Source organism: Mya arenaria, chromosome 9, assembly GCF_026914265.1.
Source record: "Mya arenaria isolate MELC-2E11 chromosome 9, ASM2691426v1".
Lineage (NCBI taxonomy): Eukaryota > Metazoa > Mollusca > Bivalvia > Myida > Myidae > Mya > Mya arenaria.
In genome coordinates, this window is record NC_069130.1 from 36,857,308 (window position 1) to 36,929,396 (window position 72,089).

At 34.7% G+C, this 72,089-nt stretch overlaps 3 protein-coding genes across 3 annotated transcripts; 1 reads left to right on the forward strand and 2 right to left on the reverse strand.

Moving 5' to 3' along the window:
* The first annotated feature begins 274 nt into the window (after positions 1-274).
* Positions 275-1,905, forward strand: LOC128245976 (piggyBac transposable element-derived protein 4-like). The gene is made up of 3 exons (XM_052964190.1): positions 275-315; positions 858-1,048; positions 1,274-1,905. The coding sequence occupies exons 1-3, from the start codon at positions 275-277 to the stop codon at positions 1,903-1,905; spliced, it is 864 nt and encodes a 287-aa protein (XP_052820150.1).
* A 910-nt stretch (positions 1,906-2,815) lies between these two features.
* Positions 2,816-38,411, reverse strand: LOC128245977 (DNA repair protein REV1-like). The gene is made up of 21 exons (XM_052964192.1): positions 38,367-38,411; positions 35,589-35,658; positions 31,761-31,890; positions 29,579-29,747; positions 28,160-28,878; positions 26,945-27,100; positions 24,107-24,243; positions 23,533-23,657; positions 22,722-22,876; positions 21,864-21,983; positions 14,523-14,743; positions 13,681-13,825; positions 13,177-13,307; positions 11,685-12,709; positions 10,992-11,145; positions 10,011-10,349; positions 7,376-7,545; positions 6,915-7,035; positions 6,269-6,562; positions 5,748-5,872; positions 2,816-2,998 (listed from the first exon to the last, which is right to left on the reverse strand). The coding sequence occupies exons 2-21, from the start codon at positions 35,643-35,645 to the stop codon at positions 2,881-2,883; spliced, it is 4,611 nt and encodes a 1,536-aa protein (XP_052820152.1). The 5' UTR covers positions 35,646-35,658; positions 38,367-38,411; the 3' UTR covers positions 2,816-2,880.
* Positions 38,412-40,897: 2,486 nt separating this feature from the next.
* On the reverse strand, positions 40,898-53,766 carry LOC128245329 (dol-P-Man:Man(5)GlcNAc(2)-PP-Dol alpha-1,3-mannosyltransferase-like). Its single transcript, XM_052963453.1, has 9 exons — positions 53,578-53,766; positions 51,249-51,348; positions 49,212-49,359; positions 46,413-46,573; positions 45,498-45,618; positions 45,043-45,248; positions 44,231-44,293; positions 42,775-42,909; positions 40,898-42,294 (listed from the first exon to the last, which is right to left on the reverse strand). The coding sequence occupies exons 1-9, from the start codon at positions 53,741-53,743 to the stop codon at positions 42,129-42,131; spliced, it is 1,266 nt and encodes a 421-aa protein (XP_052819413.1). The 5' UTR covers positions 53,744-53,766; the 3' UTR covers positions 40,898-42,128.
* Between the last annotated feature and the right edge of the window lie 18,323 nt (positions 53,767-72,089).

Sequence of the window (72,089 nt, forward strand, 5' to 3'; positions counted from 1 at the left end):
GATAAAACAGAACAAACATGAACAATTTATATATATATATGATATAAACTACAACTGGAAGTAACGTTATATGTATATTTGGTTTTAGTGTTATCATGTTCCCAACTATCCGGAGGGATGCTAAGGGAAGTGTCATTCTGACAGATACTAGATTAGCTAGGCTGGTTAAGTCAGAGAAGCGGGAGTGGGCGAAACCCGAAAAATATGAAGAGGTAAAGATTGCTGCTCGTTGTCAATGCAGGGAGGCGGGTGGGGATGATAACCAGCCAAAACAATGGATGGGGGCTTTCTACGTATGCAGTGGGGTTCGTTCAGGTAAGATATGTCAATATAGTTGAATCACAGGTAAATAAGTACCAGTGTATATCTGCAGATATTTCCTTTTCGTTAATAGGTGGATTGATATCATTGTATCATGTAGTAAATGTAATAACGGAGACAGACTTAACCTTGTACAAGTTAAATCTATTTACTTGACTTTTCTTTTGGATCAAAAGACAAATTCCAGGAAGTAAAAGTTATGACTTCAATATTGATATAAAGGCCACAGTTGACAGTCAAATGTTACATTTGAAGGATAGTGATCATCTCGCATATCAGTTACTATTTTAATGGACTTAAAAAATTTCCCTTTAACTTTTAGTAAAACCTTTAAAAGCTGCAAATAGCCCAGCTTGCCGTTCCATGAAGGCTAAAAGATTGTTCCTTTTCACCGACTTTGCCCAAATTACTGACATCTGTTTTGTGTTTCAAACATTTGTGCAGATTCTGCACATTTTCACTTGTGGCTGTGGCACTAGATTTTCTTTCTTCACACTTCTTTCCTCCATATGATTTTGTCAATATTTGTTTTGCAGAGGAGAAACATACCGCTGGCTTTTGAAAAACACACCAGGATACTTTGGATGGTTGATAAACAAACTGAAGCAGGATAAGCTATCCCCTTCCGACCATCTGTTCCTGTTCAAAATGACATTGATCAAATATGCCAGCATGTTCCCAGAAGGAAATGAAATTGTTGCCATTAAAGAAAAGAAGAAAAAAACAAGTAAAATTAGTTTGTTATGGATTGTCAATTAAAACGCCTTATCTGATTATATTCAGTCCTGTACTTTCAGCTTTGATTATTATTTTGAGAGGAGATATCAAATGAAATTGTAAATATAAAGAAATGAATAAGTAGAACAATGACTGCAGTTTGCTTTGCTCAGAAAAGTTATGAACTGATGTATTTTGGATGGAAAAATGACCTTTATTCTTCCTGAATGTTCAGCAGACAGTTCCAGTAAGAAGCAGCAGATGACTACTGTAGTAGGAGCTGAGCTTGGTTTTCGGTCAAATGACAATATGTTGGCGTTGAAATTCAAAAACAAGCATGACGTAAGCATGTTGACAACTATACAGGATGCCAACATGAGTGTGTGGAAAAGGAAGCATGGCACTGACATCCATGTCCAAAAGCCAACCTGCATCATTGACTATTGTCGGTACATGGAAGGTGTAGACCATCTGGATCAGTTTGGGCAATATAGCACCATTGCCAGGAAAACAAAGAAGTGGTGGAGGAAGCTGTTCTACCACATAATGAACATTTGTATAGTGAATTCGTACAGGTTGTACGAGAAGTACACGACAAACAGATCAAAGAAAAACCACGAGGGTTTCCATAAGTCTGTTGTTGAAACACTCATCATCGAAGGCAGTGGACCACGTGGCCAAACTGAAAAGACCTATTCTTGGGAAAAGCCTGCTAGACTGACAGCAAGGCACTTCCCTGCATTCATCCCTGCGAAGCAAGGGGCTAAACATGCCAAGCCATGCCAAGACTGTGTCGCCTGCAACGTCAAACCGGAAAATCGGGAAGGAAGCAAGAGAAAACAGATTGCATACTTGTGTCCTGACTAACAAGTGGCATCGTGTATGCCTGAATGCTTTAGAATATACCACAGCCACCATGATTTTAAGGCAATATTGTTTGGAAAAAAAAGAACCAATGGCAATATTCAAATGAATATTCACGACCCCCTCATTTACCTTTGCATTATTTTCTTTATAGTAAATGTATATTTTTAAGTTCATTTCTTACATTATCTTGTAAGAAGTATGTTTGTATATATTAACAAATTTGCTACTGTAGTGGGGTGGAGGTATAGTTTAAAAGTGCCTTCCCCATAGGGGGGTTATATGTTTAAATGGAATATCCCTTAGGTACTCAAGGTCTACAAATGGAAAAGATACAGCTATTAAAGAGACCACAGTGTATTTTAATTATGTACCCATAAATAATTCAGCAGCAAAAGCTAATTACTATATCCGATTTATAGCCAGTTAAGGTTTATCCATTAAAATTGCTTCCTTCAATTTAATTCATGATAGACAATGAGTTAAATTGCATTACTTCCCTTTAATCATAAACTCTATTGCATGTATTGTTTATTATAAACTGATGTTATAGCTATAACAGCACTTGTTAATCAGACTTCACACAGTAAACATGTAATCAAAACTTTTTTGTACATCTTACACCCATCCCATGGAAAAAAAACAGTATAAATCATACATAACTCGTGGACTGTAAGTTTGGAGTTAATCAAAAGTGATATTCATTAAAAGATAGGACAAACCTCTTCTTATGGTGGGCTAATTGTGTAGATCACAAACTGTGTAGTAAACTTGGGATGTATATGGTTGCAGAAAATCACTAATGGCAACCAGTCTGTAACCAATCACATCACATCACATGACCAAACATTCTGACATTAAATGACAAACCAGTCCTGAATTGATCACACCACAATTGAAACCAGTCTGTAACCAATCATATCACATCTAATGATAAAGCAGTCTGACATAGAGAATGACAAACCAGTCTTGAATTGATCACACCACAATGGAAACCAGTCTGCTTCCATACATCTGTATGGTCAGGGCCTGTGTTTGATGAAGAATTCTTCTCAAAGACGACATCCAGTCTGGGCTCTCAAGTTTCCGGATGTTCCTGAAAGTGAAATCATCATTGATTCAAATGAAGTTTTCTTTTTTAATTGCATTAAACTTCTCTGATAAGCCTGAAGCAAATTCTCTTAACTCCAATCATAAGGAACATCACTGGACACAATTTGCTTATCAGCTTTTCTCCCTAAATCAAGAGACATAATTATAAAATATCTTAGTCAAAGTAATAGGACTTTCTGTATGTACGCTTCTTCAAGTAATATGTTATAAAATAAATCATCTAAAACAAAGTTTTAGAAAAAAGGCTAAGGCTATTTTAGCATGAAACACATAACTTTGTTCATGCTTCAGGATTGGAGGGTCAACTATATACACATTGTTCACTGAACTACAAGCAATGTCCAGTTCAAACACCAACACTTACCTAAATATGTATTTGAGCACAAGTTAAACCTCAACACTGACCTAAACATGAACATGTATTTGAGCACCAGTTAAACCTCAACACTGACCTAAACATGTATTTGAGCACCAGTTAAACCTCAACACTTACCTGAGCATGTATTTGAGCACCAGTTAAACCTCACCAGTTAAACCTCAACGCTTACCTTAGCATGTATTTGAGCACCAGTTAAACCTCAACGCTGACCTTAGCATGTATTTGAGCACCAGTTAAACCTCAAAGCTTACCTTAGCATGTATTTGAGCACCAGTTAAACCTCAACGCTTACCTTAGCATGTATTTGAGCACCAGTTAAACCTCAACGCTTACCTTAGCATGTATTTGAGCACCAGTTAAACCTCAACGCTTACTTTAGCATGTATTTGAGCACCAGTTAAACCTCAACGCTTACCTTAGCATGTATTTGAGCACCATTTAAACCTCAAGGCTTACTTTAGCATGTATTTGAGCACCAGTTAAACCTCAACGCTGACCTTAGCATGTATTTGAGCACCATTTAAACCTCAAGGCTGACCTAAGCATGTATTTGAGCACCATTTAAGCACCAGTTAAACCTCAACGCTTACCTTAGCATGTATTTGAGCACCATTTAAACCTCAACGCTGACTTTAGCATGTATTTGAGCACCAGTTAAACCTCAACGCTGACCTTAGCATGTATTTGAGCACCATTTAAACCTCAACGCTGACCTTAGCATGTATTTGAGCACCATTTAAACCTCAACGCTGACCTTAGCATGTATTTGAGCACCAGTTAAACCTCAACGCTGACCTTAGCATGTATTTGAGCACCAGTTAAACCTCAACGCTGACCTTAGCATGTATTTGAGCACCAGTTAAACCTCAACGCTTACCTTAGCATGTATTTGAGCACCATTTAAACCTCAAAGCTTACCTTAGCATGTATTTGAGCACCAGTTAAACCTCAACGCTTACTTTAGCATGTATTTGAGCACCAGTTAAACCTCAACGCTTACCTTAGCATGTATTTGAGCACCAGTTAAACCTCAACACTTACCTTAGCATGTATTTGAGCACCATTTAAACCTCAAGGCTTACTTTAGCATGTATTTGAGCACCAGTTAAACCTCAACGCTGACCTTAGCATGTATTTGAGCACCATTTAAACCTCAAGGCTGACCTAAGCATGTATTTGAGCACCATTTAAACCTCAAGGCTGACCTAAGCATGTATTTGAGCACCATTTAAACCTCAAGGCTGACCTAAGCATGTATTTGAGCACCAGTTAAACCTCAACGCTTACCTTAGCATGTATTTGAGCACCAGTTAAACCTCAAGGCTGACCTAAGCATGTATTTGAGCACCATTTAAACCTCAAGGCTGACCTAAGCATGTATTTGAGCACCATTTAAACCTCAAGGCTGACCTAAGCATGTATTTGAGCACCAGTTAAACCTCAACGCTTACCTTAGCATGTATTTGAGCACCAGTTAAACCTCAACGCTTACCTTAGCATGTATTTGAGCACCAGTTAAACCTCAAGGCTGACCTTAGCATGTATTTGAGCACCATTTAAACCTCAAGGCTGACCTAAGCATGTATTTGAGCACCATTTAAACCTCAAGGCTGACCTAAGCATGTATTTGAGCACCAGTTAAACCTCAACGCTTACCTTAGCATGTATTTGAGCACCAGTTAAACCTCAACGCTTACCTTAGCATGTATTTGAGCACCATTTAAACCTCAAGGCTTACTTTAGCATGTATTTGAGCACCAGTTAAACCTCAACGCTGACCTTAGCATGTATTTGAGCACCATTTAAACCTCAAGGCTGACCTAAGCATGTATTTGAGCACCATTTAAACCTCAAGGCTGACCTAAGCATGTATTTGAGCACCAGTTAAACCTCAACGCTTACCTTAGCATGTATTTGAGCACCAGTTAAACCTCAACGCTTACCTTAGAATGTATTTGAGAACCAGTTAAACCTCAACGCTTACCTTAGCATGTATTTGAGCACCAGTTAAACCTCAACGCTGACCTAAGCATGTATTTGAGCACCAGTTAAACCTCAACGCTTACCTTAGCATGTATTTGAGCACCAGTTAAACCTCAACGCTTACCTTAGCATGTATTTGAGCACCAGTTAAACCTCAACGCTTACCTAATTATGAATTTGAGCATCAATCAAATCACGACACTTACCTTAGCATGTATTTGAGCACCAGTTAAACCTAAACACTGACCTTAGCATGTATTTGAGCACCAGTTAAATCTCAACACTTACCGTAGCATGTATTTGAGCACAAGTTAAACCTCAATGCTGACCTAAGCATGAATTTGAGCACCAATCAAATCACGACACTTACCTTAGCATGTATTTGAGCACCAAATCGACCTGTTCCAGGTTTCTTTCCAGTATAAGATCATGCAAATAACTGGCCAGTACTGTTTCATCCTCACACTGTGGATTTGGGGTGGAATCTATCCACTCCTGAAATAGATATAGAGGTGGTACAAGTAAAATAGGAATGGAAATAAGGTAATTAATTCTAGATTTTGGTGGTTTATTGAAAATAAAGTTTGATTGTATCTAGTCTTGAATAATTCCCTTCATGTATAGTTTCACTCTTTCTGACATTTTAGCATGTTTCATCGCAAGCCATTGAAGTTACCTTACACAGTCAATGTCAGTAAATCCAATATGTTTCTTTCGAAGCATGAAATATATAAAAGAAAACATTTCTTGTTTCAATGTATAAAGATTGCAATGAAACCAAACAATTATCCTCTATCTATCAGTTTCAGTTTCAGCAAATGTGTAATGCAAAACCCCCATTAAATTAAATTTATAATTATCGAAGTATAGGATGAATAATTATTGACAAACCTTCAAAAGTAATCTAACATCCGCTATTGTCACGGCCCCACACAAGTTGACTGCCTTAGTTTCTTCCTGAGTTCCAGCTACTTTCTCTGATGATGCATTACTTAAAGAACTTGTTTCTCTTGTATCTTGCACAGCCATATTTTGATAGCTTTTATCAATAGCAATTTCTTTGCTAGTTGACGGACCGTCATCTATAAGGTCCACATAGTGATGTGTGTCTACAAACTCTAAGGCAGGCAGGTTGGATGTACTGCACTGTTGGTGTTCTCTGTTGCTTTTGGAGACATCTTCTTTCTGAAGTGCAGATTGTTAACATCTAAATATAAGCAATTATTTAATACTTGTACGTTTTTCCAGGACCCGCTCCCAGAACGAACATACAATTCTTCAACCTTGTTTCTTATAGTTAAGGTCTAAAAAAAAAGTACATTTGGTTCGGGTTACCTGACCCTACCTACGGAATAGGTGCCGACCCTACCGTTTTTATAGTCAGTTTGAAAAAAAATAAAAAAAAATAAAAAATAAAAACCTATTTTTGAAAAGGATGTAACCCTAACCAAACAATTATTTTTTTAGGCCTAAGCAAACAACTTTCAAATGGGACTTTGCTACCACGTAACACTGATAGTGGAAATCTTCAGCTTACCTGTACATTTCTAGCGCTGCCCTTAAACAGCGTTTTCTTTGATGTGCTGCCTCTTGGTCTACCGCGTCCCCCTGGTCGACCCCTGGGGACCTTAAACTGGGGACTCCGCTTCCCTGGAGATCTGTGGACATAAATTTTTAATTGCAATCAACCATGCCTAATAGTTCTTCAATGTGTAATAAACAAGATAATTGCAAGTGGATCATGCCAATGTCTTCCTTTGTTAATCAAGGGGGATAACTCCTGAGTCAGAAATATTGACCTTGAAACATATGGGTATTATCAATCTAATGATATGGCCAATCCTGTTTTTTTTTAATGATACTGCCACCACCATGCCAAGAACCAAACATTTTGTCCTACAGCAAAAAGCAACAACTATAATGATAGACTCTACACCAATCAATAAAACTGTGATGTTATAAATATATTGACAAAATGACAACATAATCATAACAAACCTCTTGCTGGGAGACCTCTTATTTGGGGAAGTGGTAGGTGAAGCCTGTCTAAGATTGAGGAAGTTGCCTCCCCTTGCACTGGATCTGCCATTTGTAGCCTGTCTGGAATATGCTTCCTTTAATTCTGCCTGTAGAAATTCTGGCAGGGCCTCTAGGCATGTAGGATCCAGCTTTGAAAGGTAAAATGTTGTGTTATTTACTTTAATTATTTTTAACTATAATTTCCTTATCAATTACCTAGTATCAAGCAAACTGCTAAATATGCCTTAATTTACATTTAAGCAAGCTAACCCTAATACCAAATGGTAAATCTCCCTTAACTATTCGCAAAATATGGCCAATTTCATTGAGTTGATTTCATTTAGTTAGTGCCAAACTATGACAAATGTCATTTAATTATCAATTGGCAAATATGATTAAGTTTACTTTATTATTGGGCAAATGCGACATATTTTATTAGTTATTGCCAATGACATTTAATATATGACCAATTCATTCATTCATTGACAAATATGGCCAATTTCACATAACTTTTGGCAAAAAACGACCAATCTAACTTAATTATTGACAAAAATGTCCAATAGTAAAGTATTGATTTTTTTATTCTTAACAATATAAAGCTTGATTTTCAACTATGGATACAAAGGTACAGTACACTCAACGAGTTGGACCTACTTTCCGTTTCCCTACGCGGATTTTCGCTACTGCAGCCAAAACAACGAATTGATCGACTGTACACGTTCCTTGGAGTTGGAATTTAAGGCCCTTGGAGGGTGATCAATCAACCGAAGAATGATGAACGCGGCGTTCCTCGGAGGGGTAACCTCCACGAAACTCTGCTGACACTTGATAAGAATCTACGCTAAAATTATTTTTTTATTTAAAAATTTTCATCGATTATGACGGCTTTAGTAAATTGCCATTTTTCTTTTTCCTCTGCCTGTTTAACAAGAAGTTAGCTTACCACAAGAATGCAGTCTTATTTCACTATTTGCAAATGCATCTTACGAACGTTTTTTTTTTAAATAATGACTGAATACACTTATTACACATTTTTGGAAAATCAGGTGGTCAAACACACGTTCAAAGTTCAGAGCGCACGGTTGAAGGCCTTCTTGCCTCGTTGACTGTCAAAAAATTCCCTAAAACGTCATAGCTATTTTTAACAACCAATAATAATAGTATATTCTATATTGTTTTAATCATGCGCATGACGTCTGAGGTCATGGTTCAGAATTGTGTAAAATGTCGGCTGTACTATGATGCAATACAGTGGCAATTCATCAATGATTCAATGTTTACTATTGACAAGTCAAGACAATTTTCAATTGGCGTTTACGGACACAAATACAAATTAAACGCTGGTAAGAATCTTGTATGATTAACAATGTACATAAGCATTAAAACAAAAAACTTCTGAACAAGAGTGATTTCTTGCTTATCTGATTAGACACGGAGTTCTGCCGAGGGGTCAGGGTTCAAATTTAGACTCCCACTCCCAAAATGCGAGCGACATTTGCAAATTGCGAGTGACTTTTATTCAAGCTCGCAAAATTCTGCAAGTGGCTTTTTCTAGACCACAAAATGTTAAAAGGAAAGTAGAATAAACATGAACTTAACTCCGCTACGTAGTCAAGTGTAAACAGCCTATAAGTGGCATGTTTACACTACCAGTATAAACAAGACAGTACAGAGTCACGCTCTAGTAAGTTTTCAAAAATAGAACAAATACGGAAAAGGCCGAGTTTTATCTTGAATCTTTTCGGGACGCTCCGAGGCAAAGTGAATCGAATGACGTAATCACCTAGCTCAATCATTTGCTAACTTAAGCGCTTTCGCGCACTACATGTAATCCCCATCAACCTTTGAGTATATTTCCGCCCAACTGTCGAAGTGAATAGACTTCGTCAATCGATATATTTCATGGTCCTAAGCATCCACGCTACATTGTTGCTTTTATTTATTTTAAATTAATAATGTTATTGTTTTTATAATGTTATTGTTTTTAATACTTATAGACTTAATGAAATCTGTAGCGTGCTTGCCGAATGGGTATTACATGACGGCGAGGGTAAATATACAAAGTGAACAATGTCAAATTATTGGGCTTTGCTACCAAAAAGCGGCCAGCTGAGTCTTTCCGTACCCCCAAAAAGAATAAGCCATCAACAAGTTCTAGTAGTCGAGTCACTCAAGATTGATACTTTTTAATATTCATAATATGTCTTAGGTGTAAATTTCTAAGGGAATAAAGCAAATAATAAAATTGCAAGTTGATTTTTTATTTTGTGAGTTGCCTCAAAAAGCACTCGCAAAATTTTGCGAGTGCTCCTCAAAGTTAAATTCGAACCCTGGGGGTCATAAAATCGGACGATTTTCAACGCTATCGTTCAAATTAAACTCGGTGGTAAACCAGCCACTCGGAGGAACTCGGTGGGATTTTAGTGAGGGCAACAGTTTTATCCTCGGGGAAGTCCGTGATCATCGACTTTATCCCTCAGAGTGAGCGAGGAAAGTGGGTCTAACTCGTTGAGTGAACTGTATACAATACATCTTTTTTTATATCCATCCAATAACAACCTCAAACAAAATGAAACGGCACTCATAACTTCACATACAGTACACAGTTTATTACCTGTGATGGAGAGGGCAGCGCTACAATAGCATCCCCTGAATGTGACCTCCCTCTTTGTCCCAAGTTGTCTCCCCTAATCTCAACAGAACTACTAGCTCCATTCGGACTAGCATTATCTCCCCTGAAAGTAGCTGAATTTCCCCTCCTTTCACCAGAATTACTTCCCCTGGTTCCAGAGTTTTCTCCCATTTCAATTTGCTGAAAAGTAGCCTCTGACTCTTGACTTTGTGAACTACGTAATGTTCTTTTTTCAAGCTTCTTCTTCTGCCTATTTGCCATTTCTTGCTCAATCTGAAGTCTTATATCCTCTGGCAACTCACTGAGCACATCGATGTCCACCTAAATCAATTAAAAAGCATTGCAAATAATATTGAATAAAAACCAAAGAGAAAGCGATCACAAAACTATACGTTTTGTTCATGTAAAGAACAAAACACATGTATGTGAAAGATTAACAGTTTTGAATTTATTGAAAAATTATAGGGGAAAAAATAGAGTTCAATTAGAAAGTACTCCCCGAGTTAAATGAATGTAAAGTATTTTTGTATAATGCAAAACTAAAATGCTTTTTCTGCGTCCATTCAACAGACAATTAAGTTTAATTAGAGAGTACTCCCTATGTTAAACGAATGAAAAGTATCTTTGTATAACGCAAAACTAAAATGCTATCAGTGTCCCTTCAACAGACATCACTCTGATAAGTTCAATTAGAATGATATTAACTAACAAAATTGTACTAGAACAATACAAATAAGATATAGATATAGGATTACTTTTAATAGGTGCATCATGCTTATTTGATAAAAATTGGATTATGTAATTGGATAATTCCCATTTTTAAAAAATATGCCTTGCCAAGCACTTTAATTCTCTGTGCAAAAAATGAATTAATTTCATTTTCTTCAATTTTTCTTTAATGTTGTTATTAAGACAAATCTGAAAGATTTACGTGAAAATACCCCAAATGTGCCAACATTATACCTGGGAGGGTGAGGGGAAGTAATCCACATCATCCGCCTGTCTTATTCTGCCAGAACTGGGAGTTACCGCCCTTGCCTGTTTTGAGCCAGATTCAGGGGAGAGAATCTCTGGCAAACATGGGAGGGGAGGTAACTCACTGCTGATTTTTTGTCGTCTAAAAATGAAACAGATTTTTAAAAAATATTAGTAACATAATTTTATATAAATAAAAAACATTTCCGTGCTTTGTTGAGCTTCTAACCTATGCAAAACATGAAACTAGAATTTCTATAATACTAATTAGAGCAAGACTTACAAGTTTAGAAATTGGCACTTAGCTTGATCCATTAATGACAAAAGTTACTGGGTTTTCTGGTTAGCACAGTGGTAAGTTCACTCCCTTCACACCAAGGCAACCTGGGTTCGATTCCCAGTCTGGGCGCATGTGAGTTTGGTAAGTGGTCACCAAGCCGGAAAGTGGGTTCTCTCCGGGTACTCCGGTTTCCCCCACAACACAAGACCACACTCTCATGCAACATTGTGCCAACGACAGTGACTTAGTATAAGTAAGCATAACTTTCTTCACAATCATTGTAAAATATATAATGTTTAAACTAAATATTACTGATTTGAACGTAATATGGTTACACTTTTATCACTTATTACAATTATAATTCAAGAATCAACCAGTTTCTTCAAACTTATTCAACTTACTGCCCAATATCATCTAGTATGGTGTTTCTTTGTTCTTGGGGCATCCATGCAAATCCTTGCGACTGGGGTAGCTCAATTTCTTCATGCTCAATTTCTTCATGCGTTGAAAGATTCTCCTTGTTATCTTCAACTTCAACACCACTCCTGGCCAAATGTCCAAAGTTTTCAACATATAAAACCTCATCATTGTCATTTGTTATATCAATAATAGTGTCTGAAATTCCTCCAATATTTTCATCGAAGTGGTTTAACTGTACAGGCACCCTTGACCTGACAGAAGACCTATCACTGCTTGTGTTCCTATTCATAGGTGATTTAGCTAATCCTGATGATGAAGCGCTTGTGTTTCTATTTATAGGTGATTTAGCAAATCCTGATGATGAAGCGATTGTGTTTCTATTTATAGGTGATTTAGCTAATCCTGATGATGAAGCGATTGTGTTTCTATTTATAGGAGATCTAGCTAATCCTGATGATGAAGCGCTTGTGTTTCTATTTATAGGAGATCTAGCTAATCCTGATGATGAAGCGCTTGTGTTTCTATTTATAAGTGATTTAGCTAATCCTGATGATGAAGCGATTGTGTTTCTATTTATAGGTGATTTAGCCAATCCTGATGAAGAAGCGATTGTGTTTCTATTTATAGGTGATTTAGCAAATCCTGATGATGAAGCGCTCGTGTTTCTATTAATAGGAGATCTAGCTAATCCTGATGATGAAGCGCTTGTGTTTCTACTTAAAGGTGATTTAGCTAATCCTGATGATGAAGCGCTTGTGTTTCTACTTAAAGGTGATTTAGCTAATCCTGATGATGAAGCGTTCATGCTTGTTTTTTCTCCTCCAATAGAAGATCTAGCTAATCCAGTAGGAAAAACTTTCTCTGGGGATTTATGTGAGATCAAAGGAGATGGTTTATCTGCCTGGACTGATCTGTTGACAGTGAAGTTAAGAATGCTGGTTGATCTAGAAGACTTACCGGCTAATCCAATAGTGGCTGGTTCTAGCTTTTGGATCTGTATGCCAATCTACAATAGCAAGTTTTCTGAATGTAACCTGGTCATGAAAGCTTGACTGCGAGTTGTAAAATTGTGCCTATTAGTTGTACAATGATTTTTGCATATTCTCAAGCAGTTTTAAAACCATGTTTTTAATACATAAGAAAACGAATTCATATAAAAACTATTTTAAGTGCATTAAAGACATTTGCTTGGCAACAATATTTCTAACTTTGTTCAAAATGAGTTCATCGCCTTACTTTAAAGAAGAGACACCAAAACAGCCACTCATTTATACAGAATTATGTAATTTTTTATTTTTTCAAAACAAAATGTTCTAACTTCTCACCAAAATTAATGTTCCCTGTCAAGGTGATGCTTAACTTTCAGTTAATTAACTTCAACCTGTAAAGCTGCTGACAATAGAAAATAAATATAAAAAGAAACTAAATTCTTAACTATTCAATTCACAAAACAATTATTTTAAGTAAGCTTACCCCTCTGAGGTCGTCAGGTGCAACCTTGTGTTGTTTCAGAAGCGAAATTGTCTCCCTTCCCACAATACGAGCCTCATCCGTCGCCATCGGCAACGTGACAGATTTGGAGAAGTTATTACATATCCCATGACCTGTGGGTAATTACATTGCATAAGTGATAAAAATTATTTAGTTTTTTCTTTATGTCTTCCGCCCTACCACATAATTTCCAATAATAATAAATCAGCCATCTCTGGCAAGCTTCAAGAAAGATTTGTAAATAGATTTCAAGATATACAAAAATATTATGAGGCCACTGACGATTAACTCAATTTACATAACACTAAGTAAGTATAGGTATACTTTTCCGGGCTTGGTAAAATTCTGGATTTAATATAGCAAGGCTTGTTCAAAAATGTTTGCTCACAAAAATAATGTTCTGACATTGCGATATAAAAATCCAGATAAGTTTTAATAATTTACATTAACTTACAAGAATGGAGCAATCCAAAACTTGATAGTTACCCATGAACTTGGAGGTTTGTTTAGGTGCATCCTGTCTGCGAACCATTAGCTTCAACGTAATGGTTTTCCCCTTCATGTGGATTGAGGTTAGTCTTCGACACACTTCTTCTGAGAGCTCTTGCAAAAACTGGTCAGCCTCTCGATTCTGTAGTATTATAGATTCAGAAACCATTTAATTAATGATGTTTTGATGATCGATTATAATTGAAAATCAATTGGTTGAGCCTGGACTTGGCAACAATCGATTGTATTTGGTCATAATTGTTCATCGATTTCAACCGGGGAGCTGTTTTTTCTGTTTCCGTTTGTTTTTTGCATTCAGTTTATTTCCGCCAATTTTCTCCTTTTAAGTTCATTTATACAACAATATGACCGAAAGCAACAACATAATACCTTCAACCATACGCATAACATACACATATTTAAGGATTATGATTTATTGTAAAGGATAAAATGACAATTAAGGTATTGTTAAAAACCAATTGTACTATCGATAATCAGTTACTTGAGTGGAAACAATTATCGCTAGTCAAACTGGAACTGATTCCCAACACTAATTTTAATTCATATTATCTATTTAGCCTCACTGTGGAGACAGCTTATGTATAACACTTGGATAACTAATCCAAAAGTTATCTTTAGGCCAGTGTGCTAATTTAAACGCTTTGGCTGGTTAATTGTTATCGTTGGATAAATATTGATAATTTTATTACTTTCATGCATTTATGTGCCATGAAGTACAACACTAAAATCATATCAAGCCTCTGACCAATTAATTGGCTATGACAGTGAACTATTATCTTACTCAGTTTGTTTCTAAATGTAATATTACACAAACTTACTGTAGTGAATCGTATTCCATAGTTGACCTCAGCTGATACCGATTTTCTCTGCTGTTCAATTTTAATTGGTCGATCATCCTGACCTCTGCAGTATCTGTACAGTGATTGGCCAGTTTTTGGACCCAACTCCTTTTGAAGAGTATCCGGACTCAATCTCTGAAGATCCCCACATGTTGTCACTTTCATTGCCTCAAATCTTTTAGTTAGTGACCAACCTATGCCTGCAAAAGAATGTATGAGGTTGCTTTTTTGTTATAGTTAGTAAGTTTCTGATAATATAATGCTACCCAGATCAACTTTGATCCATTTTCAAATCATCCCTAGGACTTGCATTCTATATAACCAGGAGTCCTGGGAAAAATCTGAGGGTTCAAAGCATAGCTTTGTGCATACGTAAAAATCAATCCTGCTGAGGCAGAGCTTCAGATACCATATTTCCCTGCCTATAAGGTTATAAGACGACCCCTAACATTGCCCCAGAAATTTGGTGTTTATAGTATAGCATTGTTTAAGAGATGAGGTCGATATTTTAAGCAAATCTAGCACTTTAATTTCTCCAAGTCTGTGATAATATTCAATCTAAACAGTCAATAATCAACTAAATTTGTTGATTTGCTTGAAGAAAATTGCTCATCAACTGTGTGCTCTCTAATGTGGAGGTAGGTTAATAATTAGAACTAGGTAACGCGGTTAAAGTTGCACTCTCACAGATTTGACAACTTTTGATTTTTTTCTTTTGGAACGAGCCAATTTTTGCGAAAATCCATGGAAACCAGATATATAAGACTGCTGGCAAAAAATCAGATCGCAGATTTTTATATTTAAGTTCAAAAATTGATGTTTTATGCATTTTTCTTAAACCATTAGTAACGGTTAAAGCCATAAAACATTAATTTTTGAACGGAAATATGAAAATCTGTGATCTGATCTTTTGTCAGCAATCTTATATCAATGGATCGCAGATATTAGCGCAAAAATTTGCTCTTTCCAAGACAAAAAATAAAAAAGTTGTAAAAATGGTAAATCTGTGAAAGTGTAGCTTTAAGGTAGCAGGACGTTACTTATCAGAATTGAAATAATTTATAACAACTTATGTTGGTATTAAATGTGTGTAATTTAATAAAAACGCTTTTAAGGTACATGACCACGTTACTTCGAAAAATATGAATGTCGGCCGATTTCAATGAAACTTGGAACAAACAATCATCAATGACTCTACTTTAACGAGGTGTAATTTTATTTTTTTTGAATCCCGTCTTTTCTTGATTTACAGCGCCACCTAGCGGACACGTGCTATTTGGCGCTAACATTGATAAAACCGTAAATTTTTTTACTTTTACGGCTTTTTTTTACCAAAAAAAATCGGAATATAATTTATTCTATAAATAATCTATCCTTCATATCAGCTGCAACACCTGTAGGATGGTTAATCTGGTGCCTACGGGAAAACGGCATTCCACGAGTGACGGCTCCGCAGCTAGAAGATGTTTTGATGTCAACACTAAATTAGCTGCAGGTAAATTTTGTCACCATATCAATAGCCAGCGTTGTGCCAACAAATGTAGTGAATGATGTTAGACTTGGCACATAATGTATAAGTGAATTAACGTCAATACATATAAAAAAAACGCCCTGACATATTGTAACGAAATTTGATTCCATTGATTCCATTCCATAGATTCGTCATTTCCTAGAAAAAAAGCATTATTCCTAAAACAACATTTAAAGCAGTAAAATGAACGAAAGTATAAAATGAGTGCACCATGATTATCGATTATTATGTGAAGGCGTCAATAGCGCTTAGTTTACTTGGTCGAAAACATGCTCGTTGTGTATCTCTTTTAGCGATGATCAACGCAGGTGTAGGAGAGTCTCAGATCAGTGCGATATTTGCTGAACTCAATCTGCCTGGAATCAGTAAGACCGCACTGAAGGCTCGCTCGCGAGAGATCGGACCATCTATTGAATGTGTGGCCGAAATCTCGTGCACCACCGCTATTCAACAGGAGATGAAGTTGCTTCAAGCAGTTAACAACATGTAAAATATTATTTCAACATGCTTTTACCTGTGCATAATTAAATATCTAAGGATGAGTTACTACTGTTGATAAAATATAGATGATGTTGGTGATAGTGATTATGCTAACGATGATGATCATTCAGTCGGCCAAACGCGTATTATTGTATATATGAGGCTGTATGAACCCACAGACCCCCACCAGCCCCCCTCCAGCCACAAACACACGCACAAGTGGCAAACAGTCTATACTAACATACATGCGCATGCCCATACGAGCCCACGAGCACGTGTACTACTTTTACACATATGATTTTAGGAATCCAACTGGTGATCATGTTGAAACGGATGTCTCTGCAGATGGGGCCTGGCAAAAAAGAGGCTCCAATAGTTTGTCCGGAAATTATTTATAACGCATAAAACTGTATCTTTATATAAAATCTGAGAAACTGAGAAACATGTATATATAAAGTTTGATGTAATATTTTAAACATATGATGTCTTGAGCATAGGTCTGAGTTAGTTATCCCATATATTTGCATTATATTCTAATCTGTATCTTACATGTATTTGCAGGACACGTTACTGTTATTGGAAAACTCACAAAAAAGTGTGTTTCGTACTCAGTTGTTAAAAAAACTTGCAGGACATGCAAGGTAGCGAAAAGGAAGAAAATAAAAGCAAAACTTCATTCATGTAGAAAAAACTGGAATGGCTCGTCAAAAGCGATGGAGCCCTTTCTCACATCTACCTGTTTACAGGAAGTGAAACAAAAGGGGTTGAATATCGAACGCTTGACAATGGACGGAGATTCAACCACTTTTACTCGCGTCAAGCGGTCTTTATTTCCAAAACTTAAAAAATCAAATGACAAAAATCATATTGTCAAAAATTTCGGAAATGAATTGTATAAGCTTAAATCAAAACACAAATCATTATCAAACAATAATATTGCCCATATTCAGAAATGCTTCTCTTATGGAATAAGTCAAAATAAGGGCAGCACGCATGGAATAAAGACCAGTTTAGACGCCCTGCCCTTCCACATGTTCAATGAACACTCCTCATGCAGCGCAACCTGGTGCAAGCCTCTAAGGGACGAGAATTACCGACAGACGCACATACTGCAGGGTACCGAATTGAGAAAAGATTTCCAGAACGTGATACACGGGTACGCACTATATATGTCTTACACATTTTACGTGTTCTTCATTTTTGTAGCAGGGGTCATGCAAATGATAGTTATAATAATAATGATAATCAGTTTCGTAAAACGAAGTTTATTCAAACCTGAAATGTTTGATGTTAATTTTAGCCATCAAGACTCGTGAAAAAAAGGCTTTTTTTATTAATCGAACAGTATTAAATCTAATCATTAAAGTGGCTCGCTCAAATATCATCTTTGAAGACCACAGTTTTCATTTGTGTTAATAATGCGATTGAAAATTTATCACGGCTATGGTGTTGCGTGATTCGTTGATTGACATTATCACGTGATGTTATCAATTTATCCTTAATAGGTCAACATATCCAGCATTTGTTAAAGTTCCCGTGGCCGTGTGGACTAGCCGGATGTTTTCTATTTTTCTTTTTTACTATAATGGCCGAAGTACGAACCCCACTAAACCAAAACACTTTTTTGTGCTATAACAACTTTTCTGCTATATAGATATCATAGAGTAATATAATTATAACATTAGTGTTTTCAGATGCTATACCGGGAAAACATTTTGTCTAAAAACACGGTCGAGTCACTTAAAAGTCGCATTGATGACTAAACGTTAAATTACAATATGCAATGATTCAATTTTCAGGTACACAAATGAGAGTATGTTGGAAATTCTAGCCCATGTGCAAAGTACTAACGCCAACGAGAACATGAACCACATGGTTGCAAGGAAGGCGCCAAAGACTGTCACGTATTCAGAGTCAGAGAGCCTCGACTTCCGGGTGTCCGCTGCGGTAGCGCAGAAGAACGAAGGTCGCCAATACATTTTGCAGGTAATGAATGTAACATTGAAAACGGTTATAAAAACTGTATTGGCACTTCTATTGGATGCATATCCGGCACCCGCCCATAAATCACTCCATGCCAGTACATTGTAAAGAGTATGCAAATTTATACAATGCAATAGCAGATTAAGGTGTGGGGGGGGGGGAGGGGGGGCAACCGTCGATACCGCCCCTTTCCCAAACTCAAACTTGTATGTGAATATCGACGAGAAAAGAAATGACATGTTTAAGGGGTAGTACCAACAAACACCGCTGCCGTGATTAAAACCAATCAAATTCGATTACAAGAGAGGGGCGCAATTCTAAAGGTCACACCCCAACTTACGACACCTCTAACGTGTATTTCTGGATCCGCCCCTACAACATTTCAAAACAATTTCAGCAAAAATGCACGGATGTTAGAAGCAGTCTGTTATATATACCGCATTATTTTTTTAATCTTAACTTGGAAATTAAATAGATCATACAAAGTTTCATATCATGCCAGAGTAACATTATGAGCCGTGCTTTCGTTTAATCCGTTTTGATATAGACCCGATCATTAATACAATAATATACTATTTGATGTTGACATCTTGATTTTGATATATTTGTTGAATAAAATGTATGTTAACGAATACATTTGATATGAATGTGAGAATTATAGTCTCAAACAATACTAAAATAGCCAATCCCATTTTTACAATGAAATTAATTTCAATTCAGACGCCATAATTGTTGTGACATTAATATGGTAAAATCGTGTCGTGTAAAGTGTTCTCAACGGTTACACACAACTAGTTAGTAATCTATGGATTTTGTTTGCACGACTGCCTCCAATGAAAAACCTTACATGGAAGGAAATTAATTCTGTAAATTATTTTAAACATTATGTAATTACTTTTTTGTTGAAATAATATTACAGGTCAACGAAACGCACGGACTTTCTCCTGGACATTACACACATAGAAAATGTAGTGTGCTTGACGAAAGGCGATCCAACCTAGCAGTGAAACAGAAATCGGTGTCCATGAAAAGGCGGCGATCTGAACTAAAGGTATTTTTTATATTAATGTAAAAGTACATACAGCCATAGTAGCTAGAATAGTGTTCTTGTAAATATTTGATTCTCGCAAATACACGTCTACATGATTTTCTTTTTATTTATCACTCATAATAGTAAATGCATAAGAAAAACACATCATTACTTATATTAGGCTGAACGCATGTCTAAGAACTTCATAGATGAAGTGTATGAGGGGAAAACATACGAAACAGCGGTTGGCGTCTCTGACATCGAAATTGAGCATATTGAAGACATCCCACCCTGCCCTGCTGAATGCAGTGAAACGCCCCATGCGTACGGGCAAGATGATGTCATCGTCTTCGACCTTGAGACTACAGGATTAGGTAAATAATACATTTTAAATAAAGTCAATTCTACAAATGAGAATACATGTGTTGTATAAATGTTTGTCTAAGCCACTGATATTTAAAAGTTTATCCAAACAGTTACTGAGAGTATTTTGCTTTCAGGGACAACTAGCAGCATTGTACAGATAGCAGCTTTGCACGTGTCCTCGGGACAACAGCTGAATTTATTCGTAAAACCCAAATGTGGATACATTCCCACTACTGCCTCCAATATAACAGGTCTCGAGTTCCATGGTGGGGTATTATACCAGCACTGTAAAGAAGTGACGAGCGTGGCAGCCAGCGAAGCACTTCTTGCCTTCAAACGCTGGCTTGAGGCATTTGGAAGTCATATTTTGCTTGTGGCACACAATGTCATGTTTGACGCAAGACTGTTAGTAGCAAAATATCAAGAAGAAGGAATAACTGTCCCAGAAACTATAGGCTTCGCAGACAGTCTGCGTTTATTTAGAACAGTTTACCCCGGGAGACAGAATTACCGCCTGGCAAGTTTAGTTCACGATATTGCAGGTGTAGACTTCGGAGCTCATGATGCCTCTGAAGACGTGTACGCGCTTTCTTCAATTCTCCAGTTGCAAACAAACCTAGATAAACTGTCGAATTGTGCTACTACTGTGTCATCCGTGAAATTCAAACTTCAGGAATTAAACAACGAAAAAATATACAAGGGATCATATACAACTTTTGTTGAGTCAAAAATAATATCAAAAGCACAGGCCACGCGCCTATCTAGGAGTGGAATTTCAATAGAACACTTGAAAAAAGTATATTCAAGATCGGGCCTAGATGGTATGCAGGCTGTATTGAAAGATCGGGGTGCAGGGAAATTTTACACAAAATTGGCATCAGCGCTTGATGCAGTTTTTAGCGAGAATAAAATTAATTTAAATTAGAATCGATCATGACTTCTGAGTTTATCCCAGTTTTAATAGGTTCATAATAACCGTAAATTCTTGTTTCAATTCTGTAGATATATTTCAGGTAGTAAGAATTTGATTTTCCTACTATTTTCTGATATTCTACTTAGTTCTGATACTGGAAAATATTTAATTAAAAATAAAAAAGATACAGATACCATCGTTTATGGACGAATACAACGTTCCATCCACAACTATTCTCATGCATCAAACAAACCTATGGCGTCACTAACTTGACGTGTTTTTTATTGACGTTGATTGTGGCGTTGAAATCACGCTAACTCTATCAATTTTCTTAGGTTACTTATATCTTTTAGCAATTAACCTCACCGCCAATTTTTTATTTTTTTACATAATTTTATTCATTATTTCGTTCCGTTTCCTATGATTAAATAAAAACATACCCTACCCGAGTTCGTTTTCGAGATAAATACGTCAAATTCACCGATGGTTATCTGTTTTTGGCGATTTCTTATTAAAGCCTTTTGGTCATAAAACTTAAAATTAATTATTTTTTTCTTAAATACTTATACTAAAATTATAGGATTATTTATTCATCGTACAATAAATTATATTTCCGATTTTTTTTTGTAAAAAAAAAGCCGTAAAATTATATTTTTTTACGGTTTTATCAATGTTAGCGCCAAATAGCACGTGTCCGCTAGGCGGCGCTGTAAATCAACAAAAGACGGAATTCAAAAAAAATAATTACACCTCGTTAAAGTAGAGTCATTGACGATTGTTTGTTCCAAGTTTCATTGAAATCGGCCGACATTCATTTTTTTCGGAGTAACGTGGTCATGTACCTTAAGTCTCTGTGACAAATCAGAATACAAAAGAGCCAAGGCAATTCAGATGCTTCTCCAGATTTATTTTTACACAAGTGAACTCTTCCTAATTTCACTGGATCGTAAGGTTGTGATTGAAGATGTGTCTGAATATCATTTACACAATAAATAACTGTTTTTTAAAAGCCCTTACCAGGTATATCCTTGACAGACTGTGATTTTATGTATGCTGACACCAGGTCCACTGTCAGATGAAACTGACCATTGGGTTTGGCTTTTCTAGTGGCCATTTTAGCTAGCAGAATGTTGGAGGCTGAAAATATAAATAGATTTTAGATAAGGAAACAAAGACATATTCATAGCAAAGCACAAACATATCACTATTAAGTATAGTTTCTTATTTTCAAGTTGTTTCTTACTATGGTGTAAAAGAATATGAACTATTATTAGCATCTTCATTACCAACAAGTGATAACCAAAACCATTTTTATGGTTAAAAATCCGTGAAGAAAAACCTCAAAGCTAGCCTAGGCCTATACAGAGGCACAGTGCAAATCCCTTGGTTGGATATGACCCAGGCATAAAAAAATCCTTCCTCAAAAAGTCCAAGTAAGTCTACTTCCCTGATGGCTGTCTCACCTGGTTTTAAAAATCCTGCCCATCATTAATCACCCCCTGTCTGGTGCCTCCTATATATATGCCTACTGCTCCACTTGGGGGCAAAACATTGTAAATGCATTACAAGCAGGCCCTAATTATTTTCGATCAATCTTAAGTCCTAACTAAGCACACATGTTCGATCCCCACCAGGGGTACATCTCATGACCTCTCAAAAAGGACCCAGTACTGGTTTCGGCCCAGGAAAAGGACTTGAGAGTGATTCTATAAGCTATCAAATTTTATCAATTTTTTTCTATTAATGGAGTTTTGTGTCTGTTAAGGGACATAAATTTACAAATGATAATTTGGCTACATGAAATAAGAGCTTAAGATCTTTCAAGAAATTGGCCCAAGGAGTTTACAGAATACTTAAGAAAAAGTAATTACTTACCAAGCCCAGCAGAAGCATGGCAGCCTGTTTTCTCAAATATTTCATCTCTCAACATTGAGGCAAACTCAAGTGGTGTGGCACCGGTGTCAGCCAGAAGGTCTGTACAATCCACCAACATCTCGTCACAGCTCACAGCCTCAATATCATGTGTGTAGCTGTGAAATGGACAGACACTGACTGTTAAGGAATGCTATGGAAGTTGCTTAGCTATTTTGAGGTTGTTACAATAAGCACATTTGCCCTCCATTCCCCCCACCCCAGTACTAAAACGACCACAAAACTTCTGATTAAAGTAACGATAAAAAATGAAATATAAAAAAATCTTACAAAAACAAATCATTTTTCAAAAAAGAAAGAAGCAAAGGCGGTATTGAAGTATAAAACAGAACTGAAGTTTATCAGCGAAAATATTTAATTACTTTGCACTAGCACCCCAGACAGGAAACAAAATTCCAGTATTGTATACCTCCATTCCATCATTTTAGAGAGCAAAAATATACAGAAATATAAGGTTAATTTTATTATTAGTTTGGTTAATGCCAATTTTCTTCAGCTCCATAGGGAATGGGCGACAGCTTGCTCGAGTCTGTTTCTAAGGAGGAAAGAAGAACATATGTCAATTTTAAGAGATCATAAGAATGTACACTTGGTTACCCACTCAAACTCACCTCTTGGGTGAAAAGCAGACAACTTAACCAATTGACCACCCTCACCCTCTTTTTTTTTTTAAATTTCATTTCATTTCAAAACATTTCCTACCTACAATTTTACAGCTGAAGTATAAGAAGGTAAAATATAAACAATTGCTCACCTAGCAACAGTATCGTAGAGAATCCTAGACACCTGGTTGTAGCCAACAAAATCGTAAGGAATGGTCATAAGGTTTGGACAGAGCTGGCGTGCCTTTCCCATGAACATTCCATTCTTCACCCCTGCCTGATACATTGTAAGAATTTTGATAGTCTTAAGTCAATAGTTAAAGTAGAAATGACTTGTAGTTGAATTAGTAAAGAACATTTAAATATTACATTATATGCTGCTTCTTATGTAACCAATACATGTGTAACAAGTAAAAATATGTTCTAATCAAAGACATAAGCATTAAGGAATTAAGGCATTGACTGAGAATTAATTCATAGCTACAATTCTAAATGAATGTAGGACTAAACATCCCATGCCATTTTTGACAGGGAGGTCAAAAAATCCCACATAAATTTGACAGGAGGGACAAAACATCCCATATCAGACTAAACACAATTACAACTGTATAGCCTGAATTTAAGTGAATTTCATGTATAATTTCATTAATTTTGTGAATATTGACTTCAAACCATATTATATATAGTCATGTTTAATAGTTCAACATAACAAATTTAAAAACAAACCTGTCGTGCTTCGTAACTACAAGATGCTATCTCCGCCATGGAATGGAAGGTGTCTGTTGCCATGGCAAAGTCTGGTTCCACTTCTTCCTCATTGGAGTCTGAGTCAGACAGATCGGGAAATCCAAGCTCACCTGAAACTAACAAGAAGGCCTTTGAAAGGACATTCTTGGCTTTGGCCAGTTCATTTGATTATATAGTAAATCTGCAGTCTTTGGAATAGGCAGTCTTTCGAGAACTGGCGGTCAATCGAGATCCAAGCTTAGTCTGGACCATTATTCCTTTTTTTTCATGAGAGACTAAAAAGAAAACTTTGGTCATTCGAAACATTGGAGCTTAGCTTAATTTCGTCATAACAGACTAAAGTAGTTTCAAGAAATCATACCCTGAATGATGACATCTTTTGTTGCTATGTTTACTCATTCGGCTACAATTATGAATTATGTTTCATATAAAACCCTGTTTGACCACTTTCACCATGTGACACAAAATATATTGTCAATAATCATGGACCCTAAGGTCCCAAGTTTGAAACCTGCTGCAGACTAAAACTTGACTTAATAAATCTTTCATATCTTAATATTTAAACAAATAATTTCTTATTGTTATAATTTCAATACCTTGTGTGATGGGTGCTGTAATTATAATTTAAAACCATGCTTACTCTGTGGTCAAAATAACAAGAGATATCTACTCAAAGCGTGTCTGTTCTTTTAGTCAATAAAGAGGCATAACAGAATAATATTAAAGCATGAATTATGGGTCTTGCTACACTTTTGCTCTAGTAATAAGTATACAGTGTTTTCATTTAATTATTTTGACCAGTTACTAAATTATGTCCAAGTTAAAACAATGACCAATCTTTTCCCAGTTATTAATGGGGCCTAACTGGACAACTATAATACCAGAGTAATGGGCCTTGCAATTTTTATACAATGTGTACAAAGCTTCTTGCAAATTTCTTGAATGGTTGTTTTTGCATATCTATTTTAAACTATCAATGGGCCGTTCTTGACCAATGTGGCAGGCAGAGTTATGGGTCTTCATGGGCAACATACATTGTAAGTACGAAAATTTATTTCAACATTTTGTTTAGTTTGAGTCAAGGTTATAGTTTTGGGACTCAAATGACGACCCTAAGGCTATCCCAATAACTCAACCTTTTTCTTCTAAAATCAAACCAGGTTACAAGATATTAATCTTATAATCTATGGCACTGATTAGTAAAAATATCATTACAGTTAAATACAGAACAGAAATAAAATGAAACAAGAGCGGTCACAGACAGCTATATCCCCAGCCTCATGGGGACCTTTTTTGTAACGAAAGCCAATCAATGGTAAGGGTAGTTTCTTAGGAACATAAGACATGCATAAAATTAAGAAAGGGCAATAACTCTTTCAAAAAAGGTCAAATTGCAAAAGCCTGACAATATGCGCTGTGTCACTATGTAGTCATAAACGTAAAAGGAGTTATGAAGAAACCAGTTTTAAACGTAAAAAAAAGATCAATAACTCTTTCAAAAATGGCCGAATCGCGAAAGCCCGACAATATGGGCTGCGTCACTATATAGTCATCAATCTGTGAAAGTTTGGTAGAAATCGCATGAAAAACGTAACAGGAATTGCCAAGAATCCAATTTTAAATGTAAAAAAAACAAAGGGCTATAACTCTTTAAAAAATGGTCGAATGGCAAAAGCCCGACAGTATGCGCTGCTTCACTTTATGATCATCAATCTGTAAAAGTTTGGTAGAAATCGCATGAAAACATAAGAGGAGTTGCGAAGAAACCAATTTTAAATGTAAAATAAGCAAAGGGCAATAACTCTTTCCAAAATGGTCAAATCAGGAAAACCCGACAATATGCGCTGCTTCACTTTATGATCATCAATCTGTGAAAGTTTGGTAGAAATTGCATACAAAACATAAGAGGAGTTGCGAATAAACCAATTTTAAATGTAAAATAAACAAAGGGCTATAACTCTTTCAAAAATGGTCGAATGGCAAAAGCCAGACAATATGCGCTGTTTCACTTTATGATCATCAATCTGTGAAAGTTTGGTAGAAATCACATGAAAAACGTAAGAGGAGTTGCGAAGAAACCAATTTTAAATGTAAAATAAGCAAAGGTCAATAACTCTTTCAAAAATGGTCAAATCAGGTAAGCCCGACAATATGCGCTGCTTCACTTTATGATCATCAAGCTGTGAAAGTTTGGTAGAAATCACATGAAAAACGTAAGAGGAGTTGCGAAGAAACCAATTTTAAATGTAAAATAAACAAAGGGCTATAACTCTTTCAAAAATTGTCGAATCGCAAAAGCCCAACAATATGCGCTGCTTCATTTTATGATCATCAGTCTGTGAAAGTTTGGAAGAAACCGCATGAGAAATGTAAGAGGAGATGCAAAGAAATGAATGTGGGACGGACTGACCGACGGACGGACACACGCACACACACACACGCACGCACACACACACGGAATCGCGACTACCATTACTATATCCCCTCGCCTTTTCAAGGCGGGGGATAATTATTCACTTAATTCACACAGGCCTCAGTTTTTATAGCTTGTATGTTTCACTTCAATAACATAAGCAGGGCATCGCATGTGTACTGACTTTCATGTGACTCAAAGGACTTTTAGGTATTAATCGGAGTCAAGACCAAAAGATAGAAGATGTTGCATAATTATATCTCCACTTCCTTCGATGACAACAAAACATTACCAAGCTAATATTGTTCATTCTCAGCCCACAGCCCTCTTCAGATCCCATTCAAAAGGTCAGGATAAGCTTATTGTGGTATATATTTTATAAGAATATTATAAAACTGTTCTACCTCTAATTGAAGAGTCCCTATGTGAAGAGTTGTCCTTTTGCATTGATTTTCCTCCCTTGCCCTTTTTTGCCCACTCACGTTTCTCGAAGCCAAGATCAGACTCGGGGTCAACACTGGCCCCTTTTCCTCTAGAGTGAGTCACTGCAACTGGCTTTCCTGCATAACAAAATGATAACATTTAGTCCTACATAGTGGTCAAATTTAGCACATGCCTGCAAGCCCTTCACTGGTAGAATGCTTTCAAGACTTGCCCAAATTCTGGATTTTATATAAGCAGGGCTTGTTAAAAATATTGATATAAAAACATTGTAAGAATTCTGGCTTGTTCAACCAAAAAACAACCGGTAATATTGATAGTAACTTATAGATTATAGATATAGGGAATACTACATACATGTATGTTATTTGATTGATCTATGAGTATGAGTTTGAGTTGCTTGTGTAAAGTCCATATTGAACCAGAAGGAATAATTATTCATGTACTGATTTTTCAGACTTAAGACCTTCATCCACATACTGAACATGGAGTTACTGTTTAAATACAGACCTTAAGGCTAAAATGAGAAAACAAGTATTTAAACTGAATAATATTTAAAACTGAAGTGTAAATTAAAACTGAAGTATGTTTTAAACTAAGAAATTCACTTGAGTTTCAAGACTGTCATTAATATTTTTCATGTTCCTAATATGTAGAATACCGATAATCATACAACTCTACATTAAAAAGTTCTTTTTGTTCTATAAATACAATTTAACTCGATTTTTTTTATTTTCAAATAGTGCAAATTTCAATCACAAGAATGTTAGTTGCTGACTCATTTACTTGAACATTTCTTTAAAGATGCCCTGTTACTCCCAAATAAGATTTACCACAATTAATAATGTTGTATCAATATTCCAAAAAAGATGAATAAATGTCAAAAACAATGGTGTTTATGAAGGATACCGAGTAGAATTTGAAAGAAAGATGCAGAATACACGGTATTTCTACCTTATGAGATGATAGTAGACAACAGTAAATCTCATTGAATATTTTTGCGCTTTCTGCTATTAACTTCACAGATAAAATCTTGTTATCAGTACGGTAGTTTATATTTTCCATATATACATTATTTAGTAAGTGGTTTAAGGTTTATCAGTCAAAATTTATGTTTGTTATACATGTGTATAAATTGATTTTGAATAAGAGTGTCACTTTAACAGCAAAGTTGATACCTTTTAAATCTGGTCTCTTTCTAAGCCCCACAGAAACAAAGAAACAGTCCATGTCTACGTGCATCACACATCTCTCCCGCTTTCCTCTCTTCCAGGCTGACGAGTATTCTCTTGTTGTCTCCCTTGAATAATCCTCACCAGTAGTTATCTCCCTTGAATGTACAAAATTTCTAAGCCTCTCTCTACCAAGGAGATTGGCCTCTTTGTTTTGAATTTCATTCACATAATCTTTGAATTCTGACTTCCATGTGGAAAGGTAATGAAGACGAGAATTACTGTAATACTCATTCAGAAATTTTGGATTACCAGCATAGGCTGGTGACTTAACAGTCTGTTTTGGCACATTTGTGCTGTTTGACCTTAAATTCTGAGGTGGTGATTTAACAGTTTCTTTTGCTTTATTATTGCTATTTGACCTGGAGTCTGACATTTGACTAATTCCACTATCTGTTGACTTACTACTACCAAGACTTTGAATACTGTTAACTGACATAACACAATCATATGATTCAATTCCGCTATCAATTGAAGATGTCTTTTTTTCCATCAAACTTCTTTTATCCCCAATCTTAGAATTATTCATTTCCATAGACTGGTTTACATTTGTTGCCTGATTATCCTGCTGTTGAACAGTAATTGTCTGTAAACCTTTCTGCAAGCCAGACTGTGCAGTGTAGAGTTGGTACCTTGTGTAGGAGAGCAACTTTCCCGCTGCAATGCTGAAAAGTTGGTCCAAATTTATAATTAATATTTGGCATTAGGATGTTGTTAGAAAAAAAAATGTTGGACCCTAAATGCAGTGGAAAAATAAGACATATAGTTACAATAGACTTAATTTCAGAACTCTTTATGTCCTTGGGTTTTCCGGATTTTCAGCATCTGTCATCTTTACTAATTAATTGTGTGTTTTGTTTTAAATATATAAATTGTTACATTACGATAAAAATAGATATTTTGAACTGACACACACAAAAAAATATTTTTGTTTTGTTTTGAAATATATGAAGAGGGTTTACATATTGAAGTTTTGAAAGAACAGCAGTAGGATCTTTTTGTTGAACAGTTTATTTGTACAACATGGATCATCAAATTTCTGAAACACTCAATAGTTTTGAGTTTCAAATAATGATTATTGGCAAAGCTTTTTGTCAATTTTATGATCCAAAGCCAAGAAAAATTACCTGCCGATATGCAAATCAAGGCATTTCTGGGAGTGTAATTACAATTGTATTATGAATCAACAACTACATGCATATAGTCATTAAAGATATGGAAAAATGAACAGGCCACTAAGCATTTATGAAAATTTTGATGTGACACTTATTTTTAAAAGCACCATTTGTGCTCGTTGGTAGAACAATGGATGAGAAAAAAAGTGAAATCATCATACAACTTTGTTTTTGCGGGAGACAAACTTACCTATCAGTAATCCACTCAGGCCTAACAACCTTCAGCCCCTTCAAATCCTTTACTTTGCTGTCGGGGAGATTTGTGGCGATAACATGGGTGACACGTGTACGATACAGGTAATGCTCATACCTCCCTCCATGCAATATTATGAGTCGTTTCAGCTCGTCTGACGATGGTTCTGAAAATATATTGATGAGAGACAAGCCGATGAAGAAATGTTTGGCAACCACATGCATTCACACGTGTTTGGCAACGGTACAGCTTTTTTCATCATCTATGCATCCAGTGATTTTTCTTGGTGTTATTTACAGCCTTAAGAAGGCTGTTTATAGGCTCTTTCCCCTTATGTATTATGTAAGTGTGCAGTTGTTAAAAACAAGAGGCCCAAGAGGGCCTATGATCTACTGGCATCCATGGCTCTTGTGGTCATTTTCAATCCAGAGCATGTAGGTATGAGTAATAGGCAACAAATATATAGTTCACTTTTTGTTTTTGGGTTAGCTAAAAAAACGCTGCATGTTCAACATCTGAGGCCAGCTTTTGGCCAGTAGAGCTAAAACTCGTAATATTTTCCAAATTAAGTAAACACTGTTAAAAAAAAGAAAAAAAAAGAGAATAGACCATCCATTAAAAAGTCCAGAGATATATATTTGATTTGATATCAGCTTTTTTAGCATGATTTTGAATTTTCCCAAAGTAAGAATTTTTTCCAAATTTGGAAGGCATGGCTGGTAAAAAAGGGAAACATGCTGTCAACATCATGACTTGCTTCAGATTGACTGATGAAGATTCTGAAACTATTCACAGGTCGGAATGTCCTATGAGTAATGTCATTGCAATGAATAAACAATAGCATTGCTAAGCAAATGCCAGTCATGAAGGCACGTCTCTGTGGTTGCTTTTTCAGTCAAAAAGGAAACATAACTCAATAGAATAAACATGCTGAGATTTCTAATGAGCCTTACTATAAATGCGTGTATTTTTTTAAATATGTATTATGTAAATTTCTAGCAGACTTTTGGGCCAAGCTTAAAGTTTAAGCATAAAAGTGACAACACATCTTCATAGACAACTTAAAAATAGATATGATTTCTGAAATAGCCTCACATTAGTACAGTGACTGCGAAATTTAGCCAGACTTAACTAAATACATAATCAGTCTTTAAATTTAAATTTTGAAAACTCTTGCCCTAATTTATATTTTTAATCTGTTACATGCCAAACAAGAGGGCCATGATGGCCCTAAATTGCTCACCTAAGCAAAGTGTAATAAAGCATTAATAAAAATGTTGCAATTTAAACATATCTTTACTGATGATGATGCCTTGTTTTATATTTGTAAAGGGTCATGGTAGTTTCAGAGGAGATATTATTAAAGCATAACAGGAAGTTGGCCAGATTGTTGTTGTTGTTGATCAATCGTGACCCCTTGTTGTATTTTTGCAGAAGGTTACCCAAGGAAGCTTCCTGTAAAGTTTCATTGAATTTGGACTGATAGTTTTAGAGATGTTTTTTTAAAGAAAAACAGGAAGTCGGCCATTTTGTTGTTGTTGTTGACCAATCGTGACCCCTTGTTGTATTTTTGTACAGGGTCGACCAAGGAAGCTTCCTGTAAAGTTTCATTGAATTTGGAGAGGTAGTTTCAGAGGAGATGCTTTTTAAAGCAAAACAGGAAGTCAGCCAATTGTTGTTGCTGATGTTAATCAATCGTGACCCCTTGTTATATTTTTGTAGCAGGGCACCCAAGGAAGCTTCCTGTAAAGTTTAATTGAATTTGGCCTGGTAGTTTCAGAGGAAATGTTTTTTAAACAATTGTTGACGGATGGACAGACTGACGGACGGACGACGGACAAAGACCGATCACAATAGCTCACCTTGAGCACTTCGTGCTCTGGTGAGCTAAAAAAACATGCAAGCCCGCCTAATATAATTTTTTCAAGAAAATTGTTTTCTACTTTTAGGCTTGTGCAAATTTTGTTCATTGTACAATTATTTAGAATAGGTAACAGGTCAAATTTAATATCAATAACATTTATTTTATGAAGTCCACTTGATCATATACAAGCCATCAACTTTCATTTTTTCTCTTACTGGTAAATTGGCCACGGTCCTGAACCAACAGTCATAATGCCTAAATAAGCTGCCAAAAAGACTTGAAGAAAAATAAAGATTCGGTCATTAAAAACATTACTTGTGTATCCATTAACATATATGGCCACTCCGGCAAAGATGTTGGGCCGTTCTGTGCCTTCCTTTTGGTCTGGGGCTGATACAACATACTGATCCTGCAGCTTCTGGCGCTTTGCATTCATATAGCCTCCCTGAAAAAGGGAGAAAAATTACAATTTGGATTTTTTAATATCTCCCTAAGTAAGAAGGAGGAAAATAATGTGTTATTTTAATGAGACATATGACGCATGTGAAAAATTGCAAACAAAATACCACAATAAAATTTGAAAAAAAAAGTTTCCATAAACGAGCAGGGTGGGCCCAAAAGGGACATGGTTCTTTCTCAAAAAGAGAAGGAAGTATTTTCAGTTGAATTTTGCAGTGTATTTTAGTAAAACTGCTAAAAACCTTAAATATGAACCATTCTTGGCATTCTACACTTACACACCTTCTGTGATTTATATACTGTGTAGTTTGGTTTGTTTTGTTTAAAGCTGCCCTTTTCGTTTCAAGTTTTCATTATTTGTCTTGGAATGGGCCAATTTCTGAGTAAATATCTGAAAGCCAGTAATATAAGACTACTGACAAAAGATTAGATCGCAGTTTTCCATATTTACGTTACAAAAATTAATGATTTGTTGCTAAAACTGTTACTAACGCTTAAAGAACAAGAGCCGTCGTAAGACAGCGCGCTCGACTACGCCGCTTTGACTTAGAATACAATAACGATGTAATAATACCAAGTTTGGTCTCTTTATGTCAAACCTAACTAAAATTATTCGATACATAAGGTGACTTTGATGCTGCCCTCCCACCAGCCCGCCCAAACAATGACGCAAGTCATTCAAATAACTTGATTTCCCAATATGAAAATGTGGTTAAGAATATACAAATATGCTTTTCAAAGGAAATTAAAAAAAGTCCAAAAAAAATCAAGGGCCATAATTTGTATTTAGGCTTAAAACGGAGTTATGTTCCTTGTTGTAAGATGGTTGTAAATAATTTTGAATTTTATTAAGTGCATTGACTGAACGGTATAGAAGTTTTTTTATTTAAATCCCAACTTGCCCTTAACTTTTACTTAACTAAAACTTTAACCTAAGTCATTCAGGGACCATAACTTGTATTAAGGATATGGAGTTAGGTAACCTTATTGGGTGATGGTCCTGGACAATTGTGTGAAGTATTAAGTCAATTGAATGAAGGGTATAGAAGTTATTAAACAATATCCCAACCTGCCCTAAAACTTTAACCTAAGTTCCATAGTCAATCAGGGGCCATCATTTGTATAAAAGATAATATGGAGTTATCTAACCTCATTATGTGATGGCTCTGAACATCTGTGTGAAGTATTAAGTCAATTGAATGAATGGTATTGGAGTTTTAAGTGAAAATCCAAACTTGCCCTAAAACTTTAACCTGCCCTAAAACTTTAACCTAAGTCAATCAGGGGCCATAACTTGTATTTAGAATAATATGGAGTTATGTAACCTCATTGTGTGATGGTCCTGAACAACTGTGTGAAGTATTAAGTCAATTGAACAAAGGATATAGAAGTAATTAATAACTATTCCAACTTGCCCTAAAACTTTATTAACCTAAGTTCCATAGTCAATCAGGGGCCATAATCTGTGTAAAGAATAATATGGAGTTATCTAACCTCATCATGTGATGGCCCTGAACAACTTAGTGAAGTATTAAGGCAATTAAATGTAGGGTATTGGACTTATAAGTGAAAATCCCAACTTGCCCTAAAGTTTTAACCGGACGCCGACGCCGCCGCTAGGGCGAGTAGTATAGCCCACCTATTCTTTGAATAGTCAAGCTAAAAATGCACAAAACATCAATTTTTTATCATAAAAATGAAATCCTGCAATCTGATTTTTTGTCCGAAGTCTTGTATCATAAGTTTGGCAGAATTTGTCTCGTTTGAAGGCAAACAATTAAAAAGTTGTCTTAACATTCAACCTGTGAGAGTGCAGCTTTAAGGTCACTTGAGATAGGGCATTCTTGCAAATTTCACCAATCTAATAATTATATGGCTTTAAGCCTTAAATCATTGAAATTGAAAGTCTGTGTTAATTGCTAATATATATATATATATATATATAAATTATAAGCCGCTTATAATTTATATATATATATATATATATATTAGCAATTAACACAGACTTTCAATTTCAATGATTTAAGGTATTTAGCATTTCATTAGACCTAAAAAAGTGGTTTGGTTAGGGTTTCATCCTTAACAACAATAGGTAGGGTAGGTAGGCTTTTTAATTTTTATTAGGCTTTATATAAGAATGTTATTTTCATCATTGGAGAACGGTGTTAAAGTGATCATCTGTATAAAGCATTCAAGGTTTTATACAGCCAAATTCAATAGCACTTTAGAAAAATAAATACGTTTTTCATTTTATATCATAAAAACGGTAGGGTAGGCGCCTATTTCGTAGGGAGGGTCGGGTAACCCGAACCAAAAGTTTTTTGTTTTAGGCCTTAGCAGTGTAACAGTTAAAATCACAGTCAACAAAACCCAGAACAGTATCGTCAGATTTTACACAATTTCCAGCTTAATAGCCCAACACATCACCTACTTTTGAGCTACATGTATCTACGCCAGGGCTTTTTGGAACCCCAACCGGTCCCAACCCGGTGACACCGACCTACCCACCACCACCACGACCCCCAAAAAAGGTCCTAGAATGTCCGAAAAATTTCGCGATGTGTTTTCTTGCAACTTTTTTCGTGACTTGGCAATTTGTAAGCGGTGCTTTAGAGCCATCATTTAGATAGTAATTGATACAAAATTAATCCTGAATGACATTCTCATCAAATTCTGCGACGTTTCAAACAAGGAACTCTGCGATCGTAATTAATTGCGACCAGCGAAAAGCAGTCAAACAACAAAAAGTGAAACAGTGTACATTAAAGTTTATTTGTGTAGTGCAACTGCAGTGAATCAACATTCAGCTAAAAAAAATTAATTGGAAGATATCTATATGAATAATAAGGTCTTCTATAACATTGATATCGACCACGATTTTTTCATTACATTTTCTTAATATGACGTAAGCGCGCTTCTCAGCTTTTAGACTCTGTAGTAAATCAAGCATGTCACTGTTGAGCACCAGTAGGTTAATAAATTCGGAATTTTAATTTGCGGATTAACAATGACAATTTCATTAATAATATTTATAATGACAATGGGTTTTTGTTGCAAAAGTGTGACGATTGTTTCCACGAGAAAAAAACGGCGAATCTGTCATCACTTTGATGTAATGAAAACAGACAGTAATAGCCATCAAGGATATGTACCCTAGCTACAATAGGATGTCCCCTGGTAGGTATGTGTTATAGTTATTATTAACACTGTTTGTATATTACAATTTCTGCTTTTTCTACTGATTTTTGATTTTGGACCGAAGTTGAAAACCCCCACAATTTTCGGACCGATTTCTTAGCCATTTTCTGTAACTGCAACTGGTCCGGCAGAGCCAAAATTGGTCCACACCGGCAAATTGCCGGTTTTTTAGAAGCCCTGATATACAGTATTGTGGAAAAGTAAATGGACTGATATTTTACTGTATATAAAAACCAGCAGCCCCTTCAGGGTCGAGCATGCTTTTCTTTGAAGGGATCTGTTGGCCTTGTTTGACGTCCCACGTTACATTACAATAAAAATATCCAAAATGCCACAGCTCATATGACGATCACTTAATTAAATATTTCCCAGAATTTAATAATAGATTTCATAATTTAGATGCAAACAAAGAGTCAACCAAATGTGGCAACAATAAGAATAGTCATGAAAAACCATGATCTTCAATGTAGTCTGAAAATGTATTACCCATCCTTCCCAGCCATCGTCCCCTCTTCCCCTACGGCCTCCACCTCGTCTGCTCATCACATCCAATTGACTGAAAATTATAACTTCAAGGTCATACAACAGAATTTATAGTGTATATACAGTCTGCGAAATAACTTTTCAGATGAACTTGCCCTTTCGGGCATCTCCCTGGCAATTTTAACTTGCCCGGACCAATTTTCACTTGCCCGAATAAATTTTTATGTCGACATCTGTGTTGGCATTATCTTTGGGTACAGGACGTTTCTTTCCTGGTTTAGCACCAGGAACATATCTCAAAAATGACATTTTCTGATCTATGACCTTCGTCTTTGAAACGCTTGCATCGGACTGGTTTAAATCAAGCGTCCAATCGGCTTTCAATTTTATACGCATAGTTATAAGCGTCTATTGATTCGGACTGCGGAGTAAGTGTACCAGTCGATACAGACCGCGTAAAACGTCATCAAATTTAGCGACTTTTACAAAGTCAAGTAATACGTCATCAAATTTAGCGTATTTACTTTGTTTGTTGATTTTCGGATAAACGATTTCGTTCTCTTTTTTCACTTGCCCGATCGGGCAAGCAAATACGATTTTTTACTTGCCCGGCGGGATTTTTACTTGCCCCGGGCATCGGGCACATGGGTTATTTCGCAGACTGTATATAAGCATCATAGAGTATAATGTCTGATATATAGATCATTATAAACAAGATTCACTATATAATACTTTGATCAAGTGGAAGGGAATGTACAGGTTATTAACGTACGACGTTACCTAGGGCCAAATAAAAAAAAATGTCTTGTTTCTGGTCACCCGACCGACCCTACTTTTTACCCCCCGACCATTTTTTTTTATAGCGTAAAGACCGTTTTTTATAATTAGCGTAAAGTGAGCCGGGATTCCCGGTCCCGGCGCCGAAGAGTAAACCGCGCTATCCGACAGTAATATTATATTCGTGACGTGTTTTTTATACGGCCGTGTCGAAGATGGCTGGCCCTGCGCAGACGACGTCTGTTACGCATTTGATAGCCATAAAACTAGACAAATGTTCGCACTTCGACGGTTGTAGTGTCATTAAAGTTGCCCATTCGCAAACAACAATAAAAAGTCTTTTCATCGATTTACATGGCGAGCGAGAAAAAGTCCGACTTGAAGCTAAATGTTCGGTAAGTTGTATGGTTGTTTAGATATCGTAAAAGGGCCATCGTAAAACAAATAATGCCTCGACCGAGAATGACAGTTTTGGCACCGACATTTTCGTAATTCAAAGACTATCTATACACATATACAAGGTTTATTTGAATCGGACGAATTGAGGCAAAATAATGCCGACGAAGCGTGAATCATTATGCTGAGTGAATGGATTTAAATACTTCGTCTCTCTCAAATACCGAATGTCATATTAAAACGTTTCATTTTTGGACCTTCGTTTTTAATGTTTTAAAGGATTAAAATTAATTTTCTGTATGAAGAACCATTGACATTACACTTAGTTAGGTGCCCGATACTATAATTAAAGCAGATAGAAGAATGAAGGGGCGATCTCTTATCTTGGTTATTTGATCAGTTTGCTTTTAATAAATAAAGTAGGAACTGTGGTCATTTAGATAAAAAGAGCTCCAGATATAAAACATATTTTGTGTTTTCATGATAAATATTTTCTTTGTGTATCCATCAAATCCTATCTTGTAACACCCAGCTTTTTGAGGCAATACTAGTCCTGCTCACATAGAAGATAGGGTTTGCTGGATAAATATAAAAGAGATTTATGTGAAGCTCTGCATATATTTATTTTTTTACAGACCGATGTACGGCCAGATTCTGAATTATTCGAGATTGATCAAGAACTAACAATTGGTGACCTATACTATTTCATTCCAAAGGTTTGAATAAAAAAAAAAAAAAAAAAAAAACACCTACCTACCGACCCTGTTTTTTTTGAGGCATGTGACCAGAAACAAGACATTTTTTTTTTTTGGCCTAGTCCAAATAATTGTACGTTGACAGATTTTTATTTTATTTTTGATATGGCAAATCCTTCACGTACAAATTGTTTAGTATCAAAAGTGGGTAGTTGTTCCGATCAGGATTCCGGGTTAAAGCATATAGCGTCTATAAAATATCATAAAAACAAGAAATATTACCAGATAATGTTATTTTACATTAGTTCCGTACACAAAAAATAAATATCCAACTTATAATTATGAGTTTGACGGCTTTTCTTCATTTCATTCTGTCAAAACATAACGATATATACATGAAAGGCACCTGCAAGGCTTCAGGGCACAGTTTTAAATCGCTCGGAACAATTCGGCCATGGCCGAGTTGTTACGATTGGGCAACGAGGTCTATCTCGAAGCTTTGTCGGAGGAGGCCGAGTTATTACAATTGTATGGAGTTTTTCCCTTTCGCATAATTGTTGTCTGTGCCAGTCAACTTTCGTTTTATTGGAAAGGTAAACAACTTGTTTTAATGCATTAAATGCTTGTTTAGTGCAAAATAGCATTTCACTTACATGGTAAAATATGAATATAACTCTTTATGATCAATTTCAACCATAAAATACTTCACTTAAAACAATTTCAATATTTTTAAAACACCCCCGTTTTTTGCACATTCCCGTTAGACGTTAGGGATTGGAAGAATCCCGTATAACATTAACACGTCTATTATTTTAGACTAGACGTTACCTTACTCCTTAGGGTCATAGACATTCAATTAAAAAATAAATCAAGATATCGGGGAACATTACATAATACACCCGTCTGACCTTACCTTTATTCAGAATAATTGCTATGCTGTTTTCGTTTTTGGTCTGGCGGTAATCTTCTTTTTGAAGAACTTGATATTGTTGCATTTGAACTGAACGAAAATATACCAGAAAGAAGTTTTTATGCATTATTCTACGTAGTGATCTCCCTTTACCCTAATATCTTAATATGTGTTAGTTACAATACCATTCCATTGTGTCTTATTACTTCATATTTTCACTGATGTTGTTTAGTAAAGCTTTTTTTGTGTTTGATATGTTTGTTTACTGTTTTATTTTGTGTTTCACTGTTTTGTGATATCACATGCATATTATATTCCATGATGAAAATAAAACGTGAAACTTGGTAAAAATATAGGATGTGTTTGCTTTATTTTGTTTTAATGAATTAGTATAAAGATACTATGAAACATTGTTTCAAAGTCTAGAGTATTTTGTAGTCATAGTGATGCTCTTATATACTTATTACCTTGCAAGTTTCTGATGTAAATAGTATGTTTAATGGATGTTGTGCTAGGTTATATCTGCTCTAGTAAATAAACCGTCATACACATTTTTGAGGCTGAGATATTATCAGAACGCTATTAACACTGACATAAATGGTCCGGCATTAATACTTCAGAAAAGAAATATCAATTCATGAAATCCGAAATTATATTTATTTCTTAGTGGCATACAGAAAACCTCTTAATCAAAAGTACTTAGTAAATGCTTTGGATGAAACCTCGAAAATCTGCCTAAAAGCCCTTTTTATATTTTTTTGTCCTGTCCTGCCAGTTGTACGTATAGAATAGCACCATCACTCTGGTGTATGAGGATGCAAGGCTCTTAAACTTCAAAAATATATCATGCCTGCATGTTTACATTGCTCTGGAATATGGTCAGGACTAGATAAAAAATGATCGAGTGTTGGCGAATCTGGTCAATTTTTGACAATTTAGAGTGTGAGGAGGTTATTCCCCGCCGAATCGAAGGATTGGGGTGGGTGATTCAGTTTTGGCGTTGTCCCTCCGTCCGTCTGCCATTCTGTCCGTCACATTTTTGTCTGTCATATCGTGCTATATGGAATGATGGTGTTCAAACTTGGTCAGAAGTCCCGGCCCTTTGTAAAATATTGACAGATTGTTGATGTGGCTCACAAAGGGGCAAAAACGGTGACTAGGTAGAATCTTAGAGAAACCTAGATATACTACATGTATGTATGGTCCAATTTTCATGAAACTTAACAAAAAAGTTTTCCTTGAACTCTCCGATTAATTTGAAACTACGTCATGTGCTGTCCAAAAAGTTTCTAGGTCGATTTGTTTGTCTTGAACCATTTGATCGGAACCATATCTTGGTAGGGATTGGTTAGATTATGTTCAAACTTGGACATAATGTTCCCATTGATCAAGTTCCAACTACTTGTAAAATTGTTTGAAACTGGGTCACATTAGGTGAGAAACTAGGTAACTATCAAATCTTTCAAAAATCATGTCCTGAACCTGATATTGATTGGTTAGACTTTGTTCATACTGAGGTCAGAATGTCCCCCTTGATATAATCTTGGTAGTCTCTAAATGTGGGTTACATTGGGTTAAAAACTGAGACGTTAGGTCAAGTCTTAAAAACAAATTGTAAACAAAGAGAGGCAATATTCTCGAAACTTTATGAAACTTAAAATTTCTTCTAATAAATCTTGATTTAGTTTGAAACTAGGTCACATGGTGTCAAAAACTAGGTAACTAGGTCAAAGCATAGAAAAAAAACACAGGAACACTCTCCAAACTTCATGTCACATATGGTCATGTGTCAGGTTTGCCTTGATGAAATATTTTATTAGTTTGAACCCATGGTGTCCAAATCTAGGTCACTGGGTCAAATCTAAATGCTACGTATTATTTCATTTCAAACAGTTGCTCTCATATATCATATCCAATGTTCATGAGAGTCCATCATTCTGCAGCCATAGTGCACGTTTCGATTGAAATATTTTACAAACACATCATTTCCATGCCATCTACTTCACCTAATCTGGCAGAGTATATCAATTAAACAAATTTGCTTGGTTTATTTTTGCAAGGAAAACATTTCATTTGTTACATTGACATATTGTTAAACCCAGATTCTTGATACGATGTATAAGATTATATTTTGTCATAAGCATGTTTATAAGATGCCTAAAAAAGTCCACGAGAGGTATGTTATTGGACAACATCACGCCGGTAACTTTGCTTGTATGTAGTGAGGAATGGTTTTGATCTGCTCAAGTAAGAGGGAAGAGCACGCTGTATATGCAGACTGCCCGCCATATCGCTTTATGAAGATTTTACTCCCACCCATGCCTGACTATTAATATTAAGCCATTTTTCAACTGCTTGCTAAATAATGGCAAAGTTTTAGTTTCGGTGAAGTGTTCTATCGTCTTGAGTTCTTCCTTAAATGCTGTTGAATTCTACGTACCTTAAAGAGGATTTCAGCCACATATAGGTGATGTTATAATAGGTGACTATGTCCGTCAAATGACAGGTATGAAAAATAACTCAAACCATTTTGATCTCTCTTTTATTTGATACCTCTAAATGGCAATGATTGGCAACGATGGTCATGACAAAATAACATACATGCAGAATTGTAGAACTAAGCTGCTGTTTGCTCATTTTCATTTCAAAACTATAGCACTTCAAACCATAAACTACAGGTATAAACATTCACAACAGTAGCTTAATAGACATACAGTTTTTCAAACCAATAAATATTTAATTTATATACTAAAGTAATTTGTCTAGTGCAGAAAATCGGGTAGCGGATTGACTGCCTCCATGGTAGAAACAACCAAGATTTCATTCAGAGTTTTAAAGTTTGACTAGAAGTTACATATTGAAGGAGTGTTTAGTGACTGATCAGGATTTTATCTAAGTGAATAATAATAATTGCTTATGCTAGTCTTGATAGTCGAAACATGATATATTTCAATTTAAGTTTTAGAGTATGATTAGCAATTACAATTTAGAGTAGCATTAGTCATTGTTCAAGAATAGACTTTGGTTTGTTTCACAAACCAATACATAATTAAGTTGAATAATACTTTAGTTACAGATTGACCAGCTCCCTTACAGAACTTGTCACAATATATAATGTAGGATATCAAAAAAATATTTGTTAAGATTCCCCAGCAATTATGAATTGTTCACAAGAAAACTGCATTTTAAAAACAAACATTTCATATCCCATAATACTGTTACACAGTAACCACTAGCATACTAAAACCGTCTGCAACATTGCACTAAATATATCAGTAGCCCCTGCATAAAACTGGTATACCCCTGGTAATCATTAACTGATTAAAATCATCAAACAGTCGAAAGCAAATCTTTCTTTTCTTACACTCCTTTATAATAAATGTATATACACAATTGCACAAGAATCTAGTAACAAATTAATCATCAAAAGTTGCGTATTTATGTACAATTCGCGCACATACAGGGGGGGGGGGGGGATGGGTGGAAAAAGCCACATCAGATGATGTTTGATGAATGTTACAGTTGCTTGACCCCTAGAGACTGTCTTGAAGGCAATGAACAAGACAACTTTTGCCCAGAGTTTGTTATGCCCGGAGTATACACAAAGCCTGATATTTTTGACAAAATTTTACCTCCCTGATTAAGGGGTGTAATTTTATCCTCAGGGTGCTATACTGCTATACCTCCCGGCTCCCATATCCCCCTTTCGCCCCCTCTCCCCCAAAGTTAAACAATACATATTTGTCACATATCAAAAGTAATATTTTAGTCGATCTTCTGCGCCGTTGTAACTCTCCTGAGTGGTGTATATTCTGGTGAAAACCAAAGTCCAAAAAGCACAGCCAGATGACATACATGGAGAAAGGAACTACTTGTCACAGTGGAGGGATACGTGTTCCAGCACAACTCTATCACACCTAGTATAAGGATTCTGAAAGAAGTATGCATGCATTAAGAATAGATTGTAAAAACATGTTTGTTTATTTCCGGTTTCCCAACGTTCCCTATCTTTTACCCAAGCCTCAACCATTTTATTGTCTTGATAAATATTTTGTACCCAAACCTCAACCATTCTTTTGCCTTGATAAATATTTTGTTATCATTTGTTTTGATTTCTTTGCTAATGTCGAATAGTTTTTGGTTTTTAACAATACATGTGATGCTTATACTGATTGTTATGATGCTCTTCAGTGTACAGTTTAAAAGTTTTTGGTAACAGAAAAATCACAATAACAAAATTTGTCTAATAAAGAAAAGAATAAAATATTTTCTGACCTACCTACACATTTTAGGAATGAAACCAGAAAGAAAGATTTTTGTTTATGTCTTAGTAATTCATTAACTTTCGACTCAATTGTACTAATATTTGTTACTATAAAATACAGATAAACTGTAAAAAGAGGTTGATTACCTGACAATTTGTTGCAGATTTGTTGTCCAGAGAAGGTAATGCAGCGTGTGAAAATACCACACATAAAACTGATAATGCAGTGACCGACTAAAACACATCCCGATAAAGTTGGATGTGAATAGGGGTAATAAGATCTGTATGATAGGTCAAGGACATTGTACATAGTAAGACTTGATACAACATTTTCTTCATATACATGTATTTACCATCCAAGGTAATGTGTCCAAAATTTGCTTCTTATTAAACTGAATTTCAATTTACAATATTTTTAGTTTTTTAATCTCTTTGATAAAATGGCCCCAACACATGGAGACTTTAAAATTATTTATTTATTTATTTAGTACAATATTCAAAGTTATGCGTTTTTCATGGAGCACCAAAACCAAGCTTTCACAAGGCCAAAAAAAAATTGGTTTGGTTAGGGTGATATCCTTTTCAAAATCAGGTAGGGTACCGGTAGGTATTTTAAAAAATAAATAATTATTAGGCTTTATATAAGAATGAAATTTTCACCATTGGAGAATGGTGTTAAAGTAATATTCTGTATACAGCATTTAAGGCTTTAAACTAAATAATTTTTATAAAAACACACTTAACTAGAAATGTGTCCATAGGACACGGATGCCCCCACTTTGATTTTTTGTCACAGAAAATAAGCCATAATGATTATTCAGGATAATCTGCACATATAGGATAAGTTGAGTTGAGTTGGGTTTTACGGCATCGCAAGACTGTATAGGTTATATGGCGCCATTCAGGCAGGAAAAAACTTGTTGGATCCACATCTCATTTACATCGAGATGATATTTTTTAAATATTGTTGGGAAATAAAGGGCCCTAACTCCTAAATGATTAAAGCGATTTCCATGGCTATCGAACTTGATCAAGATATTATGGTCACAATCATGTATGTAAAGTTTGGTGAGGATTGGACACATACTTTTCAAGAATTAGATTGGAAACATATATTTTTGAAGTATTTTTGGCAAAAAAGGGCCGTAACTCCTAAATGACTAAAGCGATTTCCATGACTATCGAACTTGATCAAGATATTATGGTCACAAACATGTGTTTAAAGTTTGGTGAGGATTGGACAAACGGTTTTCAAGAATTAGATCGGAAACATATTTTTGAAGTATTTTTGGCAAAAAAGGGCCGTAACTCCTAAATGACTAAAGCGATTTCCATGACTATCGAACTTGATCAAGATATTATGGTCACAAACATGTGTTTAAAGTTTGGTGAGGATTGGACAAACGGTTTTCAAGAATTAGATCGGAAACAATCTTCGGGACGTACGTACGTACAGACAGACAGACAGACAGACGGACAGACGTACGTACGGACAAGGGCAACCCTATATGCCGCCACTTTGTGGGGGCATAAAAAGTAGGTAGAGACAAGTAAACTGAACCAAATGTATTTTTTTAGGCCCAAGTGAAAAAATAAAAGGATATGATCTGGTTTCAGCTGCGGAACATCTGGCTTTGAAAGACTTAAATTTAATACTGGCAAATACCTGTAAAACAAAAATGGAGAAAATTAAATATCCATAATATCAAATAACAGTCCGCAAAACAACACAATCATAGAATCATTTACAATAAACAAATGTACGTTTGAATACATTATTTAATGGTCTGCTGAAATCATATGCCATATAGTGTCATTCATTACCACATCAAATTTCATTGTTTAAATTTAAAAGTTATACATTATAGATAGCAATAAATGCACAAACTCTGAGATGTCAAAATGAGTACAATCCACAAGCTCTTAAATAGTTTAATATTTGCTAGGCTTGTTCAAAATCTTAATTTGATATAGCACCGAATAGTGGAATTTTACAATATTCCAAGAAAGAAATCGGACTAGTTAATCTAAAACTTTAAAGCCGCACTCTCACAGATTTACTATTTTTACAACTTTTTTTTTTGTCTTGGAAAGAGCAATTTTTTGCGTATATTTCTGCAAACCAATGATATAAGATTGTTCACAAAAAATTAGATTGTAGATTTTCATTTTTCTGTTTGAAAATAAATGTTTTATGGTCTAAACATTTAAACATAAATTTTTGAACATAATTATAAAAATCTGCAATCTAATTTTCGTCAGCAGTCTTATTTAACTGGTTTCCATGGATTTTTGCAAAAATTGGCTAGTTCCAAGACAAAATTAAAAAAAAAGTTCCATCAAAACGTTCAATCTGTGAGAGTGCAGCTTTAATCTCCATGGCTGTACATTTATAATTTCTGCAAAAATAATTACCTCTTCCACTTAAAAGCCGCAAATGCTATTAACACTGTAATGTGGGCTAAAAGCAGAACTATCTGGAAATGTCTGTTGAGAAAAATGTCCTCCGGAACCAGCCTCCAGTTGACTGTCCACTTGTAGAAAAATTGCCTGCCTAGATTAAAGGACATGTTGATGTACCCATGTGGATTCTCTTGAAGAAAAGGAATTGCCAAGACAATCTGAAATAAACATTTGATCATTTAAAATAATTCTCTTCTTATTCAAATCTTAAATGAAGTTAAGGATGTTGCTAATGGCAGCGTTGATAACGTGATTTCATAGACTTACTACAATCCTTATTTAAGATTTTCAACAATGACGATAAAGCGGGATACAAAATTAATGCACAGGTCAAAAATGCTGAACCGGACTCCTATATGACCACAACATATTCATATCTAGTTAAAATGCTAATTTTCACTACCCACCTGTGGTATTGCGCATATGATGAGGTTTTTCACAGTACCAATTGTTCCCTGGGTAACAAGCAGCAAATATAACAGGCCCGGGGCAAATAGCAGAATATTCATCTTCACCGATACTGCCAGACTGAAAAAAGAAAAACATATGATTTAATATCAAGATTAAATATTTTATTTCAATTTTTTATTTAATAATAACAATTGCTTGGTTCATTTCATGTGAATTCCTACAGATTTCTTTTTTTGGCAAAGGTCTGTATGCACATTCTTACTTTGTATTTGAAATTAATCAAAGTTGAGAGTTCATGGGGACAAAAATAACAGTAAATCCAGGCTCAATATCACGAAAATACTGTCAGAAGTCAAATCTCAGTCTCAGCTCATTTTACCACAAACCATCAAAAGCTAATAAAAATCATATATGTTTTTACACCTTTTAAAAGTGCATTATATATATATATATATATATATATATATATATATATATATATATATATATATATATATATATATATATATATATATATATATATATATATATATATATATATATATATATATATATATATATTGTCAGAAACACTTTTGGTCAAGGGGAAAAATATTCTACAGCCAAAAATGTATTTGAGTACAATTCATTGCTTTTTTACAACTATTTAAGTATATTTTTTGCTCTAGAATTAGTCTTCATTGAACTATTGACAAAATATCTTTATCAACACATTCTATGAGCAAATATGTTTTAAAAAATAATACAACATGCAAGATTTTGAATCATACTATACTTTAATGTGGTCATTACAAATTATTATGAAAATATTTTGCTATTAATAGATCGTTTAGTTTTTCATATATGATAATCCATGGTAAAATTTGGTGCGATCCCCATCACTACAAAGTTCATCCATATTAATGCCATACCTGAACAAGAGGCAGCCTAGCGACCATCGATTATTCAGGAACAAGTCGACAGCCACATAGAGCAAGAACATGGCGACTGGATCATTGAACATTCGCAGGATGTAGATGGAGTGTATTCTATAGGATGCACAGCACATGAAGAAAAACACAAACGGGGGTACCTGAAAGGAAAATTTGAATGGTATTGAAATACCTGTGGTTCTTAACAAAAGACAGAATTCAGCATTGCCTAAGTTATATTTCCAGAACTAAATTAATCTAAATATATTAAAAGAATATAGTATTAGTAAAATACAACAACTTGCAAATGTTTTCATTACCAGGAAGACATTACTTTACTTTATCCATGAACACTGAAAAATGGTTTTACACAATTCCTGTATAAATTGCCCCAATTCAGATTGAAATATATTTCACGTAATTAAACCAAGTAAAAATTACTAGTAACCACTCATGAATCATAGCTTTTGGTGCAAATTCAATGAAATATATTACGATATTTCACTAAAACAAACGATTTGTCGCCTTTGTGCAAGAACTCAATATCTGCTTCTATATATATACGGGTATATGCAGTAATTGAGTTCTTGCATTAAGGTGACGAATTGTTCAATGATAAACCAGCTTAATGGAATCCAGAAACTTGGTGAGAGATCAGCTGATAACTTAATAAGTAAACACTAGAATTCAGACAGCTGATAATTATCCATCCTGAAAGTAGCGGGGAGGTCTGTTTGAGTATGAGCGATCCATGCCTGGAGCAGGGTTAACGGGCTGAAACCATTTTTAAAACTGTCTCAAAAATAATTTATATTGTTTCATTTCAAGGTACTTCCTACTGTATAAGATACAAATGTCAGAGCGAAAAACAATCTTTACAACTGTACAATAGTCTGAAGTTGATAGATCTCAATCCTGATTTCAGGATTAAAATCATTAACTTCACATTAAAGAACCCCTGTAGACAGTGCTGTTTACTTTTTCCCTTTCAGTACATACACTTTAATTTATACCAACGTTGAATTATGAAAATTAACAAGAGTGACATGGAGCCAACTCTAATATCAGTCTGTTTTTCATTTAACCAAGGGGCAAAACTCCATAATTATTAAAGACAGAGTTATTGGCTTTGCTAAACATGCACCCATTGTCTCCAACAACATGAGCATCATTACCTCTTTTGCTTATCTTTACAACATGGGCACCATTATCTCTTTTGCTTATCTTTACAACATGGGCACCATTATCTCTTTTGAATATCTTTACAACATGGGCATCATTATCTCTTTTGAATATCTTTACAACATGGACACCATTATCTCTTTTGAATATCTTTACAACATGGGCATCATTATCTCTTTTGAATATCTTTACAACATGGACATTTTCTCTTTTGAATATCTTTACAACATGAGCATCATTATCTCTTTTGAATATCTTTACAACATGGGCATCATTATCTCTTTTGAATATCTTTACAACATGGACACCATTTTCTCTCACCTCAGATAAGTAGATCCAATAATTTAAACATGCTAGAAATTCTTATCTTGCCCACGGGTGAAGATAAAATGCCCGTATGGAACTCTTTTTTTATGGTCATCACATTGTAATCCCTTGTTAAAGACTGTCGTCTGTAGCATCATGGAAACCTTGTCTTGTGGCAAAATTTGGAACGCTAATTAATTATTTCTCGCTTCAAATGTCACCATAAAACAGTTTTCACGCACCTTTCAAGAATAATGCATCACTCTCCTTAGAAATATTTAAAGACCGATTTGACTATTTACATAATCTGAATCACTGCGCACTTATCCATGACAACCCCGAATTATCGCATATCCATACGCAATTGTTTTCACTAAGCACAAAAGAGTTCCAGCAAAAAATACATTTTTACTTTATTTTGTTTAACTGAGGTGGGAGAAAAAGCATCTACCATAGCCGCTCGTGTAAGATAGGTTCATCCTGACCCTCGCGCAGGGTGTTTTGTGGAAACTAGGTAAACCTTGTTTCAGCAAAATAAACTACGCTCGGGTCGGAATGAACCTATCTTACACTCTCGGCCATGGAAGATACTTATAATCTCTTTTGAATATCATTACAACATGGACACCATTATCTATTTTGAATATCTTTACAACATGGACACCATTATCTCTTTTGAATATCTTAACAAAATGAACACCATTATCTCTTTTGAATATCTTTACAACATAGACACCATTAGCTCTTTTGAATAACTTTACAACATGGACACCATTATCTCTTTTGAATATCGTTACAACATGGACACCATTATCTCTTTTGAATATCTTTACAACATAGACACCATTAGCTCTTTTGAATAACTTTACAACATGGACACCATTATCTCTTTTGAATATCTTTACAACATAGACACCATTATCTCTTTTGAATATCTTTACAACATGAACACCATTATCTCTTTTGAATATTTTTAATGTTTTTTTAGTGTTATAGTTAAAGCTTTTGTACCAAACGATCATCCATGATGACAATGACTTAAAGGCTATATAAGACAATACCCCGACTTTTTTCTTCGAAAATCATAACAGCAAAGGAGAAAAAAAATCCAATAATTATAAAACATTACGCTAAAATAGAATCATGTCTACTTTAAATTGAAACGACTGACCCACTGGGACCAAAAATAACAAACTTCCATTGAACCTAAGTCTGTTCAAGATCTTTTTCACTGGTTAAAAGGTCATGACTCATAAATATTCAAATTTGCAGAGTATCATGTCAATTAATCTTAGACCTCATGATTTATACCTTTCTAACTTTCCGGTAGATGTCGAAAACAACTAACAGAGTCAAAATATAGAGGGCAGCAAAACAGTATTGCGCCAGGCGGATGTTGGCCCCATGGTCAGTCAGGTGATAGAGTCCAGTGAAGATGTACACGAACCCAGCAGGATACCTGAAATATAGAGGATGTGGCATATAACAGCATTTTTCTCACCATTCTTGGAACAGGGCCAAGGCCTTCCAAGAGTGAAAATGGTCATTCCGAACTCCTTGGCCATTTTTTTTATCGAAAACAACCTTGGATGTATGCCGATACACCAATAGAAGTAGTTTGTACAATTTGGAATTGTAAGAACTGCAAACTACACAAACATGTATTACAAATTGCTTTGCTCAAGTTCAGTTCAACAATGAATAAACATGAAAATAACACTTGTGACAGGGTTTGTCACTATAGGAAATCCGGTAGTCTGAGACTACCTGGTCCAGTTTTTTGGTCGGACTACAAGAAATTAAAGTCGGTAGAACTACCAGAGAAAATGCTTTTTTTTATCTCGTATTCTAAGGGAAAAGGGCAAGGGTATTACTGGGTGGGTTAAAACAAAAGTGTTGATGTTATAAGATGTGTTTTTTCCACTTGCATTTTGGACCACCAGAATTTTGGCTATACTACCTGTATTTAAGATTCATTTGTCCGATGGACTACTTTGTGAATAATGTTAAACCTGAATGATAAACATGTATGTCAACAATGTTGTGTTTTATTCATTATCTCAATCTAGAAATAACTCTTCAGCGATATGAAAAGGTGTTAGGTGTGTCATGGCAGTTTCAAGACTAGTAATACACGTAGTTTAATCATTCTCTTATACATTTTTATTTTGAGTGAATACTACAATATGGAGAGTGGCCACTGCTCTGTCTTTATGGGGAAAGAAGACTGAGACAACTTGAAAATCCTGTAGGGGAAATACAATTTTCTGATGTTTCTTTAAAAGTTGTTAAAATAAGTTCTGGTGTTTCTTTAAAATTTGGAGTGATTTAAAACATTTTTTTCAGAATGTGGATGACCTCTGCTATAAAATAGAGTAAAATTCCCTACACATATACACACCCAAATATCGAAATTAACACTAGCCTGGAGGTTATCTAGGGTTAGTGTTTTACAGCTCTTAGAAAAAATTAATATACCTATTACAACTTAAATAAAGTCTGGCTTGTATAATTGTTCGTATACCCTGATTAGTCTACCGGGGTAGGGTCCATTAAACATGATGACTGTCAAAAATTCCCTTAACCATGTTGCTTATACAGCTGAATTAACAGAGCAAGTATAAATTGTATGTCGACAAAGAGATCAGTTATGTTCATCAATAGATTTTTAAAGGGGCTGTACTCCATATCATAAAATAGCGGGAAAAAAAGAAAATTGTTGAAAACTGACATAGACTTCGCATCGATGTGTACAATGCATTTAAACTTACTAACTGAAGTACCACACAGTTTACAATTTATTTAAGTTTAGCAGTTATTTCGAATTTTTCTATTATAAAAGATTACTGGGTATATCTACCAGGTCAAATTCATTCCTTATGTGTGATTGGCTTAAGTTGGTGTTATCAGGTGATATTAACGAGGTACATGTGTAGCTTATGTCACCAGAATACAGTAAGCCTTCGTAGCTTAGTAAGTACGACGTTGGCGACCCCGGTCTCCGACACATTTTTTTTTTTTACATTTTGGAACTTTTTTTACAAATATGATATCAAAAGGTAACACATTCCATTAGATAATTGTCCTGTGATTCGTTACAGAAAAAAACTTTTTTTGGTGCCAATACATGAGACAGCCCCTTTACATGCCATGCAGATTGGATGAAATTAGTACATATGCATCGGCACAATTTTGTTGAAGATATAATAAATCATAGCTTGAGTGTGACGATAGAGAGGGACTTGTTATTATTTTAAATCTGAATTGTATAATAAGCATTCAGACTTATTGTTGCAAGTTCTTATAATATCGTGTTGACAATCGCATGTATATTCAGGCAATACTCACACTAACGGTCCAGTGTCTCCTTTAAGCTGTGTATAATCACGTGTGCCATTGATGAACCCTTCCACTTCTTGCATATAGGCAACCCAATCTATCTCAGTATCTAAAAAAACAGTACAAAATTACAAAGTTTTTAAAATTATGAATAGTTTAATTTAAACAAATAAAATAAGTACATGTACAATAAAAAAATATTTATAAGATTAGATTGTTGATTATCAATGCATATTATTTGCAGTTGCTAGTCAATTTATATATCATTATAACAAACAAGCAACAGATACAGCCCAGATTGAAAGATTATTTGGCCTAGATTAGCAGATGATACAGAGTTGACTGAAAAATGTTACAGCCCAGACTTGAAGACCATTAGGCACAAATTAAATAATCACAGCGCCAAGATTGTGCGGGTACTCATCTTTATAACCTTAACTTTCCCTGCTGACCAATACTCCCGATTTTAAAATGAAGTTTTACACAAGTATAGGTGTAACACTTTCATTGTAACTGTGGTGATTCCGATTGCTACAAGTGTGGATTGTGACTTCACCATACGGATTCGGGTTACCCGATGCCGATGGAGTAGCCACCAACAGAACCAAGACTTAACCCTTTAGCGCATGTATACGAGTATGGCCGACATTGCCCATTAGCAGATGTATAGGCATATGGCCGTGTACATGTATATTGACTACTGGATGTAAAGGCATCGCCCGCATTTCCATAGGGTCAATTTAATATTTCAATTTTGCATCTTTCTTTTTGTAAACAATATCCCGGAAGTTTATAAAAGTAAAGCTAAGCATTACAGGTATTGAATTTCCATGGCAAATATCGTCTCAAAAAATTAGGAAGTATTTATTTATACTGCCAATCACAGGTGTGATATTCCATTATGACGAAAGACCACAAGCCGTGAATTGAAAATCCCCCGAGAATTCCCCAAACTCATTGATGCGTAAATCATCAAATATATTACGTCAGATCACTTAAGCATTAAAATAAATAAAGATTATAAATATTTTAAAATTAAATCTTGATTTAAAACAATAGAAATGATGTGTATCTGAGAAAAGTCTGAATAAACTTGCTGTGAAGCCGATACATATCCAGCATGGTTCCAGCCGTAAAATAGGTCAGGTAAACCTTTGTCGTCTGTCAAATTTGCAAGCGTCTGGTTGATCATGATCACTATTAATACTGGAAATAACAGTCTAGCTTTCTTTTTGACAACATTTTATGAGGGGGGTCATAAAGTAAAACAGACACCCTGGACTGGATCAATCTGCTGGATGACACAGGATATTCCTACCATATTTCTGTGTATTATACACTAGAACATCAATTGTCGGCTTTTTAATCCAGATGGGTTTTTTATGGAAGGGTAATAAAATTAAGATCGATCCCAGTGTCTTTTAAACCCTTGATTGAATGAAATTATGACATTTTAAAGTGAATGGTACAAGTCCATCTTCGAAATACATTTATAGATGAAACAAAATAAATAAATATTTCATCATTGACACCATATATTAGATAATTTTATTATCTGTAAAAAATATGTTCACATTAAAAAATTTGGCCCCAATTATTGCAAGTAATATTGATTTATAGATCATAATGCAGTTAAATTCTCTCTTTTTCAATACCCCTATAAAGGGCCTATACAGATTAGGACTGCTTTTCAGTAAGTTGGCTATTGACTGGGAGGTGTATTCTGGCCACTTGCCTATGTGCTAAAGGGTTAACTGAGGAATATGACTTTTTTGTAACCCCCGACCTGTTACTGTATAAATGCATTGCATGTCCATAGTCCTGATGTAGCAGGAATAAATACATAACCAAACTGAGAGACTTACAAAATGGACTTACAAACTTTCTACAGACCCCATCTTCCACAAAAAGGTTTGAGCTTGTAGGAGGACACTTATGACAAAGGAAACACTCAAACAGCCTGTAATGTACCAGTCATTGTAACCACGCCCCCCCCCCCCCCAGGTCCAGGGAATAGCGGGGACTTTGACTTTCGGTCCAGCCAAGCCCAGGTATAACCCCTGCCCTTCGAAGACAAACTGCTAATAAAATCCCCACCAAATGCCCCCCATACTCCTGGGACCCTAGATAAGGCCAATTCCCTGCTATTTTAGGTGCAAAGACAAAACCACCGCATTCAACCAGCACTGCGAGGCCACCTGGAACGTAGAAACACGGCCCACTTCCTCCGCATACCCCCGGACCTGGGGGGGGCGTGGTTACAATTGACTGGTGCATAATAAGCAGTGATTTTCATCCAGATGGCAAGAAGATATCTATGTAAAGAGACTAAACTTACATTTTATTTTGTTAATAACAGCCACACATACAATAACCTCGGCAAGTAAGAGTAGAAACATTACAGGATTAATATAATTTGCGTCGAAAACATATTTAAACAGATTTCCAACAGTTAAATGTTTCTTTAATTTTCGCCACATTTGTTTTCTTCTGGACGCCGCCATTTTGAATATCACGTTGCACTTACTTCCGGGTCCGTCAAAACACAACAAATTAACAAATATATTAGTCTGGTTCCCTGCTTACGGATATTCCATACAGTGCGTCCCGATAACGATAGTGTTAGGGGAAGGAACTCCAGACTACAAATATATTTGCATCACTGAGGGTCAGATTTGATAGATAGATAGATACTTTTTTTACCACAAGTGAACAGATTAACATATATACAGATGAATAAAAACAATATATATACACACATCGATGATATGATACACACGAACATCAAAAGAACATTATGATATTATATAGATGGACATTACGAACATTAAACATTTCGAGTCATCATTAACATAAACAATATCTTCCATGCACATATTATTATGTATAGATAGTCAGATGTGGTCTTAATTGACAAAATATATGAACGATAATTATTCAGAGTTATCTACTCAAGATGTATTACAGACAATTTCTACATGGCGCCTTCTGTGTAAAATACGAGTGAAGCATATTTGTCCAGATTAGTAATAGCCTACAGAATAAGGGATGAAGTGTATTTGTCCAGGGAATTAATCATTATCATTGTTTCCAACGATTAAGAGCCATAAATGAGATTGACCTGGTGATCTTCGTGCCTCGACTTGTTTAACAATTCTACAGTACACGTTGAATGACTGACACATTTTTAGATATATTGATTAATTCGTGCATATATATATATATATATATATATATATATATATATATATATATATATATATATATATATATATATATATATATATATATATATATATATATATATATATATATATATATATATATATATATATATATATATATATGTATGTCATAGTTCTATACAAAATATCACATGTAGTTATATAAAAGACTGTTTAACACAGAATTAATGATTATATCACAACAACAACAACAACAAAAATATTCAGTACTTAAGAGCTCAAATTTGTGAGAAATAAATAAAACAGAGGGTAACTCATTAAAGTGTTTCGACTTATTTCAAATGGGGTCTTGATGAAGAAAAAAAAAACTACTTTAATATCTGAGATGCTGGCTGTTTATCTTAGACTTTCTTAGTCAAATAAATAACATACTCTGACAAGTAGAGAATGATTGAAGTGAATGAGATTCAAAATTCCTCTTTAAAAGCATTGCACCTTAGACTGGGAAAAAGCGCATGACACACACATATATATATATATGACAAATCTGAGAAAAAATATGCAAGCCAAAATCAAATAAACTGAATCACCATAAATAAATATATAAACTCTGCCAATTCCGCACACTTCATGCGAACAATTATATGTGATTTCACTTCTTCTTTTTTAAAAGTATACTTATGTTTCAGTTTTTGAACAGGGTTGTTTTCAACCCTGTTCAGTGTAGCCACAAACTCGACACGCACAACATGAAATTCCTATTAATAGTAACAAATGTCGCCTGCCGATTTACCACCAAAAATATAGTTTGAGAAAGTGCAGACTATATAAATTGCAAGCTATGTTTCCAATAACCAATGTAGATTTGACAAAGCAAGAAGCAATCATAACGCAATATCTATTTAAATCATTTAATCTGTTGAACTTAGATAAAGATAACATTAAAGTAGTATCCCTGCGCCAAAAAATGAATGAACATTGAAATGTAAACAAAGAATTACTATGTACTCAAAGCGCATCATTCAATCACGTGACACAATGATGAAGCCAAGTGAATTTACAGTCGAAGAGAGATAATCCTGTAATAAGATAATGCAGTAACTTAATCAGATTTGTCTCCCTTGCCTTTGTAAAAAAGAAGCGGGAAATCTCAAGCTTGATTGATTGTCGTGCACAGTTGAAGTCTACAGAGATGTTTGTTTTACTTTGTTTTAGAAAACTTGATTGTTTTACTTAGAATCTGATGTTCTGATGGTTAGTATTGATTTGCATTTGTTGTCTTTTGTGTTTGTCTTGGGTTAGCAATGGATTGGAATGATCATTATTTCATTCAGCTGCATTTATTTAGTTTTGTCATGTATTTTCACGACATCAGCAGATTTTGTATTTAAAACGAGAATAGTTCCGTGATATTCTTTTAGCCTCTTTCCATATACTAATATATGTGGGTTTGGTTACAGATGAAAACATGCATGGAGTAACAGAAGTCACCATGGGAGTACGAGGGAGTAGGAGTGTTTGATTCCATAAATCAGTAAGTTCCATGTCAATGTTTTTTTTATGATGTACTGTGTTGTTGTTGTTGTAATCGCTTGTATTTTATGTGTGTTTTATATGCTTGAGCCATTAAATTTAATCTGCCACTGCGCACGATTAAATCATATAAGATATTAGACTGTTTACGATGTTAACTTATAAACATGTTATTATTCATTATTTTATGATTGTTTATATTTATATTTTCAGGACGCTCCGATAATATATCTACATTCGATAATGTTGAATATAGAGATATTGAAGAACACTGTGTTTGTTGTTTGAACTATCAAACTGCTACATATGGTAACCTGGACCCACCCTCGCTTAGGAATTGCAAATGTATTCTCATATTAAAACCTTAAAACCTGGAGTGACCTAGAAAGCAAAAATGGTCTCATTGATCTCAATGATATACACACTTTTTATAGTGTACGTATAGACGGATGTTTGTGCATTTATTTTTGAAAATGGAATTTTATTGAAATGAATCGATTTCTATTTTTGCTGGTTTGGTGTAAATAATATGAGAACATATCGAGGATTTAATGACTATTTATGGTGTTTCATCTACAATTGTTTAAATTAAATTATTTAAATTTTCATCATTTTAATTAAGAAATTATTTCTCTTTAATCTGTTATATTTAAGTTGTTTTACAATTACAAGGCAAACATATGCAAACTCTTTCTAATGAGTAAAGTTTAATTAGTATATATATACTCATATGTAACACCATATGATGGAGTTCTGCTTGGATTGGTTACATTCTCCATTATTGTTTGCCTTCTTACACAGCGACATTAATTTTATTGTCATTAAAATATTATTTTTTCATTTACCATCATGCTTCAATAAACCTGGTGCGGCCCATGTCGTTGTTTTACACGGGGACTCTTAGATTCACTATGCAACATTATTAATACACACATGATCGTGAATCATAATGGTGAAAACCCGTATAAAACCCTGTTCATGCAGCTCTATCAGCGCTTTGATTATTGGAAGACTGTTTCTTGATAACAAAGTATGTGAAATACAACTGTCAGCCTGCGGCACTATATCTACTGCTGTAGGAATGTGTGGATGAAACTAGACTGGTTAAATTGTGATACAAGTATGATGGGCATTTATTATAAAACAGTTTATGTACTATAATATTTTATTAATTGTAATTCATTTAGATTCTAAGCTTGGATATCAGTTCTAAGATTGTTTTGGTCATAATATGTTAATGTACCATATGGATTTTAGAGTCCGTGGCATTATAGCTGTAAAAAAAAATTCAATCTCAATCTGAAACATTTAATCATTCCTTAACTAGTCAGAGTAATTTATTTATTTGTATATGAAAACCTAACTTAAACAACCAACATCTGAGAACTTGGCAAATAATAATATTTGTCATAAGGAAATTTTAAACCCATTGGGAATAAATTGAATAATTTTAATGGGTTATCCTGTGTTATACATACATGTATCTCCACTTCATTGAGTCTAATTAGAAACGTACATAATTATGCATCCAAAGTATTTTTATGATGTTGTGATTTAGTACAGATATTATCCCTAATTCTTTGCTAAACAGTCTTTGATATAACTTTAGGTGATATTACCATCCATCCATCCATCCATCCATCCATTCATCCACATCCATCCATCCATCCATCCATCTACGTGGGGTAGTCATAGCTGCTTTATTCTAATTCCTATATTCAGCCATCCAATTTAACATTACTGAAATCGGAGACTTTCAGGGAAGTTCTAAAATCATAGCCATAAATAAATCTGACAACTTTGTTCTAAGTGACATACATTATTACATTCCCTAACTGTTCCAAGATGAAGCTTCATAGTCGAAATGACATTGTATTAATCATCATTTTTATTTGACAATTACACAAAATCTCCCCTATCTTACTCGTTCCGACCTGCGTTCTTGGAACTTCAGACAACTTACGTCGCTTGAAAACATCTTATATAACTTTCTAGAGTTTGGCAATGAGAAAATATGGATTAATTATTTTGACAATTATAGTTTCACTGTATCGCTTCCGTCCAAAACAATTTGGAAACGTATTTGTAAAAATATAGTGAGTTTATAAATTTTCTAGTTTGCCTTGATTTGTTCTAAGCCGAAAAAATATTTCGTATGTTTTCACCTTGCTCAATGAAATCAACATTGGAGCGAATTTGTGTGCCGATAGTTTTAATTTATGATAAATCATTCATCTTTGTTTCCATGTTTCGATTGGTTATTAATAGACTTTCGTCTTGATCTTTTTAAAAGGTGTTGTTGTTGTTTTTTAATCTGGTTTTAGTTATTTTCCTAATTGATTCAATGTTTGTTTCATTCTCTCCCTATTCTTTTTAAAAATCGATAGTAGTATTTCTTGTTTTAACCTTACATAATTCCTATTTGTTTGTCTAGTTATATTTGATTGAATGATTTCTTTTAAATCATTTTCAATACATGTCATATATTTTGCATTTTCAAGTAGAGAATTGTAAATTTCCAGTAACCCGTTCGACGTTTAGACGGCGCTTTATGTTTTAGAGAAATAGCCATTGTTTGTTTTTATGTGTATGAATGATCTTCAATGCTCGTTATATTATCTACCATTTTACTCTTGAAGAAGAACAATGGCGTGAACCATTCCTGTCGTATATTACTCAGTTTGTATTGTTCACATATTACAAATGATGCATATTTGTTCAATGTTAGTTTATTTTACGTTCATAAATAACTCAATATAACTTTATATTCTATCTGACAGCCTAATGTGTTGTATTGAACTCTTCAGAAATAGAGCAATAAAAGGTGATTTATTTGTGCGTCCACGTAGATTCCATTGCGTCATGGGATATGTTTCGTTTCTAGACCATTTTAGTCTTTATTTAATTTCTTGACATAATGTTTTACATGTTTACTTGTGATCGTATTTTTTATCATCGATACAATAGAGACTATGGACCGATTGTTAATCACGATGTTGTTTATCGCGTTGTTAACTTGAACAAAGCAATCGGCCCAATTATTATTAATGAGTTTAGCATTGAGTGACTAAGTAAGCTTCATTATTTTACTAGGCATGACAAAGGGCGGCCTCAACTTTTTATTAGTTTCAATAATGGTTTCCAATCAATAACCTAAGAACGCGTAGGCCATAACTTGGTAGGCAGGTTGATCGTGACCAGCAGATGAGCCCTAACTATTTTAGGTCAGTAGATGAAAGATCAGTAGGCTTCTCATCTCAAATGTCAAGGTCACATGTTTTGGTCAGTGATGAACAACAGTTAGTATATCAGCAATGACGTTTAATCTGATAACGACAAGTCAACCAATCTTCGCATATCTATAGAGCTCCTTTTGAAGGCGTTTGTTAAGATAAATTGGATTTAAATAAAACCTAGTTTTAAACAAATATGTTTTACACTAATGGCTATCTGTCCGACAAGACAAAATCGGGGACATTTGTCACGTTCTGTGACAACCTTTATATTCACAAATAACTGTACATTCAAAAGCCATTTGAATTCGTATTCAACATTTCCAATACTACTAAATATGATTACTACGCGATCTATTTGCAGCGGACTTAAACGTACCACTTTTTAAGTATGTAAACCGTCCATATACATCCGAGGTTGTTTTTGAAAAAATGGCCGAGGAGTTCCGAATGTTAAGATACTTCCCGGGTAGTGGTAAAACCCGTTACGTTGTATCGATATTGGGAAAAGGCGGTATCACAGTTTATGGTACCGGATTATGTTGATCCCAGTATCGATAGGCCCGGTATCAATGTCCATTATAATCTGTTTTGACTTTGAATATGTTAAAAAACATAATTAGCATGTATCAATAGGTATACAGTCTGGTTAAAATTACACATTTTTGACATACTGTAATTCTTGAGTTTAATTTAATAATATTTTTTTTGGTTTATTTTGTTTTAATGTGATGTTTGGGGAATATATTTGAATTTATTTATATATTATAAAACTCGATGTTTTAATTAATACAATATAATGTGTTTTGATCATTAAAAATCCGATAAATTAATGTCATAAACATTCGCAGATTTTTTATATCTTTTATGGTGATTGTGAGGTAAACTTAAAGGCAAAAAGGTAAATATAGATTTCTTGATATATTTTTCTTTCACTTTTGACGTAGAATTTGCGCATTGTGAATTGGATGGGAACTTAGTCAACTAGCCATTTCGTACCCTCCAATTTTTGAGATTGTGATTATATGGCCCATAGGTGACACTAAGATAATCTTATTGTTAAGCAAAAACTGCAAATAGAGATATTTATCCGATAATCATACCTTCAAAAGGCAATAAAAAGCGGGTCATTTTATACCGAGATTTGTCATCTGCTTATATCCTGGTATCACTGAAAAGTATCTGTATACTACTAAACTGTATCCACATCCTTTAAGTCATGTTTCAACAAAATTCGCGACGTCTTTGATGTTTTACATTAAAATTATAGTCTTGTACACTATTGTTTTGAGACGACGGACCCGTTTCAAATCCTGCTATCGTCAGACTTTTTTCAACCGGAAAGCATCTGGTACTTTGCGGAACCAATAAAACTGCCTCATTAATTATTCATGATTACAAGATTTACATAGCCAAATTGCCCACGGTACACAACGAAGCATAGCGTAGTGTGTATAGGGGGTATCCGACGATAATGAGGACACACACAATACAAATGTATTTACAAATATTTACAATGGTACATACATATATATACATGATCAGGAGAAGGCACAACACACTAATTGTTTAAGCAATGCTCAAAATAATATAATAATGATAATACTTATAATGTTAAGTTGCGTAACATTGCAAATAGACTATATTTTTATTATAGCATACGTTGGACTTGAGTTTGTAAAAAAGTAAGTAGATTTCATAATGGAATAATATATTATGCCGGCTAGCTTCGGATGATTACATGCTTTGAATTATAACAGTCACATGATGTATAAATAAATATCGTTTGCATCAGTTAATAAATTATATGAGTATTTCGATTGACATATCAAACCTTGTAATGACAGACCTGGACACTGGTCGACCTAGGACTTCTACCATGGTGACATTGCGATAAAAATGATTATGTTTAATGATGTTATATCTAAGGTAAAAGACATCCGGATAACATTATTTTGAATAATGTGTAACCGATATTCAAGGGACTCGCGTATGTTTTGGGACCATTTTATCCACGGTAATGCATCTAAAAACACTAATATTATTTAAAAAAAATCTTTGAAACCGAAATTGCAAAAAGATACAATCAAAGTATAAAAAACTGGTTGTAATGGATAGCAAACCAACGCCGGTACAATCAAGAAAGTTAGAAAATCGACACCCAAACCGCTCGCCCACAAGGACTCATACATGATCCGAAAAATAATGTAACCTTCAAGCCTTTGTTGAATCGCGTTACGAACGCTATTCAAAATATTGGACTTCAAAGAAAATATTTGAGTATATATTACCATTTATTGAAGGATTCAAGCTGTCAGTAACTTAGCTAACACTACTTATGATTCGCCATACTTCATTTCGTCATAAAAAGAGTGCATTTTATAAAACATGAGCGAGTCCCTTTAAAGTAAAGCTGAATGTTCTTTCTTTAAAATGTATTTTCTGTTCAAAGTATGGAAATAATTGGACCATCTGACTGTTCACATAATGTACTGGGAGTTGAGTTCTTTATATCGACAAATCGTGCTATATCTCAACACTAAGCACAGATTGTCTTGAACTTTATTTACGTTAACAATGTTGTTTACTTCATTGTTGTTAACCTTTAAACGTGACATATGTTTTGAGGCGATCATTTATTGTATTCAAATAATGTATTCTCATATCACAAGTGTAGTCTTAAATCTTTCAGAGTTGTAAAGAGTTAAAAGTTAATAACAATGATGTTACTCGTAGCAATGTTGTTAACTTAAATGAAGTTCTGAACAATCCGCCTTTAGTGTTCGAAGGAGTATCATAAAAAACAAGGCATAATGATAAGGCCAAGAGAAGTTCTTTTTTTTCTTCACTAACATCTCCAAAAAAATATGGCGTAGGTAGGTAGGCATATTTTTCCTATTTTTTTTGTTGAGAACCGGGATTCTGTTCCAAACCGACCAATATCAGGGTATATCATTTTTGTAGAAAAAGTTTTAAAAACACAAAATGGTCAAATTATAACATGTTCATTAAAATGCACTTTTTTAGTAAATTACGGGGAAAAAATCCACACTACGGCAAAAAAAATAGAGTATGGTCGGGAGGAAAAAATTGGGTCGGTCAGGGTAGTGGAAAAAAAACAAATTTCTTTACACCTACTGATACTCTACTTAATTATTTAAGGATAATCTTATTGTTTTTTCCATCCGGTTACATCATACTTCAATCATATAAACAGGCTCAGGCTACAGATTTTCAACAGTAAGAACATTTGTGTATGGTACTCATTGCTTCCTTATAATGCAAAACGTCTGTCGCTTCATCAGTGTTACAGATAGGAAGAAAAATAATAAAACTATAATTTCATGGAGTTGTCTGTTTGGAGCGCCCATCAATTATAAAGTTTATTGACTATTGGAAATTGTGGATAAGTCATCATATATATTTAATGAATGGTGTGTATTTGGGGCTGGAGGCCTTGTATTACGAAATAAACTATACGTTTTCGTATTCGTATCATAGTCAAAACTATTGCATAACCAAAGTTCCATGTAAAATGGTCATTTTTTTAGTAAACTTTTCCTGATTATCATGGGGTATATCACCGTAGTAGCCCCATAGTTATACGCCTTTCGCATTAAATAACTGCGGCCAGCTTATTGTAATTGATCATGAAAATCAAACTAGGTAATGACATATTGCGCAAAACGCTGTAGGGCAAACAAAGTACACCAATTCGGAAGTGGCTACTCATGCCTTATTTTTTAACTGACAGATAATCAAAGCATGGTTTTACCCCCTCAGACAATTGGCTACCTTCCATATTTATAGGTTTTGGAGCTGAATGGTTTCTGCTTTAAAAACAGGCTGAACATGCTGGATATACTTGATCGACTTTTTAAATGTTTACATTTTCACCGCATTGTTTGTCCTCGTACACCGTATATTGTGAATTTACCGAATACACAGTGGTTACGTTCAACCAATTTTATTTTTCTTAGGATTGACGTTATTTAATGTTTAAGACACAAGTGGAGCTTTCTCCCCATATATAGTGTTAGTGGTCGTGAAGAATCAGTGTTATCTTGCATACAAATTGGTCAAATGAATATAGAATAATTAGTAAATTTACTTAGTGATCTCTGACCTGTAATATGGGTGTCGTTACAGGCAAGCAGAGGTATTCCGATTGGCTATCAATAAAACTCAATCCAATTCAAAACACATTTATTTTTACGTCCAGCGCGCGTACAATTACATAAAACAACGAAGAATAAAAGACATAACACATGGCGTTGTTAATCAAGCAAAGTAATGCATACAATACTACTACTTTACAAAACTACAGGGACAAGCCAAGTAATCGAATTCACCACAAACAGATCAAATGCGCATCAAAATAGCTTTACAAATAGATGATGTAGCCTTGGAACAGTCAGTAAAACTCGAGTTCACTGGAACACGACTCTACACCACTGTCGTTCGAAGGGAATGAACTCATGCTTTGGGCCTTTCCGAGATTTTTTGACATTGTTAAGCTGCAGTAATTCAAAGTTTTTTTGCTAGATCGTTTGTAAGAGGGGCACCTATGATACATCTGAAGAAAATGAAATTCTTTTAGGTTATACGTTTTACAGCCATCTGACATCATAGCAGGAGTTTATCCCCTTCAAACGACTGTAGTCTACGCGGGCCTTAAACTAGTTTATATGGCCGTAACCTCACACTTGTCCAAATATTTATCAATAATTACAAAGTAAAGAATATAAGCCTCATAATGACTTGTAATGACAGACCTGGACACTGGTCGACCTAGGACTTCTACCATGGTGACATTGCGATAAAAATGATTATGTTTAATGATGTTTTATCTAAGGTAAAAGACATCCGGATAACATTATTTTGAATAATGTGTAACCGATATTCAAGGGACTCGCGTATGTTTTGGGACCATTTTATCCACGGTAATGCATCTAAAAACACTAATATTATTAAAAAAAAATCTTTGAAACCGAAATTGCAAAAAGATACAATCAAAGTATAAAAACTGGTTGTAATGGATAGCAAACCAACGCCGGTACAATCAAGAAAGTTAGAAAATCGACACCCAAACCGCTCGCCCACAAGGACTCATACATGATCCGAAAAATAATGTAACCTTCAAGCCTTTGTTGAATCGCGTTACGAACGCTATTCAAAATATTGGACTTCAAAGAAAATATTTGAGTATATATTACCATTTATTGAAGGATTCAAGCTGTCAGTAACTTAGCTAACACTACTTATGATTCGCCATACTTCATTTCGTCATAAAAAGAGTGCATTTTATAAAACATGAGCGAGTCCCTTTAAAGTAAAGCTGAATGTTCTTTCTTTAAAATGTATTTTCTGTTCAAAGTATGGAAATAATTGGACCATCTGACTGTTCACATAATGTACTGGGAGTTGAGTTCTTTATATCGACAAATCGTGCTATATCTCAACACTAAGCACAGATTGTCTTGAACTTTATTTACGTTAACAATGTTGTTTACTTCATTGTTGTTAACCTTTAAACGTGACATATGTTTTGAGGCGATCATTTATTGTATTCAAATAATGTATTCTCATATCACAAGTGTAGTCTTAAATCTTTCAGAGTTGTAAAGAGTTAAAAGTTAATAACAATGATGTTACTCGTAGCAATGTTGTTAACTTAAATGAAGTTCTGAACAATCCGCCTTTAGTGTTCGAAGGAGTATCATAAAAAACAAGGCATGATGATAAGGCCAAGAGAAGTTCTTTTTTTTCTTCACTAACATCTCCAAAAAAATATGGCGTAGGTAGGTAGGCATATTTTTCCTATTTTTTTTTGTTGAGAACCGGGATTCTGTTCCAAACCGACCAATATCAGGGTATATCATTTTTGAAGAAAAAGTTTTAAAAACACAAAATGGTCAAATTATAACATGTTCACTAAAATGCACTTTTTTAGTAAATTACGGGGAAAAAATCCACACTACGGCAAAAAAATAGAGTATGGTCGGGAGGAAAAAATTGGGTCGGTCAGGGTAGTGGAAAAAAAACAAATTTCTTTACACCTACTGATACTCTGCTTAATTATTTAAGGATAATCTTATTATTTTTTCCATCCGGTTACATCATACTTCAATCATATAAACAGGCTCAGGCTACAGATTTTCAACAGTAAGAACATTTGTGTATGGTACTCATTGCTTCCTTATAATGAAAAACGTCTGTCGCTTCATCAGTGATACAGATAGAAAGAAAAATAATCAAACTATAATTTCATGGAGTTGTCTGTTTGGAGCGCCCATCAATTATAAAGTTTATTGACTATTGAAAATTGTGGATATTTCATCATATACTTTTAATGAATGGTGTGTATTTGGGGCTGGAGGCCTTGTATTACGAAATAAACTACTAGTATACGTTTTCGTATTCGTATCATAGTCAAAACTATTGTCATAACCAAAGTTCCATGTAAAATGGTCATTTTTTTAGTAAACTTTTCCTGATTATCATGGGGTATATCACCGTAGTAGCCCCATAGTTATACGCCTTTCGCATTAAATAACTGCGGCCAGCTTATTGTAATTGATCATGAAAATCAAACTAGGTAATGACATATTGCGCAAAACGCTGTAGGGCAAACAAAGTACACCAATTCGGAAGTGGCTACTCATGCCTTATTTTTTTAACTGACAGATAATCAAAGCATGGTTTTACCCCCTCAGACAATTGGCTACCTTCCATATTTATAGGTTTTGGAGCTGAATGGTTTCTGCTTTAAAAACAGGCTGAACATGCTGGATATACTTGATCGACTTTTTAAATGTTTACATTTTCACCGCATTGTTTGTCCTCGTACACCGTATATTGTGAATTCACCGAATACACAGTGGTTACGTTCAACCAATTTTATTTTTCTTAGGATTAACGTTATTTAATGTTTACGACACAAGTGGAGCTTTCTCCCCATATATAGTGTTAGTGGTCGTGAAGAATCAGTGTTATCTTGCATACAAATTGGTCAAATGAATATAGAATAATTAGTAAATTTACTTAGTGATCTCTGACCTGTAATATGGGTTTCGTTACAGGCAAGCAGAGGTATTCCGATTGGCTATCAATAAAACTCAATCCAATTCAAAACACATTTATTTTTACGTCCAGCGCGCGTACAATTACATAAAACAACGAAGAATAAAAGACATAACACATGGCGTTGTTAATCAGGCAAAGTAATGCATACAATACTACAACTTTACAAAACTACAGGGACAAGCCAAGTAATCGAATTCACCACAAACAGATCAAACGCGCATCAAAATAGCCTTACCAATAGATGATGTAGCCTTGGAACAGTCAGTAAAACTCGAGTTCACTGGAACACGACTCTACACCACTGTCGTTTGAAGGGAATGAACTCATGCTTTGGGCCTTTCCGAGATTTTTTGACATTGTTTTAATTCAAAGTTTTTTTGCTAGATCGTTTGTAAGAGGGGCACCTATGATACATCTGAAGAAAAATGAAATACTTTTAGGTTATACGTTTTACAGCCATCTGACATCATAGCAGGAGTTTATCCCCTTCAAACGACTGTAGTCTACACGGGCCTTAAACTAGTTTATATGGCCGTAACCTCACACTTGTCCAAATATTTATCAATAATTACAAAGTAAACAATATAAGCCTCATCAGAGCCAACATCAACTTAAAACAATGTCGAATAAATTCAAAAATAACATATACACTGATAAATTAATTTCAAGGACTCAACGACCGGATACAGACATCACATGCAAACAAATGAATCAAGCCGGAGCAACAGGGCTAGCTCTTAAAGGGTACGATGCAGTCATTCCAAGACAGCCATCTGACATAGCTCGCCTTAGCAAATGTAAGGTTTAAAAATGTGTCTTCATATAGTCTGAGAATGAAAGCATCATTGTAAACACCAGAACAAAATGAAATAAATAGATAAATAAAACAATACAAAATATATATGTTGTCAAATATTTCTTTGAAATCAAAACGAAATGTAACATGTTTTAAAGACAAAATGAGATGTAATATAAAAACAGAATAATACAATTAATGTAATAATTCAACGACTCAAGGACCGGATACAGTTCGTTTTCTGTAAACATTATTTACATAGATATATATAATGAGTGCATAACATGGACAATCAAAACAACATGTACAGTAAATATAAAAATATTACATACATGCAAATATGACTGGTCCATGCCTTGCACACCAGCACCAAGGATAACTCAAAAAAGGGTCACAGAGAACACTTATTTCAATTGAGGTCCTTTATGTCGGTAGCATGACATAGAGAGGCAGTTTTAACTTGTATACAAAATAAGACTACATTTGCATATAATCATATTGCTTTAAATAAGAATCACAATAAGTATATTGTTCGTATTTTATCACAAGTATACCATAACTTACATCCAAAGCATATCACAGAGTTTAGAAAAAATATCACAATTTAATGTAAGCACATTTAATAAAATTTAAAAGATTATTATAAGTATAATAAGATTTACATAATAAGATTTGCACCATTATGCACTTGCGGAAATGGACTTAAAACAAAACCACAATTTTTAAATCCTCCATCAATGTACTTGTAAAATATTATTTTTAATAAAATAAATCACCTACACACAAAATTTAAAAATGAAAAATCACAATACTTAATTATCAAGCATGTGACGCTTTACAGCAACCTTAAAATTTGCTGAATGAACAATTTGGGTGATACTTGCAGGCAATTTGTTCCAAAGACTACAACCTAAGTAACATAATGACTTTAATCCAAAAGCTTTAACCTTTGGAACAGCATAGGCACCCTTTTCTGTAAGTCTTGTACTATAGGAGTGAACTTTGTCTTGAGATGTAAAGTGTTCACCCATATAACATGGAGCCAAACCATGTTTTACTTTAAAAACATGGCACAGAATAATTTGATTAACTCTCTTATCCACTGGTAACCAGTTAAGCGACTGTATTGACGAGTTCCAATGTAAGATCTACAGTCAAGATTGAGTACAAATCTAATAATCTTATTTTGTGTAGTTTGAAGTTTATTTTTAAGACCTGTGTAAGACCATGATACCATATGGAACAAGCATAATCATAATGACATTGAATGAGGGACATAGCAATAAGTTTCTTTGTATGTTGTGTTTTGTTCGCAAGACAACAACCGTAAATCAATTTATATATAAAAGGAATATAAAACAAGAGGCCCATGAGTGCCTTATGCTGTACTGGCATGGATCTTTGGTCATTTTCAATCCAGAGTATGTATGTATGGGTAATAGGCAAAAAACATATAGTTCACTTGGAACGTTTTGTGTTTTGGTTAGCTGAAAACGTTGCACGTTCAACATCAGAGGACAGAAAATGTTGTAAGCAGATAAGTTGCATGAACCATTTTAATATGTGCCAGTGACAGTATTTCATATCCAAATCATGTACATACCAGTTTCAGCACACATTCAAAGAGAACCATTATTTAAAAGGACTCGTTCATGATTTTGGACCAAAAATTAGTTTTCCCGGTAATAAATCTGAAAACACTTATTTTATCATTATTTACTCAATGATACCGAAATTGCAGAAAAAAATACAATTAAAGTATAAAAAATATTTTGGTTTTAGTTAGGTGAGAACACAGGCCGGTTCAGTCAATGATTTTTTTTAAAACCGACGCCTAAAGCACTAGTCCACAAGGACATATACAACAGTCCATGGATAATTTGACCTAAGAAAAATACCATGGTAACATCACGTGATAATGTTAATCAACCAATCATGCTACAATGAATAGCTGAAGCTCAAAAGTAAGAAAGTAGGTAAAAAGGTCACAATCACGGTCATCAAAGCATAACATTGATATTTGTTATCAAAACTGTACACATGGTCCAAATGTTATTGCTTTAGCTTCAAAAATAAGAAAGTAGGTCAAAAGGTTACAGTAAATGTCATCCGATGACAACATTGATACTTGTTTGCAAAACTTTACACATGGTCCAAATCCATGGGCGGATCTGGCTGGTTTTCGAAAGGAATCGAGCTTTGAAAAGTATCTAACTACTGTACGAGTTTCATTGAGATATTTCGCACAGACGAACGGACGTACATACGACGTACACATTGCCATCCCATAAAAGGCCAGCAGAGCTAAAAAAACACACATTGTCTTCGTGATTATGATATCGTTATATATATATATATATGTATATATATATATATAACACGATAGCATTAGGTGTAACCAATACAATATGATTAACTTTATATACAACTATTTCAAGATTGAAAGTAATCGACACATACATGTATATACACTGTAGAGTAATTATTAGCATTTCCGTGACCTTACCCATTTCCCACTACGACGACAGTCCTGTGTGTAATTACTGGAACCATCTTGTTCACATTGGTATATAGCCCTTGAACCAGTTGTGTAGGGTTTTGGGTCGCCTTTCATTTGGATGGCATTTGCCGGTGGGTCTCCACAATGCCAGTAGCACATAGTCTCCGTCCATCCTCCAGAACCGAGGCATTTTGATGTGTTTTTCGGATGATACATTCCTTCCTTCGTGCATGTAAAAATTATGTTTTCTTCGTGCCGATAGGTATCCTTCACTTCACTCTGCATGTAAAAATAAGTGCTCTAATTATGTATCAAGTGCACAATAAAGCTCGTCACAGTGTCGAGCCAAATCGTAACAACTCCGCCATCTCCGGCAAGCTTTAAAATATACATTTCTGTTGATAATGGCCGAGGTGTTCCGATTGTGTCGAGTCATGTTCAAGGTACCAAGTCTAGATGGATGCACAGAAGAAACGTATACATATTGATGCATTGTTATGAAATGACAGTCTTCGTTGTACATCCTAAACCTTAAAAAACACACCTTTCCTAAAAAAATCCCAAGCATATCTTATATTGTTTGTCAGTGAAATATCACTTTTTAAATATAAAATGGAAGGTATTATATGATGTTGAAAAGTGACTTATATGGAAAGTATACAGTAAAAGATATTTTTACAAATTCCCCAAGTTAAAAAAAGGCCAAAATAGCGAAAATATTTCTTTATCTGTACACAAAACATAAGCTTTTTTATTTTGATCATTAAAGTCAATGATGAGTTAAACATAAAAATGCATTAAAATTAGTACGTTTTTGGTGCATCTATGTAGACTACCTGTAAAACACTGTACATGGACGTCCTTAGGTGGTTATTTGAAACATTCACTTAACCAAACAGCCTCTGGTGTTCCATACCATTGTCTCTGTGGCAAAGTTGATGGCCTGTGATACTGCTCTATTTTGAAAACAGCAAAGAAATAACGGAGGCCTTTCTAAGCTTTATAAAACTTAATATACGTCCATGTGAAGATGGTAATCATTTAATGTATTAACACTTATAACCTCTGCCTAATGTTCTAGGTTACTGTACCCGATTACCAATAATTAACATGCGTTTTTTTTTAAATTTATTTGATTAATGTTGGTTCATATCTATGTAACATGACTTAGTAATAAAATGAGCTTTGAGTATAGTTGAGTTCTTTTAACAAGCCATTGGCAAACACATTGGCAGACACTATGGTATCACCGGCAGCCGAGCATACATAATTGTGTTTTATGCAATAGTTTATGGTTATTATATATGATAAAAAGTATTAAATGTTGATAACCTGTATACTATTATTCAAGGTTTTATACAATCTAAATCTGAAAAACCGTACGTATATGTATATACATAATAATTATAAACAGAATAATGCCACTCAGGTTAAGAGTACGTGTGTTAACTCATTATTATAAAATTATTACTTTTGGCAAGGTTGCACATTTAAAAAAATGATTGGTAAATAGTAATTATTGGATAAATATTGGCCAATCATATTGCCATACGTTATTTGATAAAATGCTTTGAATCTTAAATCCTGTATTAAATTGGTTATTTTTTTGGTTTCGTCAAAATAAGCCAAATTGTTAGTTTTGTTATAATACAGTTTTGCTGAAAGAAAGATTTTACATAAACATCTTCTTGGTATGGTACGATTTGTATAAAATTGCGTAACAGCGTCGAAATAAAAACAAAACAACATAGGATCTTACAAAAAGACTATCCATTTAATATGATATTTTTTTAGCATTTTAAAACGCTAACATAAGTACCGTTATGTTTCCATTGGTGATATTCGTATGGTCGCAGTAACAGGCAGTCACCGACCATTGTCCAGAAAGCAAACAATTTGTTGTCACATTGTACTCTGATGTGCCCTTAAAGCAATTGAACAACAGAGAGTCTTCCTTCGTGTACACATCTTTTACTGTGTCATTCTGAAATAAAAGTCGTACATGATGTTGTACATGTACGCAGTCGAACGCAGCTTCTTAAGTGTACGCGTGTTTTTAACTATTATTATTCAATTATTGTTGTCTTGAATTAACATACACCTTAAAATTTACCACTTCAATCAGCGTGTTTTTATTACATGTCACTTTACAATTTGTGGGCAATTTATATATCGGCCCGATTCTTAAGAACCTTGATAAAGTTACCAACATTGTTAACGTCATAGTTGTTAACATTCAAAACGGTACTACTCTTAAAGTTGTATAGGCACAATTGTGTTCTGAAGTATTTTTTAACAATATTTTAGGCTATTGCTTTAACTGTTCTTGTTTTATTTAAATATATGAAAACATTATAAGATACATTTTGTATTTCACAATAGTTGACAACTTTAAAAACGTTGCTAAATTTGTTCAAAGTTCTGAACAATCGGGCCATTGTCTAATTCAACTCTGTGTTAAATAGTTCTGTTATACGTTATATATTCAGGGGTGTAACTTCCTACAGGCCATATATA

What these genes read in the sequence shown, in the direction of transcription:
- LOC128245976 (XM_052964190.1), top strand. Translation starts at nt 275, where the DNA reads ATGGATGGGGGCTTTCTACGTATGCAGTGGGGTTCGTTCAG. An exon ending in ATGCAGTGGGGTTCGTTCAG is followed by an intron (nt 316 to 857) that starts GTAAGATATGTC and finishes TTTGTTTTGCAG; the next exon opens with AGGAGAAACATACCGCTGGC. An exon ending in AGAAAAGAAGAAAAAAACAA is followed by an intron (nt 1,049 to 1,273) that starts GTAAAATTAGTT and finishes CTGAATGTTCAG; the next exon opens with CAGACAGTTCCAGTAAGAAG.
- LOC128245977 (XM_052964192.1), bottom strand. Translation starts at nt 35,645, where the DNA reads ATGAGCAGACGAGGTGGAGGCCGTAGGGGAAGAGGGGACGATGGCTGG. An exon ending in CTCTACGATACTGTTGCTAG is followed by an intron (nt 22,877 to 23,532) that starts GTGAGCAATTGT and finishes TCCATTTCACAG; the next exon opens with CTACACACATGATATTGAGG. An exon ending in ACTTCCCCTCACCCTCCCAG is followed by an intron (nt 10,350 to 10,991) that starts GTATAATGTTGG and finishes TAATTGATTTAG; the next exon opens with GTGGACATCGATGTGCTCAG.
- LOC128245329 (XM_052963453.1), bottom strand. Translation starts at nt 53,743, where the DNA reads ATGGCGGCGTCCAGAAGAAAACAAATGTGGCGAAAATTAAAGAAACAT. An exon ending in TCATATGCGCAATACCACAG is followed by an intron (nt 45,249 to 45,497) that starts GTGGGTAGTGAA and finishes TGTTTATTTCAG; the next exon opens with ATTGTCTTGGCAATTCCTTT. An exon ending in AATCTGCAACAAATTGTCAG is followed by an intron (nt 42,295 to 42,774) that starts GTAATCAACCTC and finishes TACTTCTTTCAG; the next exon opens with AATCCTTATACTAGGTGTGA.